We start from the raw sequence: 72,089 nt of genomic DNA, 5'->3' as shown, positions 1-72,089 counted from the left end.
CTCCACCTCCTGGTCTGTACAAACTCTCTCCCTCCCTCCACCTCTTGGTCTGTACAAACACACTCCCTCCCTTCACCTCCTGGTCTGTACAAACTCTCTCCCTCCCTCCACCTCCTGGTCTGTACAAACACACTCCCTCCCTTCACCTCCTGGTCTGTACAAATTCATTCCCTCCCTTCACCTCCTGGTCTGTACAAACTCCCTCTCTCCCTTCACCTCCTGGTCTGTACAAACTCCCTTCCTCCCTCCACCCCCTGTCTGTACAAAGTCACTCCCACCTTCCACCTCCTAGTCTGCACAAACTCACTCTGTCCATTCACCTCCTGGTCTGTACAAACTCACACCCTCCCTCCACCTCACTACATCTAAAATTGCTTGATCTGTGCCCAGAACAATCCGGACATATGCAAGCAAGGCTCAGCTTAGTCACACCCACCCAACGGCCCCTGGAGGAATTTGCAGATAGACTACATACGACCCCTAACCCCCTGCAGAAATGGTTATAAGTATGTGTTGGCGGTCATCGACACCTTCACAAAATGGGTGGAAGCTTTTCCATCCAGAACGAAAACGGCCAAGACAACAGCTAAAATACTAACACAGCACATCTTTACAAGATGGAGCCTCCCACGCAGTATAGAATCCGATCAAGGCTCCCATTTTGTAGGACGAGTAATCAAAAACGTCCTCTCAATTTTCGGAATCAGGCAAAAATTTCACATAGCCTACCACCCCCAATCAAGCGGCATTGTAGAGAGGATGAACAGAACTCTAAAAGCCAGCCTCAGGAAAATGGTACAACAGAACATGAGCACCTGGGATTCAGTTATCCCATTTGCTTTAATGTTCATAAGAAACACGGTATCCACGTCCACAGGATACCACCCCCCCCCCACCCCCCCACCCCCCCACCTCCCCCCCCACACACACACACACACTTTCATGACCGGACGCCCCATTAAAGGGACAGTGTATTTATTAGGACTGGGTTTGGCCAGCCCCGCAGTCACCGCCCTCACACATGAAAATGTTGCACAGCAGTTACTTGAGAACATTAAGGCAGCCCAACTGGCAGTAGCTGTGAGACTTGGGACCAGGAAGAAACAAATCACGGCTTGTTTCGACAAAAAGGTACACGCCACCAAGTTTGTAGTCGGGCAGCAAGTGATGCTTTCGCTATACAACGCCAGTTCATTCCTTTCCCCCAGATTTTCCGGACCATACTCTATTTCGGACAAAGTAAGACCCTCGGTATACAAAATCACATATCGCAATGGCAAGTCTGTGTGGTTCCACATAAACCAGCTTAAGGCTTATGGCTCGCAGGACAACCATTCACATCACATCTTGCTCGCAGCAGCACGCGAGCACGCCCTGCCCACAGATTACGTATTCCTACCCTCCCCCAGCCAGTCCAGCCCGTCCTCAGACACGACTTCAACTCCACCCCCAGAGGCACTATTCTGCCTTTCCCTTCCTTCAACCAGCAGCGACAGTAATAGCGACAGCAATGACGACAGCCACAGCACCCCACGTTATGATTATACCCCCGCACCAGGCCCCACTCCCAGCGAATCCGAGCATGATTCCAGTGACCCCTTCGAAGTCACATACATCAAAGCCCCTGACCCAGACCCACCACCAGACGGTTAAGGATTATAACCTAAAACTCAACCTCGACACATGATTCGGTCACCGCGACAATTCGTTCAGGCTCATCCGGAATCATGAGATAGACCCCAATTCAGCCCAAGCAGCTTCAGCCAAACTACTCCAGTCAAGAGTATGGCAGCCTGGAGAAGATGATGACCTGGAGTCTAACTCCCACCAACCGAATCTCTTTGCCACCCTGTTCGCTACTGAGCAATGAGGTGTCCAGATGATGGGGGAAAAAAAGGAACCGATGGAGAGAAACGGTGTCCTTTCTGATGGAACCTACACCATGTTTGTTGTATGTTTGTTCGTTTAATGTACATGTTAGTTTGGAAATGTGAAAGTTTTTCATGGCCCCATGCCACCACCCTTTTGACGTCCAATGACTGACAATGGAACAAGTTTTTCCCCGACAACCGTTCAGAGGAAATAGTTTGTCGACAGACAACCGTACAGAGGAACAAGTTTGTCGACAGACACCACTCATAGCTACTCTCCTGATTCGATCACGAGAGGCAGCCCCCCCCCCCCCCCCCCCCCCCACGATGACCACATTCTTGCCCTTTCTTGCCGGTCGGTCAGGCAGTGGAGAAACGGCACTGGTCCCCGCCCTGCCTGAGGGAACCCCCACCCCACTCCTCCCTCGTCAACTACGCTCGGGTAGAGCACAAACGACACTGATCAGTCCTACCCAGGGATTCCACCCATTTCCACCCATTCCCACCCATACGCAACCCATTTTTGCACTTTCAGTTCGAAATTCTTTTGTTTGTTTTTCGCGACCCTTAGGTTGCTTCCGTGTGCTATTTACATCCTCATACACTGGGATAGTAGATCACACAGACTGCGAGACAGCTCGCACTATGTCAGTATTTTTCTCGGATGTCTTGTCCCAAATATTTGGTTTAACAATTTAAAAAATGAGTGAGTCACAGATGGTGACCAATCATAATGGGTTATTGGCAACAAAGGACAGACAGACAGACATACGCTATCTTAAGCAAGATAATAACAGATATTACACTTGTGTCCATAGAACTCCAGAACCTCAGGAACCCCAGAGAAAGACAAAGAAGAAGACAGAAAGATGGAAAGATGAAGACAACCTTAATGTTCACCTGGATCTTAGCGGGATCCCTTCAGTGGCGCCCGGCCGCTACCCCCCTGACCCCTACCACATAGGCCGTGAATGATTCCCACCCCTGCCATACACAGAACCGCGAGATATTTAGTCCCCAGCAGCCTCAGAACCGAACAACTGCCATTGTTCCTCTGACCAAGTGGGCGCTCGAAGCCAAGTATAGGATTTAGCAGTAGGGATAGTTATTTTTTTGTTTTATGCATGAGTATATTTGACTGTGGGTAAATAAATGACCATTGAGTTTGACCTTACTAACTGGTGTATCGAGTATTTGACCAGTATTTGGTTTTGTACCTTGTGGCGATATCGAGAGATACCCGGCGACTCTGGAGCAAAACGTAATTACAATTAAGGAAGGCGACCATATTGGTGCCTGTGAGATTGGCGGAGGCAGATACAACAGTGACTTTCAAATTGCAATGCGAGAAACAACAGCAATCAAATGCATGCCTCTGGGGAAAGGTCGGTCGAGTGGGATTGAATGTATCGCTAATCTAAAGAGCCGCTGAGGTTAAACGAAATGAATGTCCTTCGACGGTACTTCACGCACTTTTAAAGTTTTGGTCACGTCTGGCTGTGAGGTGATGTGCAGCGACACCTGGAGTTTCCCTTCAATGTTACCCACCACGGCGAGTTTGATGACGGTAATCCTTTATCTACAATGTGTCCGTGCTTGACGTCAGCGTCAGCTTTAGCTCACTGGTTACTTCGCAGCACCAACTTAATTGTAAGTTCGAGCCTGTCTCACCGTGGGTGCTGCCTGGCGTTTTTCAAATTTCCAAAACATGTGTGGTGCATAAATAAAAGCAGCAGCGCATTTATAATTAGAAGTCGGTGTATTTTGTTAGAGGCTGCATTGATCTGTTTTAAAAAGCAGCCTATGCCACGTGTTTATTTTCTGGCCTCTCGCTGCAGAAACCTGAGTTCGATTCCAGCTCTGTACAATAACTGACCTGTCACACTTGGTCAATGACTCACCACCTAAATGGAGGAAAAGAGCATTAACGATTATCTATTATACATTTTTTGAAATTTCGGAACAAGATTGTTTACTCAGGCTAATTGATTAATCCATTTTTGTCCACGTGAAGCGCTGTTCCCCAGATCTCCAAGAACACTCAGGTAGTTCGAAAGCATCCAGGACCAAGCAGTGCGCGTGATTGCTCCTCCTGCCACAGGCATTCAATCCCTCCGCCACAGACATCCCGAAATGCACCGCAATAACTCCACAAAGATCCTCAGGCAATTGTTCCTTCGGCAGCACCTTCCAGACCTCAGACCACTATCGTTTTGAAGAACTAGAAAAGCCCCTACTTAGGACAATCACCAACTGGAATTTCCCCTCCAAATCACTCACCATTCCCACTTGGAACCATATAAACCTCCCGCCACAGTAATGGGGGAAAAATCATTTAGCTTCTTCCCTAAAAGCACGTTGGGTGTACCCAAGCCTCACGGCCTGCAACGATTCAAGGAAGCAGCTCACCAGAACCTTCTGAAGGACAACTCGGGATGGGCAATAAATTCTGTCCTAACCAGAAACTCTCACACCCAATAAAAGTGATCTTTTTAATGCTTTGAATTTCTGGGACCTTTTATGAACTGTTCTCCATTCTTTAAAAAATATGTCTACAGCACCCAATTAATGTTTTTCCAATTAAGGGGCAATTTAGCGTGGCAATCCACCGACCCTGCACATCGTTGGGTTGTGGGGGCGTAACCAATGAAAACACCGGGAAAATGTGCAAACTCCACACGGACAATGACCTAGAGCCGGGATCGAACCTGAAAACTCGGCGCTGTGGGGCAACAGTGCTAGCCACTGCGCCACCGTGCTGCTCTTGCTTTTCATTCGAACGGTGGAATGAATCATGTAACTTCTTCTTCAGAGGAAACTGGGTCTGAGGTATTTCTAACAGCATAAATCCTGGAAGATAAAAACAATGTGCTTGCTGCAGTAAGGTGGAAGTGAGTGGTGTGAAATCTACTCTCGCCTTAAACGTTCTCTTCCCCTTTCTCTCTATACCTCTCTCCTTTACTCTGTTTCTGTTTTGTTTCTTGGTATCGGGTGAAGATTTGATTTGCTGTGGGTCTCTTCAGCAAGATATTCTTCTGCATATTTTTCCAGTCAGACACATTCTGCGTCTTTGTTGCTTTTTGGAACAACTGCAAACACGATGCATTGCGCAGGTCAAGGACACACAGCCTGAGTGAGAGAGATACAGACCGAGTGAGAATTTGGTAATTTGGTGCAGTGAGGTAATTCGGTGAAGAGTGGGAGAAGGTGCTTTTTCCCTCCTGTTTTGTTCTCTCTCTTTCTTCGGGCCTAATTTCGGGAGCCGTTCGGAGGAGGAGGAGCAGTCTCTGTGAGTATAAAAACCTAACGGGAACTTCCTGTTTTCCAGTTTGTTTCCCAAAAGTGACGTCAGAGGGAAGCTGTGATCTGAGTGGTTGATAGCAAATCTGCCCCAAATATTAAAAGAAAAACACAGCTAAACTCATAAACTTAAATTAAACTAATTAATTAATTAGTGATGGCTGGTCAGGTGATGTGCTTGAGCTGCTTGATGTGGTAGTTGGCAGATCCCATTGCGAGCTGCAGCAACCACATCTGCAGTAAGTGTTGTCTGCTCGAAGAGCTCCGGCTCAGAGTTGATGAGCTGGAGTCTGAGCTTCAAACACTGAGGCACATCCGGGAGGGGGAGACGTACCTGGACACTGTGTTTCAGGAGGCAGTCACACCTGTCAGAGTAAGTAGTTTAAATCCTGCCAGTGGCCAGGGACAGCAGGGTGTGACTGCAAGTCAGGCAGGTAAAGGGAACCAGCAGTCAGGAACTCAGGAGCCTCAGCCCTTGACTCTGTCCAACAGGTATGAGGCACTTGCTCCCTGTGTGGATGGTGAACAGGGCTGCAGGAAGGATGAGTCAGCTGACCAAGGCACCATGGTTCAGCAGGCCATTCAAGGGGAGGGAGTAAATAGGCAAGTTGTAGTTGTAGGGGATTCTATTATCAGGGAGATAGATAGTATCCTTTGTGAGCAGGATAAAGAGTCCCGCATGGTATGTTGCCTGCCCGGTGCTCGGGTGCGGGACATCTCTGACCGGCTTGAAAGGATACTGGAGAGGGAGGGGGAGGATCCAGTTGTTGTGATCCATGTCGGTACCAACAACATAGGCAAGTCTAGAAAAGAGGACCTGTTAAGAGATTATAAAGAGTTAGGATTCAAATTAAAAAACAGTTCCTCAAGGGTCATAATCTCCGGATTACTGCCCGAGCCACGTGCAAATTGGCATAGGGAGGCAAGAATAAGGGAAGTTAACACGTGGCTGAAAGAGTGGTGTGGGAAAGAGGGATTCCTTTTCATGGGACACTGGCATCAGTTTTGGGACAGGGGGGACATATACCGTTGGGATGGTCTCCACCTGAACCGAGCTGGGACCAGTGTTCTGGCGAAATAGAACACCGAAATAGAAATGGTCAATAGGACTTTAAACTAAAGATTGGGGGGGGGGGGGGGAGGGAAAGTCAGGGAACAAAGAGGTGAAGTAATCAGTGGGAAGCGTAGCTGCTTAGGAATACAAAAAAGCACGAAAAGACAAAACTCAGGAGAGGTTACGATAGTCCCTATCCCACAAAATATGACACAGTGTATGGAAAGACTCAGTAAACCAAGGTCCACCACACTAAGAAAACAAAAAGGGACGGTCAATAGAGAATTAAAGGTGCTATATTTAAATGCGCGCAGCGTACGGAACAAGGTAGATGAGCTTGTGGCCCAGATTGTGACTGGCAGGTATGATGTGGTAGGCATCACAGAGACATGGTTGCAGGGGGTTCAGGACTGGCATTTAAACATCCAGGGATTCACAACCTATCGAAAAGACAGGGAGGTGGGCAGAGGGGGCGGAGTTGCATTGTTAATTAGGAATGCAATTAAATCAATAGCACTAAATGACATACGGTCAGATGATGTGGAGTCTGTGTGGGTAGAGTTGAGGAACCACAAAGGCAAAAAAAACATAATGGGAGATATGTACAGGCCTCCTAACAGTGGTCAGGACCGGGGGCACAAAATGCACCACGAAATAGAAAGTGCATGTCAGAAAGGCAAGATCACAGTGATCATGGGGGACTTCAATATGCAGGTGGACTGGGTAAATAATGCTGCCAGTGGACCCAAGGAAAGGGAATCCATTGAATGTTTACAGGAGGGCTTTTTGGAACAGCTTGTGATGGAGCCCACGAGGGAACAGGCCATTCTGGACTTAGTGTTATGTAATGAGCCAGACTTGATTAAAGATCTTAAAGTAAGGGAGCACTTAGGAGGCAGTGATCATAATATGGTAGAATAAAATCTCCAATTTGAAAGAAAGAAGGTAGAATCAGATGTAAAGGTGTTACAGTTAAATAAAGGTAACTACAGGTGCATGAGGGAGGAACTGACGAAAATCGACTGGGAGCAGAGCCTAGTGGGAAAGACAGTAGAACAGCAATGGCAGGAATTTCTGGGAGTAATTGAGGACACAGTGCAGAGGTTCATCCCAAAGAAAAGAAAGGTTATCAGAGGGGGTATTAGGCAGCCATGGCTGACAAAGGAAGTTAGGGAATGCATCAAAGCAAAAGAGAAAGCCTATAATGTGGCAAAGAGTAGTGGGAAGTCAGAAGATTGGGAAGGCTACAAAAACAAACAGAGGATAACAAAGAGAGAAATAAGGAAAGAGAGGTTCAAATATGAAGGTAGGCTAGCCAGTAACATTAGGAATGATAGTAAAAGTGTCTTTAAATACATTAAAAACAAACGGGAGGCAAAAGTTGACATTGGGCCGCTCCAAAATGACGCTGGTAATTTTGTGATGGGAGACAAGGACATAGCTGAGGAACTAAATAAGTACTTTGCGTCAGTCTTCACAGTAGAATACATGAGTAATATCCCACCAATTCCGGAGAGTCAGGGGGCAGAGTTGAATATGGTAGCCATCACAAAGGAGAAAGTGCTAGAGAAACTAAGAGGTCTAAAAATTGATAAATCTCCGGGCCCAGATGGACTACATCCTAGAGTTCTAAAGGAGATAGCTGAAGAAATAGTGGAGGCGTTAGTTATGATCTTTCAAAAGTTACTGGAGTCCGGGAAAGTCCCAGAGGATTGGAAAATCGCTGTTGTAACCCCCCTGTTCAAGAAGGGAACACGGAAAAAGATGGAAAATTATAGGCCAATTAGCCTAACCTCGGTTGTTGGCAAGATTCTAGAATCCATTGTTAAGGATGAGATGTCTAAATTCTTGGAAGTGCAGGGTCAGATTAGGACAAGTCAGCATGGATTTAGTAAGGGGAGGTCGTGCCTGACAAACCTGTTAGAGTTCTTTGAAGAGAGAACAAATAGGTTAGACCAAGGTGAGCCAATGGATGTTATCTATCTTGACTTCCAAAAGGCCTTTGATAAGGTGCCTCACGGGAGACTGCTGAGTAAAATAAGGGCCCATGGTATTCGAGGCAAGGTACTAACATGGATTGACGATTGGCTGTCAGGCAGAAGGCAGAGAGTTGGGATAAAAGGTTCTTTTTCGGAATGGCAACCAGTGACGAGTGGTGTCCCGCAGGGTTCAGTGTTGGGGCCACAGCTGTTCTCTTTATATATTAACGATCTAGATGACGGGACTGGGGGCATTCTGACTAAGTTTGCCGATGATACAAAGATAGGTGGTGGGGCAGGAAGTATGGAGGAGGTGGGGAGGCTGCAGAAAGATTTAGACAGATTAGGAGAGTGGGCCAAGAAATAGCTAATGAAATTCAACGTGGGCAAGTGCGAGGTCATGCACTTTGGAAAAAAGAATAGAGGCATGGACAATTTTCTAAACGGTGACAAAATTCATAATGCTGAAGTGCAAAGGGACTTGGGAGTCCTAGTCCAGGATTCTCTAAAGGTAAACTTGCAGGTTGAGTCCGTAATTAAGAAAGCAAATGCAATGGTGTCATTCATCTCAAGAGGCTTGGAATATAAAAGCAGGGATGTACTTCTGAAGCTTTATAAAGCATTAGTTAGGCCCCATTTTACAATACTGTGAGCAATTTTGGGCCCCACACCTCAGGAAGGACATACTGGCACTGGAGCGGGTCCAGCGGAGATTCACACGGATGATCCCAGGAATGGTAGGCCTAACATACGATGAACGTCTGAGGATCCTGGGATTATATTCATTGTAGTTTAGGAGGTTGAGGGGAGATCTAATAGAAACTTACAAGATAATGAATGGCTTAGATAGGGTGGATGTAGGGAAGTTGTTTCCATTAGCAGGGGAGACTAGGACCCGGGGGCACAACCTTAGAATAAAAGGGAGTCATTTTAGAACAGAGATGAGGAGAAATTTCTTCAGCCAGAGAGTGATGGGTCTGTGGAATTCATTGCCACAGAGGGCGGTGGAGGCCGGGACGTTGAGTGTCTTTAAGACAGAAGTTGATAAATTCTTGATTTCTCGAGGAATTAAGGGCTATGGAGAGAGAGCAGGTAAATGGAGTTGAAATCAGCCATGATTGAATGGCGGAGTGGACTCGATGGGCCTTACTTCCGCTCCTATGTCTTATAGTCTTATGGTCTTATAATTACACTTGTCCCTGTGTACTACGTCATTATTTATAACAATCCCAGAGTGGAATTTCATCATTTACAGTGGTCTCTAGATAGTATATCATTATTTACAGTGGTCCCTTTGTAGTAGATCATTATTTACAGTGGTCCATTTGAGGTATATCATTATTTACAATGGTCCCTGCGAAGTGTGTCATTATTTACAACAGTCCCAAGGTGGAATTTCAATATTTTCAGTGGTCTCTGGATTGTATGTCATTATTTACAATGGCTCCTGGGTAGTTTATCATTATTTGCAGTGGTCCCTGTGCAGAATATCTGTATTTACAGTTATCCCTGCGTAGTGTATCATTACTTACAACGGTCCCAGGGTGGATCCTCATTATTTGCTGTGGTCCCTGGAAAGTATACCATTATTTACAGTGGTTGCTGTGTAATATATCATTATTTACAGTGGTGTCTGGCTCGTGTATCATTTTCTACAGTGGTCTCTGGATAGCCTATCATTATTTGCAGCGGTCCCTTTGCAGTATTGCATTATGTACAGTGATCTCTGTGTAGTACATCATTGGTTACAACGGACCTAGTGAGGAATATCATTGTTTAGAGTTGTCCCTGGATAGTACATTATTATTCACAGTGGTCCCTGTGTAGTATATAATTATTTACAGTGGTCCCTGTGTGGTATATCATTATTTACAGTGTTTCTTTTTGTATGTTATTATTTCGAGTGTCCCTCTGTGGTACATCATCATTTACAACGTTCCCATGTGATCTGTCATTATTTATTGTGGTCCCTTGGGTGGTCTATCATTATTTAAAGTGTTCATGTATAGCATGTCATTATTTCCATTGGTCCCTGTGTAGTTCAGCATTATTTACAACGGTCCCAGTGTGAAATGTCATTATTTACAGTGGTCCCTGTGTAGTTCAGCTTTATTTACAATGGTCCCAGTGTGAAATGCCATTATTTACTGTGGTCCCTGGGTAGTCCATCTTTATTTATAACTGTCTCTGAGTGGAATTTCATTATTTACCGCGGCCCCAAGATAGTACATCATTATTTAAAGTATTTTCTGTGTAGTATATCATTATTTGCAGTGGTCCCTGCGTAGGAGATAATTATTTCCAGTGATCTATGTGTAGTACATCATTATTTTCAGTGGCCCGTGGGCAGTATGTCATTATTTTCAGCGGACCATGTGGAGTACATCATTCTTTATTACGGACCAAGGGTACGATTTCAATATTTGCAGTGATCCCTTGACAGTGTATCGCAATTTACAGTGGTCTCTGGGCAGTACATCATTACTTACATTGGCCCCGGGGCAGTATGTCATTATTTACAGAGGTCCCTGAGTAGTGTATCATTATTTACAGTGGTCCCAGGGCAGTATAATATTATTTACAGTGGTTTCTGTGTTGTATATCATTATGTACAATGGTCCCTATGTAGTATGTCATGGTTTACAGTGGTCCCTTGGGTAGTCTATCATTATTTACAGTGGTCCCTGTGCAGTTCAGCATTATTTACAGCAGTCCCTGGGGGGAATTTCATTATTTGCTGTGGTCCCTGGATAGTATTTCATTATTTACAATGATCCCTGGGTAGTACCTTATTATTTGCAGTGGTCCCTGTGTGGTACATCATGATTTACAACCGTCCCAGGGTGGACTTTCATTATTTACTGAGGTCCTTGGGTAGTATCTCATTATTTACCGTCTTCCCTGGGTAGTATTGTCATTATTTACAGTGGTCCCTGTGTCCTATATCAATATTCCCAGTGGTCACTGGATGGTATTTCATTGTTTACAGTGGTTTCTGTGTAGTATATCATTTTTTACAGCGGTCCCTGTGCAGAATATCTGTATTTACAGTTATCCCTGCGTAGTGTATCATTACTTACAACGGTCCCAGGGTGGATCCTCATTATTTGCTGTGGTCCCTGGAAAGTAAACCTTATTTACAGTGGTTGCTGTGTAATATATCATTATTTACAGTGGTGTCTGGCTCGTATATCATTTTTTACTGTGGTCTCTGGGTAGCATATCATTATTTGCAGCGATCCCTTGGCAGTATTGCATTATGTACAGTGATCTCTGTGTAGTACATCATTGGTTACAACGGACCTAGTGAGGAATATCATTGTTTAGAGTTGTCCCTGGATAGTACATTATTATTCACAGTGGTCCCTGTGTAGTATATAATTATTTACAGTGGTCCCTGTGTTGGATATCATTATTTACAGTGTTTCTTTTTGTATGTCATTATTTCGAGTGTCCCTCTGTGGTACATCATCATTTACAACGGTCCCAGTGTGAAATGTCATTGTTTACTGTGGTTCCTTGGGTAGTCTATCATTATTTACATCGGTCCCTGTGTAGTTCAGCATTATTTACAACGATCCCAGTGTGAAATGTCATTATTTACTGTGGTCGCATGGGGAACTATCATTATTTACAGTGGTCCCCGTGTAGTTCAGCATTATTTACAATGTTCCCAGTGTGAAATGTCATTATTTACTGTGGTCCCTGGGTAGTCCATCTTTATTTATAACTGTCCCTGAGTGGAATTTCATGATTTACCGCGGCCCCAAGATAGTACATCATTATTTAAAGTATTTTCTGTGTGGTATATCATTATTTGCAGTGGTCTCTGCGTAGGAGATAATTATTTACAGTGATCCATGTGTAGTACATCATTATTTGCAGTGGACCGTGGGCAGTATGTAATTATTTTCAGCGGTCCATGTGTAGTACATAATTCTTTATTCCGGAACAAGGGTGCGATTTCGATATTTTCAGTGATCCCTTGACAGTGTATCACAATTTACAGTGGTCTCTGGGCAGTACATCATTACTTTCCTTGGCCCCGGGGCAGTATATCATTATTTACAGAAGTCCCTGAGTAGTGTATCATTATTTACAGTGGTCCCAAGGCACTATAATATTAGTTACAGTGGTGTCTGTGTTGTATATCATTATATCCAGTAGTTCCTATGTAGTATATCATGCTTTACAGTGGTCCCTTGGCTAGTCTATCATTATTTGCAGTGGTCCCTGTGTAGTTCAGCATTATTTACAGCGGTCCCTGGGGGGAATTTCATTATTTGCTGTGGTCCCTGGATAGTATTTCATTATTTACAATTGTCCCTGGGTAGAATATTATTATTTACAGTGGCCCCTGCGTAGTATATAATTATTTACAGTTGTCCGTGGAGAGTATTTAAATGTTTTACAGTGTGCCCTGCGTAATATAAGATTATTTACAGTGGACACTGGGTACTATATCATTACTTGTAGTGGTCCCTGGGCTGTACATCGTTATTTACAGTGGTCCATGTGGATTACATCATTATGTACAACGGTCCCAGGGTGGAAATACATGATTTACGGTGGTGCCTGGGTAGTATATCATTATTTACAGTGGTCACTGGGCAGTATCTCATTATTTACAGTGATCCTTGTCTCATACATAATTATTTACAACGGTCCCCGTGTTGAACTTCATTATTTACAGCGGTACCTGTGTTGTATATCATTAGATACTGTGGTCCCTTGGGTACTCTATCATTATTTACAGTGATCCCTGTGTAGTTCAGCATTGTTTACAATGGTCCCAGTGTGAAATGTCATTATTTACTGTGGTCCCTGGGTTGTATATCTTTATTTACAGTGGCCCCTAGGTAGTATATCATTATTTACAGTGGTCCCTGGGTAGTATATCATTATATACAGTGGTCCCTGGGAAGTAAATCTTTATTTACAGTGGTCCCTAGGTAGAATATCATTATTTACAGTGGATCCTGGGTAGTATATCATTTTTAACAGTGGTCCCTGGGTAAAATATCATTATTTGCAGTGGTCCCTGGGTAGTATATCATTAATTACAGTGGCTCCTGCCTAGTTTATCATTATTTCCAGAGGTCACTGTGTAGTATATCATTGTTTTCGGTTGCCCCTGGTAGAATATCATTATTTACAGTGGCCCCGGGGTAGTATATCATTATTTACAGTGGTTCCTGGGCAGTAAATCATTATTTACAGTGGTCCCTGGGTTGTATATCATTATTTACAGTGGTTCCTGGGTAGTATATCATTATTTACAGTGGTCCCTGGGCAGTATCTCATTAGTTACTGTGATCCCTGGGTAGTGTATCATTATTTACAGTGGTCCCTGGGTAGTATATCATTATTTACAGTGGTTCCTGATTTGGAAATCATTATTTCAGGAGGTCACTTGGTAGTATATCATTATTAACGTGGTCCCTGGGTAGTATATTATTATTGACAGTGATCACTGCGTGGAATATCATAATTTACAATGTCCCTGGGCAGCATATCATTAGTCAAAGTGGTCCCTGGATAATTTGTCATTAGTAACAGTGCTCCCTGTGTTGTACATCATTATTTACAACGGTCCCAGGGTGGAATTTCATTATTCACAGTTCTACTTGTGTTGTATAACATTATTGACACTGGTCCAAGGGCAGTACATCATTATTTACTGTGTTCCCTTCATAGTACATCATAATTTACTGTGGTCCATGGGGCGTATTTTATTGTTTACAGTGGTCCCTGGGTAGTATATCATTATTTACTGTACGAAGTCTTACAACACCAGGTTAAAGTCCAACAGGTTTGTTTCGATGTCACGAGCTTTCGGAGCGCTGCTCCTTCCTCAGGTGAATGAAGAGGTCTGTTCCAGAAACACATATATAGACAAATTCAAAGATGCCAAACAATGCTAGGAATGCAAGCATTAGCAGGTGATTAAATCTTTACAGATCCAGAGATGGGTAACCCCAGGTTAAAGAGGTGTGAATTGTCTCAAGCCAGGACAGTTGGTAGGATTTCGCAGGCCAGATGGTGGGGGATGAATGTAATGTGACCTGAATCCCAGGTCCCGGTTGAGGCCGCTCTCATGTGGGACCTCAACCGGGACCTGGGATTCATGTCACATTACATTCATCCCCCACCATCTGGCCTGCGAAATCCTACCAACTGTCCTGGCTTGAGACAATTCACACCTCTTTAACCTGGGGTTACCCCATCTCTGGATCTGTAAAGATTTAATCACCTGCTAATGCTTGCATTCCTAGCATTGTTTGGCATCTTTGAATTTGTCTATATATGTGTTTCTGGAACAGACCTCTTCATTCACCTGAGGAAGGAGCAGCGCTCCGAAAGCTAGTGACATTGAAACAAACCTGTTGGACTTTAACCTGGTGTTGTAAGACTTTGTACTGTGCTCACCCTAGCCCAACGCCGGCTTTTCCACATCATTATTTACTGTGGTCGCTGGCTAGAATATCATTGTTTACAGTGGTTTCTGGGTAGTATATCACTATTTACAGTGGTCCCTGGGTAGTATATCAGAGTTTACAGTTGTTCCTGGGTAGTATATCATTATTTGCTGTGGTCCCTGGGTAGGATATCATTATTGACAGTGGATACTGGTATGTACGTCATTACTTACAGATGTCCCTGTGTAGGACATCATTATTGGCTGTGGCCCTGGGCAGTATATCATTATTTACAACGGTCCCAGGGTGCAATTTCATTATTTACAGAGGTCCCTGGATATTATATCTTTATGTGCAGTGGTACCTTGGTAGTGTATCATTGCTTACAGTGATCCTTGTTCGTATGTCATTATTTACAGTGGTCCCTGGGTAGTATATCAGTACTTACAGTGGTCTCTGGGCAGTATGTCATTATTTACCGTGGTGCCTGTGCAGTATATCATTATTTACAGTGGTTTCTGTGTAGTGCATCATTATTTACTCCGGTCCCAGGGTGAAACATCATTATTTACAGTTGTGCCTGGATATTATATCAATATTTACAGTGGACCCTGGGTGGTATACCATTATTTACACCGGTCCCAGGGTGGAATATATTTATTTACAATCGTCCCTGGGTATTTTATCATTATTTATCTTGGTCCCTGTGTAGTATGTAATTATTTACAGTGATCCCTGGGCAGAATTACATTATTTACCGTGTTCCTTGGTAGTAGATTATTATTTAATGTGGTCCGTGGTTTGTGTATCATAATTTACAGTCATTCCTGTGTAGTACATCATCATTTCCAACTATCCTAGGGTGGAATTTCATTGTTTACAGAGGTCCCTGGATAGGATATCATCATTTACTGTGGCCATAGATAGTATATCATTATTTAATTGGATCCTTGTCTAGTATATAATCACTTACAGTGATCCCTGGGTAGAATATCATTATTTACCGTGATCCTTGATGGTAGATCATTATTTACTGTGGTCCCTGTTTAGTGTATCATTATTCACAGTGATCTCTGTGCAGTATATCATTATGTACAGTGGTCCCAGTGTAGTACGTCATTATTTATAACGGTCCCTGGGTGGTATATCATTATTTACTGCGGTACCTGTTTAGTGTATCATTATTCACAGTGATCTCTGTGCAGTATATCATTATGTACAGTGGTCCCAGTGTAGTACATCATTATTTATAACGGTCCCTGGGTGGTATATAAGTATTTACAATGGTCTCTGTGCAGTATGTCATTATTTACCGTGGTTGCTGTGTAATATATCATTATTTACAGTGGTGTCTTTCTCGTATATCATTTTTTACAGTGGTCTCTGGGTAGCATATCATTATTTGCAGCGGTCCCTTGGCAGTATTGCATTATGTACAGTGATCTCTGTGTAGTACATCATTGGTTACAACGGACCTAGTGAGGAATATCATTGTTTAGAGTTGTCCCTGGATAGTACATTATTATTCACAGTGGTCCCTGTGTAGTATATAATTATTTACAGTGGTCCCTGTGTGGTATATCATTATTTACAGTGTTTCTTTTTGCATGTCATTATTTCGAGTGTCCCTCTGTGGTACCATCATTTACAACGGTCCCAGTGTGAAATGTCATTATTTACTGTGGTCGCTTGGGTAGTCTATCATTATTTACAGTGGACCCTGTGTAGTTCAGCATTGCTTACAATGGTCCCAGTGTGAAATGTCAATATTTACTGTGGTCCCTGGGTAGTCCATCTTTATTTATAACTGTCCCTGAGCGGAATTTCATTATTTACCGCGGTCCCAAGATAGTACATCATTATTTGAAGTATTTTCTGTGTAGTATATCATTATTTGCAGTGGTCCCTGAGTAGGAGATAATTATTTACAGTGATCCATGTGTAGTACATCATTATTTGCAGTGGTCCGTGGGCAGTATGTCATTATTTTCGGCGGACCATGTGTAGTACATCATTCTTTATTACGGACCAAGGGTACGATTTCAATATTTGCAGTGATCTCTTGACAGTGTATCGCAATTTACAGTGGTCTCTGGGCAGTACATCATTACTTACATTGGCCCCGGGGCAGTATGTCATTATTTACAGAGGTCCCTGAGTAGTGTATCATTATTTACAGTGGTCCCAGGGCAGTATAATATTATTTACAGTGGTGTCTGTGTAGTATATCATTATGTACAGTGGTCCCTATGGAGTCTATCATTCTTTACAGTGGTCCCTTGGGTAGTCTATCATTATTTACAGTGGCCCCTGTGCAGTTCAGCATTATTTACAGTGGTCCCTGGGGGGGGACTTTCATTATTTGCTGTGGTCCCTGGTTAGTATTTCATTATTTACAATTGTCCCTTGGTAGAATATTATTATTTACAGTGGCTCCTGCGTAGTATATAATTATTTACAGTTGTCCCTGGAGAGCATTTAAATGTTTTACAGTGTGCCCTGCGTAGTATAAGATTATTTACAGTGGACACTGGGTACTATATCATTACTTGCAGTGGTCCCTGGGCTGTACATCGTTATTTACAGTGGTCCCTATGTAGTATATCATTATTTATGTGGTCCATGTGTAGTACATCATTATGTACAACGGTCCCAGGGTGGGATTACATGATTTATGGTGGTGCCTGGGTAGTATATCATTATTTACAGTGGTCACTGGGCAGTATCTCATTATTTACAGTGACCCTTGCCTCATACATAATTATTTACAACGGTCCCCGGGTTGAACTTCATTATTTACAGTGGCCCCTGTGTTGTATATCATTCGATACTGTGGTCCCTTGGGTAGTCTATCATTACATACATTGGCCCCGGGGCATTATATCATTATTTACAGAGGTCCGTGAGTAGTGTATCATTATTTACAGTGGTCCCAGGGCAGTATAATATTATTTACAGTGGTGTCTGTGTAGTATATCATTATGTCCAGTGGTCCCTATGTATTATATCATTCTTTACAGTGGTCCCTTGGGTAGTCTATCATTATTTACAGTGGTCCCTGGGCAGTATAATATTATTTACAGTGGTGTCTGTGTAGTATATCATTATGTACAGAGGTCCCTATGTGGTATATCATTCTTTACAGTGCTCCCTTGGGTAGTCTACCATTATTTACAGTGGTCCCAGGGCAGTATGATATTATTTACAGTGGTGTCTGTGTAGTATATCATTATGTCCAGTGGTCCCTATGTAGTATATCATTCTTTACAGTTGTCCCTTGGGTAGTCTATCATTATTTACAGTGGTCCCTGGGCTGTATAATATTATTTACAGTGGTGTTTGTGTAGTATATCATTATGTACAGTGGTCCCTATGTAGTATAGCATTCTTTACAGAGGTCCCTGGGCAGTCAACCTGTTTTCCAAAAGGTAGGGGGTCTAAAACTATAGTGGAGAGGTTTAAGGTGAGAGCGGAGAGATACTAAATATTCCAGAGAGGCACTGTTTTAACACAGAAGATGGTGATTGTCTGGAAACATCACCATCACATCAACACAAACTGTGTTATAGAGAGTATGTGTGAGAGAGAGTATGTGTGAGAGAGAGTGAGTGTGTGAGTATGTGTGTTAGTTTGTGTGAGGGTGTGTGCGAGAGCGTGTGTGAGGGAGTGTGAAGGAGTGTGTGCGAGATTGTATGTGTGTGAGTGAGTCTGTGAGTGTGTGTGAGAGAGAGTCTGTGTGAGGGAGTGCGTGAGAGAGAGAATGTGTGTGAGAGAGCATGTTGCTGTGTGTGTGAATCTCTCTCTGTCTCTCGCGGGAGTCGGGATCTCTTGCAGCAGTTATTCAGGGCCATGAGTATTGTGTGCAGTTTTGGTCTCCTAGTTTCAAGAAGGGCATTCTTGCCATTGAGGATGTTCAGCAAAGGTTCATCAGACTAATTCGCCGGATGGGCGGACTGACATGTAAAGACTGGGTCGACTGGGCTTGTACTTTCTGCAATTTCGAAGAATGAGAGGGGATGTCATGAACATCTTAAATCCTGATGGGACTGGAGAGGCTAGATGGTGGGAGAATGTTCTCAATGTTGGGGACGCGTAGAACGAGGGGGCACAGCCTAAGAATAAGGGGTACGCCATTCAGGACTGAGATGAGGAAGCATTTGTTCTCTCAAAGAATTGTCAACTTGTGGAGCACGAGAGAAAGCTATTGGGATCTGTTCGGTGGATATATTCAAGAGGGAGCTGGAAGTGGCCCTTGCCGCTAAACGGATCAGCGGGTATGCAGAGAAAGCGGGAGTGGGATACTGAAATTTGCATGATCAGCTATGATCATATTGAATTTTGGTAAAGGCTGGAAGGGCCGAATAGCCTCCTCCTGCACCAATTGTCTATGTTTATGTTCATATTTATGTTTAACACTTCTTAATTATGATGAGGGTTCCTGCCTCCACCACCCTTTAAGGCAGAAAGTTCCAAACTCCCACCATCCTCTGGGTAAAAATGCTCTTCCTCATATCTCCTCTGAAACGCCTGCCCCTTAAACCATCGTCCCCTGTTCATTGACCCCTCACGAAGGGGAAAGATGTCTTCCTGTCTACTCCATCTGTGCTCCTCATAATTTTATACATCTCAATCATGTCCCCCCTGAGTCTCCTCTGCTCCAACGAAAACAACCCCAGTCTATCCAATCTCTCTTTTCACCAACACTCTCCAGCCCAGGCAACATCCTGGTAAATCTCCTCTGCACCCATCCAGCGCTACCGATCCCTCCTATAATATGGAACTTCACACAATACTTCTAGCTGTGGTCTAACCAAAGTTTTATACATTTCCAGTATAATCTGCCCGCTCTCAAACTCTCCGCCTCGGTTAATAAAGGCAAGTACCATATGTCTTCTTAACACTGTATCCACTTGCTCTGCTACCTTATGGAACCGGTGTACATGCACATCACGGTCCTGATGATCCTCGATACTTCCCCGGCTCCTGCCGTTCATCATGTATGCTCCTTGCCTTGTGCATCCAGACATGGAGTGTGAGGAGCCAGAATACTTTCCTGAAAGGTGCGAGATTTCACGGAGGTTTGGGGCCTTCGCCCAGCAGCGTGGCCAGCGGCAGATTGGCTATTGTCGCTCGGGGGTGTCGGGGGGGAAGCGGGCGTCGGGGGGAGCGGGCGTGTGTGGGGGGTGGGGGGTGGAGCGGGCGTCGGGGGGCGCGGGCGTCGGGGGGCGCGGGCATCGGGGGAACCTTAGCTCCATGGAATGCACAGAATTCCTAAAGCGCAGAACGAAGTAATTCGGCCCATCGAGTCTCCATTGATCCTCTGAAAGAGTGCTCTACCCAGATCCTCCTCGCACCTTCCCCGCTTTATCTCCGTAACCCCACCGAACCTGCACGTCTGTGGACTGTGGTGGGAACCCTCGCAGAATCAGGGGAGAACTTGCAAACTCCACAAAGGATCTCGGTCACCCCAGGGCAGAATGGAACTGGGATCCATGGAGCTCTGAGGCGGCACGGTGCGAACCAAGGAGCCCCCGCAACCCTGTCCAGCGATGGGATGTTCCACAACCCCTCTGAGGCCAGAGAACAACTTTCCACCGTAAACCCCCTGCACGATCCTTCAATCTGCCGTGTTCCGATCCCCTCGTGCTGACGTCCATTTATTTAACCCGAGGAGAGGCTGTCCTTGCTGCGGAGAGAATGCAGCCAAGCTTTACCAGGCTGATTCCCGGGGTGGCCGGGCTAACCCGAGGAGAGGCTGTCCTTGCTGCGGAGAGAATGCAGCCAAGGTTTACCAGGCTGATTCCCGGGGTGGCCGGGCTAACCCGAGGAGAGGCTGTCCTTGCTGCGGAGAGAATGCAGCAAAGGTTTACCAGGCTGATTCACGGGGTGGCCGGGCTAACCCGAGGAGAGGCTGTCCTTGCTGCGGAGAGAATGCAGCCAAGGTTTACCAGGCTGATTCCCGGGGTGGCCGGGCTAACCCGAGGAGAGGCTGTCCTTGCTGCGGAGAGAATGCAGCCAAGGTTTACCAGGCTGATTCCCGGGGTGGCCGGGCGGTTATATGAGAGGAAACTGTCGGTGCGGATTATATTCATTGGAGTTTCGAAGAGCGGGGCGGGGTGTCTCGTTAAATCTTATAAACTCTAAGAGGATTAGACAGGGTACATTCAGAAAGAATGGTCCCGATGGAGAGGGAGTCGAGAACTAGGGGTCATAGTTTGAGAATAAAAGGTAAATATTTTCAGACTGAGTTGATAGAACTATATAGAGAGACAGACAGGCAGAGAGAGAGTTGAACAGAGAGAAAGTGATACAGCGAGAGAGAGAGAGACAGGGAACAACAAACAAAGAACAAAGAAATGTACAGCACAGGAACAGGCCCTTCGGCCCTCCAAGCCCTTGCCGACCATGCTGCCCGACTAAACTACAATCTTCTACACTTCCTGGGTCCGTATGCCTCTATTCCCATCCTATTCATGTATTTTTCAAGATGCCCCTTAAATGTCACTATCGTCCCTGCTTCCACCACTTCCTCCGGTAGCGAGTTCCAGGCACCCACTACCCTCTGCGTAAAAAACTTGCCTCGTACATCTACTCTAAACCTTGCCCCTCTCACCTTAAACCTATGCCTCCTAGTAATTGACCCCTCTACCCTGGGGAAAAGCCTCTGACTATCCACTCTGTCTATGCCACTCATAATTTTGTATACCTCTATCAGGTCTCCCCTCAACCTCCTTCGTTCCAGTGAGAACAAACCGAGTTTATTCAACCGCTCATCGTAGCTAATGCCCTGCATACCAGGCAACATTCTGATAAATCTCTTCTGCACCCTCTCTTCTCCACATCCTTCTGGTAGTGTGGCGACCAGAATTTAACACTATACTCCAAGTGTGGCCTAACTAAGGTTCTATACAGCTGCAACATGACTTGCCAATTCTTAGACTCAATGCCCCGGCCACTGAAGGCAAGCATGCCGTATGCCTTCTTGACTACCTTCTCCACCTGTGTTGCCCCTTTCAATGACCTGTGGACCTGTACTCCTAGATCTCTTTGACTTTCAATACTCTTGAGGGTTCTACCATTCACTGTATATTCCCTACCTGCATTAGACCTTCCAAAATGCTTTACCTCACATTTGTCCGGATTAAACTCCATCTGCCATCTCTCCGCCCATGTCTGCAAACAATCTAAATCCTGCTGTATCCTCCGACAGTCCTCATCGAGAGGAGAGATTGAAGAAGAGAGAGAGAGAGAAAGATAGAGTGAGAGAGAGAGACAGAGAGATAAAGACAGAGAGAGAGAAAGACAGAGAGAGACATAGATAGATAGATACATATAGAGATAAATAGTGAGAGTGAAAGAGAGAAAGTGAAACAGAGAGAGACAGAGAGTGAGATAGATGGGGATAGACAGATAGATAGATAGATGGATAATAGACATATTGAGAGATAGAGATAGAGGGGAGGAGATGAGAAAGGAGAGGTGTGAGGAGAGATGTGATAGAGAGGAGCGTGAGAATGGAGGTGGAGGAAAAAAAGGAGAGTGTTGTGGGGGAGCAGAAAAACGAGAGAGAGGGGAGACAGAGATGAGAGAGAGGGTAGAGCGAGTGGAGAGAGGGGAGAGAGGAGAAAGGAGAGAGATGGCAGGGGAGAGGGGAGAGAGATGGAAGAGCGGAGAGAAGAGGAGAGAGGTGAGAGACGAGAGCGGAGAGAGAGGGGTCGATAGGGGAGTGACGGGAGAGAAGGTAGAGTGGTGACAGTGAGGAGAAACGGGAGAGCGAGGTGAGAGAGGGGAGAGTGGGGAGAGAGCTGCAAGGGGAGAGAACGGAGAGAGAGGCGAGGGAGGCGAGACAGAGCGGTGAGGGATGGGAGAGAGAGCGAAGCGCGAGGAGAGAGGGAGAGAGAGGAGAGAGGAGAGAGAGGGGAGAGACAGGGGAGGGAGATTTAACAGACAGACTAGATAGTCGGAATCCTTTTCCCAGGGTGGAAGATTAAATTAGTATGGGACGTCGGTTTTAGGTGCGAGGGCTGACTATTAGTGGTGATGTGCGAGGGAGGGTTTTTAAACAGAGGGTATTAGGAGCCGCGAATTGGCTGCCGCAGGAGGTTGTGGAAGAAGCTACGATAGTGTCGTTTTGAAGTGACAAATACATGAACAGGATGAGTAGAAGCTTTTCGGTTACACGGGCCTTATGGACAGCACAGTCTTGGCGGGCCGAAGTGCCTGTTCCTGTGCTGTACTTTCCTTTGTTCTTTGTTCTACGCACATAGAATGATTGGGAGAAACTGGAGTTTCCTGTTACCAATGGCGTAATGTTGTGCAGATTGAGATGAGGAAAGGCAGCCTTGGGTCACCAGCAGCGGTTTCTGCCGAGCAGGAAACATGCTGACATTTATTTCACAACTGCGGCAGGCGCAGCAGCCCCTGCAGGAAACCTGTCCAGCTGGAGCGGATGATTCAGCGGTCTCGTGACGGAGGCTCGGGGGCCCAGAGGCTCTCGTGACCACGGCTGGGGAACAGTCTATTTGAACTCGGCGGCCCTGTCGGCATTGCGGGCAGGGTTGGCATCCATTCGGGAAGCTGTTGCAGCTTCGGACACGGTGACGACGTTGAGCTACTAAACCAAAACTTACCCCTCTGTGAACCGAAAATCAGGACAAAATGGTATAAACCCTTTGGCAATAATCTTAGCAACATAAAGCAGATTCTCTGAAATACACAGAGGATCTCTTGTTCACGACAACATACAAAGGGACTGTTATTATCTATAATATGCACCGGGACAGTTTTGTCTATAATATACACAGGGACTGCTATTATCTATAAGATACACGGGACGGTTAGTCTCTATAATATACACAGGAATTGTTATTATCTATACTATACACAGGCAGTGTCATTCTCTATAATATACACAGGGACTGTTATTCTCTATAATATACACAGGCAGTGTCATTCTCTCTAATATACACAGGGACTGTTATTCTCTATAATATACACAGGCAGTGTCATTCTCTATAATATACACAGGGACTGTTATTCTCTATAATATACACGGGGATTGTCATTCTCTATAATATACACAGGGGCTGTTATTCTCTATAATATACACAGGGACTGTTACTCTCGATAATACATCATGGGATTGTTATTCTCTGTAATATACACGGTGATTGTTATGCACTAAAATACATACAGGATTTGATATTCCCTGTAATAGACACAGGAGCTCTTATTTCCGATAATATACACAGCGATTGTTATTCACTATAATTTACACAGGGACTGTTATTCTCTATAATATACACAGGGACTGCTGGGCTCTATAATATACACATAGTCTATAATATACACAGGGGCTGTTATTCTCTATAATATACACAAGGATTGTTATTCACTACAACATATATAGGGGCTATTAATCTCTATAATATAAACAGGGGCTGTTTTCTCCATAATATACAGATGGACTGTTCTTTTCTACACTATACACAGGGGTGGTTATTCTATATAATACTCCACAAGCACGGTCATTCTCTATGGCATACACAGAGCACGTTATACAGTAAATATACACAGAGACTGTTAGTCTCTATAATTAACACATCGGATGTTTTTCTCTATAATATACATAGGGAATGTTATTCTCTATAATATGTACAGGGGCTGTTATTCTCTGTAATATACACAGGTGCTGTTATTCTCGATAATATATAGAGGGACGATTGTTGTCTATAATATGCACAGGGGATCATATTCTCTATAACAGACACAGCGTTAGTTATTCGTTATAATATACACAAGGGCTGTTATTCTCTGTCAAAACACAGGGACTGTTGTGTTTTACAATATACATAGGTGCTGTTATTCTCAAACGTATATGCAGGGGCCGTTATCCTCTATAATATACACAGGGACCGTTATCCTCTATAACATAACCCGACGCCGATATCCTCCATAATATATACAACGACTGTTATTCTATGCAGTATTCACAGGGACTGTTATCATATAATTTACAGTGAAGAAGGAGACCATTCGGCCCATCGAGTCTGCACCGGCTCTTGGAAAGAGCACCCTACCCAAGGTCCACACCTCCACTCTATCCCCATAACCCAGTAACCCCATCCAATACTAAGGGCAATTTGGATACGGCAGTATACCCACGCGCACACAGGGAGAACGTGTAGACTCCGCACAGACAGTGACCCACGCCGGGAATCGAACCTGGGACCCTGGAGCTGTGAAGCAATTGTGATAGCCACAATGCTACCGTGCTGCCCTTATTATCTGTAACATAAACGAATGCCGTTGTCCTCTATAGTATACACAAAGGCTGTTATTCTCTATAATACACACCGGGACTATTATCCGTTTTACTATACACAGGGACTGCTGTTCTCTATAATATGCACAGGGGCCGTCATTATCAATAATATACACATAGGCTGTTGTGCTCTATAAAATACACAGGGACTGATATTATTTATAACGCATAAAGGGTGTTATCCTTTACAATATACACAGGGACTATATTATTCTCTATAAAAAACACAGGGCTGCTATTCTCTTTCTCGAGAAAATAAACAGTGGCTGTTATTCTCTATAATATACACAGGGGCTGTTATCCTCTTTCTCTATAAAATAAACAGTGGCTGGTATTCTCTATAATATAATATTGTGGGCAGCACGGTAGCATTGTGGATAGCACAATTGCTTCACAGCTCCAGGGTCCCAGGTTCGATTCTGGCTTGGGTCACTGTCTGTGCGGAGTCTGCACATCCTCCCCGTGTGTGCGTGCGTTTCCTCCGGCTGCTCCGGTTTCCTCCCACAGTCCAAAGATGTGCAGGTTAGGTGGATTGGCTAAGCTAAATTGCCCTTAGGGTCCAAAATTGCCCATAGTGTTGGGTGGGGTTGCTGGGTTATGGGGATAGGGTGGAGGTGTGGACCTTGGGTAGGTTGCTCTTTCCAAGAGCCGGTGCAGACTCGATGGGCAAAATGGCCTCCTTCTGCACTGTAAATTCTATTAAATATACAGGGGCTGTTATTTTTTATAATATACACAGGGTGTGTTATTGTCGATAAAATACACTGTGGTTGTTATTCTCTATAATAAAGACAGAGACTGTTATTCTTTATAATAAGCACAGAAACTGCCATTCTCTATAATATACACAGAGACTGCCATTCTCTATACTATACACAGGAACAGATATTTTCTATGTGATAAGCAGGGACTGTTATTCTCTATAATATACACAGGGACTGCTTTTCTCAATATTAAACACAGGGACTGTTATTCTCTATAATATACACAGAGGCTGTTGTCCTCCATAATATACACAGGGACCGATATTATTTATAATGCACAAAGGCCGTTATCCTCTACAATATACACAGAGACGGTTATTCTCTATAATATACACAGGGGCTGATATTCTCTTTCTCTATAAAATAAGTTTAGCACAGGGCTAAATCGCTGACTTTGAAAGCAGGCCAAGGCAGGCCAGCAGCACGGTTCACTTCCCGTAACAGCCTCCCCGAACAGGCGCCAGAATGTGGCGACTAGGGGCTTTTCACAGTAACTTCATTTGAAGCCTACTTGTGACAATAAGCGATTTTCATTTCATTTTCATTTTTCATAAACAGTGGCTGTTAGTCTCCGTAATATATACAGGGGTTGTTATTTTCTATAATATACACAGGGTGTGTTATTCTCGATAAAATACATAGGGATTGTTAGTCTGTATAATAACCACGGAACTGTTATTCTCTATATTCTACACATGGACTGTTGTTCTCTATAATATACACATGGACTGTTATTGTCTATAATATACACAGAGACTGTTATTCTCTATAATATACACAGGGACTGTTATTGTCTATAATATACGCAGGGGCTGTTATTCTCTATAACATACACTGGAAATGTACTTCTCTATGACATACAAAGGGACTGTTATTCTCTATAATATACACAGGGCTGTTATTCACTATAATATACACAGGGGCTGTTATTCTCTATAATATACACAGGACTGTTATTCTCTGTCACATACAAAGGGACTGCCGTCCTTTATAATATTCACAGGGGCGTTATTCTCAATGACATACGCAAAAGCTGTTATTCTCTATTATACACTGGGGTTGTTATTCTCTGTTACATAGACAGCCTGGTATTCTCTCTAATATACACAGGGACAGTCATTCTCTGTAATGTGCAGTGGCTGTTATTTACTATAATAGGTATAGAGCCATTATACTCTATAATATACGCAGGGTCCGCTATCCTCCATAATATAAAGAGGAACTGTATCCTCTATAATATACAAAGAGACAGTTATTCTGTATAATATGCACTGGGTCAGTTATTCTCCATCATATACACAGAGATTGTCATTCTCTATAATAGACAGAGGAACTGTTATTCTCTCTAATATGCAGAGGAACTGTTACCGTCTATAATATACACAGAGACAGTTATTCTCTATAATATACACTGGGACTGTTATTCTCTATAATATCCACAGGAGCTGTTATCCTCTATAATATACACTGGGACTGTTATTCTCTATAATATCCACAGGAGCTGTTATCCTCTATAATATACAGAGGAACTGTTATCCTCTATAATATACACATATACACTTATTCTCTATAATATACACTGCGGTTGTTATTCTCTCACATCCACAGGAACTGGTATCCTCTATAATACACAGAGGAACTGTTATTCTCTGTAATATATACAGAAACTGATCTTGTCTATAATAGACACGGGTCTGTTATTCTCCATGATATACACTGGGATTGTTATTCTCTCTTTTCTACACAGGATAGCTATTCTCTCGAATACACGCTGGGTCTATTATTCACTATCATATCCACAGAGACTGCTATTTTCTATGATATGCACAGAGGCCGCTATCCTCCATAATATACTCATTGAGTGAAGCGGTATATCCTGAATTCCAGCATCCCCGACCCTCCCCCAACCCGAGTGGATTTTCATGTGATAATGATCCCCCCCCCCCCCCCCCGCTCTCCCCAGTTCTCGTCTTTCTGCCACTTCTGAGTGAGCACCTTCCCTACGTCGACCTTTTCCAAACTGGTCTGTTTGGAAGACGGCGGTTGGGTCCCTGCACGGTTTGGTGCTCAGCTGATTGATCTCGGAGTTTTGGATCTGATTGCAAACCCTCTTATCATTTAGCGGAATCGTACCAAGTATTGTCAAATTGTGGCCCGTGGAAATTACGTCTCTCCATCTCTATCTCTCCCTCTCCCTCTCTGGGTGATTTGGAGAGGAAGCTTCAGAAAAGGGAAGCAGCTCTGGAACAAACCTGGCGTCAGAGGAACTGTTTGCGCAAACTCTCTCGCAACCGCACTGCTCTATAAAGGGGCTCCGAGCAAGTGCCGAGCAGAGGCAGTGAAGGCATCACACCCACTGCACTTACTGGTCCAGGCACCATCGCTGCTCGTCCTAAATCTCAAGAAGCTCTTTCCCTCTTCGGTCCTGGTCTTCGATTGTGGTTGTCGATTGTGGTCTTCAATTGTCGTTTTTGATTGTGATCTTCAATTGTGGCCTTCGATTGCGGCCTTCCTCATAAGGGGAGCTCCATGGATCCTAACTCCTCCTTCAGCAACGTGACCTGCCACCCGGCTGTCGTCAACTACCGCTACTTTGGCGCCCTGCTGGGGATCCTGGTGACGGCCGTGGGGACCGTGGGCAACGTCATGACCGTGCTGGCCTTCGCCACGGACAGGAGGATCCGCACCCGCCTCAACGTGCTCATCCTCAACCTGACGGTGGCCGACCTCATCTACTGCGCCTTCCTCCAGCCGGTGACGACCGACACCTACGTCCACTTCGCTTGGCGGCAGGGCGCGACCATGTGCCGGGTCTTCGGCCTGGTCCTCTTTCTGGCTAACTCCGTCTCCATCTTCAGCCTGATCCTTATCGCCATGAGCCGTTACGTCCTCATCTCGGACACCCGGAGGTTTGGCCGGGTCTTCTCCCGCCACACGATGCCCTTCTTCGTCGCCCTTAGCTGGCTGTTGGGCCTGGCACTCTTCGGGCCCCTCTGGAATATCTATGTCTTCCTTCCGTCCGTCTGCACGTGTAGCTTCCACCGGGAGCGCGGGAGGCCCTACACCACCATCCTCACCATTTTCATGTTTGGCCTGGGCCTGGGCTGCATCGGGATCTTCTATTTTCTCATCCATCGTAAGGTGAAGGCGGTGGATCAGGCTCTGAAGGGTCATCGATTAGAGGCCGAAGGGGGCGGTATGATTCCCAATGCGGCCCATGCCTCCGCCGCCGACAGCGGGATCGCTGACGGACCCAGCGTCAATTCCTTGTCCGGGGAGGCGGCCGCGCGGTCGACAGATGCCACCAACGCCGATGTCGCGGCCCCCAGCGGCGAAATTGCTCCCCAGGGCGGGGAGTGCGCGACCTCTAGCTCCCAGTCCAAGAGGAGCAGCAGTGGCGAATTTCAGAAGGTCACCCGCATGTGCTTCGCCATGTTCCTCGTCTACGTGACCTGCTACTTCCCCTTCTGCTTCCTGCATGTGGTGGACGGGAAGAAGCGGGCCCCCGTACTCGTGCACATGGTGGCCGCCAACTTCACCTGGTTGAATAGTTGCATCAACCCCATACTCTACGCCATAATGAACCGGCAGTTCAAGGACGCCTACTGGGGGGTCTTCCGCAAGGCTGCTAAACTATTCACCCGCCCGGGGAGGCAGTAGGACGTTCTTCCTCCTCCTCCCTTCATCCCATCCAAGTGCCTGCTACAGAGGAACAGGAGGAGGCCATTCAGCCCCTGTCCTCCAGGCTGTTGCACAGGAACAGGAGGGGGCCATTCGGCCACTCTCCTCCATGCTGTTACACATGAGCAGGTGAAGTTAAATCAGCCCCTCTTCTCCTCAAACCTGTTACACAGGAGCAGGAGGAGGTCAATCAGCCGCCACTCCTCAAACCTGTTACACAGGAAAAGGAGGAGGCTATTCAGTCCCCCCTCCACAGGCATGTTTCAAAGTAACAGGAGGAGCCCATTCAGCTTCCTCTCCTCCCCGTCGAACTTGTTACACAGGAAAAGGAAGGACGCCATTCACTCCCCCATTCCACCAGCATGTTGCAAAATAACAGGAGGATTCCATGCAGCTTCCCCTCCTCCTCGTCGAGCCTGTTACACATGAGTAGGAGGAGGCCATTTTCTGCCCTCTACCTCCCATCCTCGACCCTGGTAAGTTAGCATTTTAAATTACATTGAGTACCGTCGCTCGTGGGATCTTGCTGTGCGCAAATGGACAGCCCCGTCACAGGCAGCCACACTTAATAAGGACTACGCTGTCTGATCAATCGCTTTCTGAAATCCGGAGGGAAAGAGGGGCTGACGGAATACAGGGTGAGAGAGAGAGAGAGAGAGAGACGGACAGACAGACAGACAGAGACAGATAAAGTGAAAAAGATAGGAAGAGAGAGGGCGACAGAGGGGAAAGAGAGGTATTGGGAGAGGTAGAAAGACAAACAGAGAAAGAGACAGAGGCGGATAGAGACACAGAGATACAGTGTGTGTATGCATGTATGTATGAGAGGGAGAGAGAGAGAGAGAAAGACACATAGACAGTCGAGGCAGGGAGAGGCAGTGAGAGAGAGAGACAGGGAGGCATAGAGAGAGAGCGAGAGAGAGAGAGATGGGAGGGGATAGAGTAAGGGAGATAAAGAGAGAAAGAGAGAGAGGGAGAGAGAGAGAGAGCGATTTACAGTGAAAGAAGAGAGAGAGAGAGCGATGGCCGGCAACGGCCAGATCCAATAAAGTGAAAGTGTGGCTATATTCCATTTGCAATTGCAAGTGAGGAAATAGTGGACAGAAGTGCAGTAAAAGATGAAAATTCATATCGTTGTGGTTAGCATATGAGCAAGAACAGAGTATTAGCAAATTAACGGGGAGTTCTGGATATTTCTGGATATAATCCAATGGAAGAAGACTGAAGAATGTAATGGCGGAGATGGATCAATGTGCCCGTGTACATGAGTCATAAAGAAATACACTGAAGGTACAATAAATTGCGAGGAACAACAATGAACTCTTGTTCTTGGACGATTGAGTAGAATGGCAAAAATAAACTTTTTATGGAACTCCACAGAGCAACTGTAACCCTGTAACTTGCATTAGCTGCAGATCAGAGAAGTTTCACTGACTCCCACGATGAAGATGTTGGCTTGTGGGGGAAAGCAGAGTCAGTTGGGCCTAAAGTTAATGGCGCTGAGAAGAATGGAAAGTGATTGTATAGAAGCACAAACATTTCAGAGGGTGTTAGACAGGCTCGGTGTTGAGAGAATGTTCACAACAAGTGGGGAAATATTTTTAGTGGGCACAGTATACAACCAAGATTAACCCATTTAAATGGAGTGGAGGACATTTCTCACCGAGTGTACGACATTCGATCATTTAATGCATTCAAGCCTGTGTTGCACAATGTTTTATATTTCAACCATAGAATCCATAGAACTCCTGAGGCGGCCATTTGGCCGATCAAGTCTCCAGCGACACCTCCGATAGAGCCTGACACCAAGGCCCACTGCCCTCCCTCTTTCCATAGCCCCACCTAAGCTGCACATCTGCCCTAGACGTTTTGATATATGGCAACTGGAAGTGAAATTCTGATCACAATGACTGCAACATTTTCAGCGTTAGTTTTGGCCCACTCTCCAGATCCATAGCTCAGTGACGTGCATAGCTCCAGCAGACTGCATGAGGAAGTTGTTTTATTAACTACTGCCGGGTGTGACCATTGCTTGAATTATTCAGGAACAGTGTTTAGTTGTTTAAGTGATAAAGGCAACAATTCGCCAAATATCACACAGTGTCTTTAGGCGACCAGAAACCTGGAGACAAGGCACAAAAATCAGCCAATATTGTGGTCAGTATTAGAGACGACAGCAGTACAAGTTGGGTGTCACAGTGGAAAAAATAGTGGTTTCAACTCGAAGATGCTTTAGTTGAAAGAAAGAGGAACTTCGCCACTAGCAGGAAGGACGGTGACTCAGAACTAACAGGATATCCCAAAATATATTCATCAAAACATTTTGCACTGGGTTCACGTTCTGCCCTCTAATTTAACTTTTAAAATCTCCTGCTAGCACTCGTTCACGAATGCACCCCGTCGATGCCAAATACCCCAACCCATTACCTGGTCCAGCTTGAAAGCAGATTACCATTTGATTGCCTTTCCTAAGGGAAACAGTGGTGCTGGAGGCCAAAAGGCCTGTACAACTATGTTTGTAACTGCCAATTCCTTGCATGTTCACTTCACAGCAGTTTTGTCACCACACTTGCCCATTGCTTTATTTCTGTGGCTTTGGGACACTTAACTGATTGATCGTCACAGAGGGCATTCAGAGCCAACCAGACTCGACTGCATCCAAGCAACGCACAGGTCAACAGACTCCCAACTTCCATTCGATGATTGTCCCATCCTCCAAAACATGTCATAGAGTGAGCAGAGTCCGTCTGTTACCAGGCTCATTCAGATCCAACACTCTAACTCTATTTCTCTGCATAGACGCTGCCGGACTTGCTGAACCTATCCAGAATTTTCTGTATTAATATAACATGGAGACATCACCAAGCTTAAAACCGAGAAGTCAGAGTTGACCTAAAAATATGAGCTGTGGAATTGAGAAGGTATTTTCTCCCAGCGAGAGGACAGAATACTCAATATGATACTTCGTGGAATAGTTGGGACTGATAAAAGTCATGTAATTTAAATGAGATTTGTGAGTCTTTGATATAAAAGATTATGCGGAAGTGGGAATAAAGTTGGATGAACCAAGGGTTCGGCTTCGGCCTCTTTATTTGTAGTAAATGCAAACATATTGAATTGGTATCAGGCGTGAAACGTTCCAAAATGTATTAACTGCAAGTCTATGCATTCAGCTTCGGAACCTTTCACATGTAATCCAATGTAATTTAAACCTTACACACGGAGCAGTGTAAACGAGTAACTCATTTGTTTGAACATAAATCGTCCATAGATAATATGTCAAAACTGTTCATATATCTTCAGCTGTGCGAAATCTGGAGGGAAAATAAATATGTTTAATATCGAAGCAAGAATTTGAAAATGTAAGTGGTGTCTGGAAAAGGTTACACCAAAAGGTGTTGCTTCAGCACAGAGGCTCTTCGTCGAGAAAAATAAGACGTTTAACGCTAACATAATGAAAATGGCATCGGAGCCAATATTGGAGCTGAGCACATTGGAACAATATTTGTATCTGTAATCTTTGGATAATTAATACACCTTGTCATTAATCAATTCCCTACTGGGTGATGGGGATAGGGTGGAGGTGTTGACCTTGGGTAGGGTGCTCTTTCCAAGAGCCGGTGCAGACTCGATGGGCTGAATGGCCTCCTTCTGCACTGTAAATTCTATGATCACCACAGTTACAATCTAAATATTAAAGGGCCCCATGGCAGGCTTCCAACAAAGAGCCAACATGGGCATATGAAATAGAAAGTATATTCGGCAACACTATTGCTTTTTTTCCGGAACTTAAGTGGCAGAATAGATCGGAGGAGCCCCTGAATGTGATGCATTTGCATTTTCAGGCGGATCTGAGTAACGTCCAACACAGGTTAATGAGCAACATTTGGGTTAATTGGGATTTGCAATGATACACTGGCATGGATTCAAAAAAGTATAAAATACATAATCGAAATATAGCAATACGTGGGTGATTGTCAAGTTACCGGAGCATGGTTAAAATGGGGCAACCCTCGCATCTCGACTTGGGCTCCAACTGCTCACATTCTATGTAAAGGTCTTTGATGTGGCGAGGGTGGGGGCGTGTTTAGATATCAATAGTTCGTTCCAATTTTTCTGCTGGCATAGACGTAGATGGGTATATCATCAGTGATTTCAATGTAAGGAGGTATCAAGGGATTCAGGCAGGCTCAAAGACTATTGATGATTACCACGATGGACAATGATGTGGAAACATGTAATGTTATCATTAAAGAAAAGGGAGCAGAGAAAAACTGAGAGTATTTCCAAAGTCGTGAGAGGTTGTGGAGGCTTGATATCCGAAGGGACTTGCATATCATTGCTTATATGTAACTATATGCTAACATGCGGATTCAGCAATCAACTAGGAAGGCAGAATTATGCTGGCCTTCATTGCAAGACGATGTGAGTACAGAAATGTACACGTTTTGCTGTAATTGCATCGAGCCATTGTAAGACAACACCTGGACCACCGAGTACAGTTTGGGCTTCCTTAAGTAAAGGAGCATAAATGTGTAAACGAGATTGCACAGCATCGATTTTATAGGATGATACCACGCGAAATTGAGGATACTGGAGTTATTTTCGAAAATAATAAATATTACAGCACCGGGTTAATGTCCAACAGGTTTGTTTGGAATCACTATCTTTCGGAGCACAGCTCCTTCAGACTCACCTGATGCTTCGGAGCGAAAGCCAGTGATTCCAAATATACCTGTTCAGGCGGATCTGAGAAACGTCCAACGCAGGTTAGTGAGCATCCCAGTCTGCATCATGGTTTAATGCTATAGTCTAGAGTAGCGAAAAATGAGAAATTATCTAATTGAAACAGGCATTACTTTCCAGGACACTAAAGGGCAGATGCAGAATGCAAGTTTCCCCCAGCCTGAGGATATATCCCCAAATTACAATGCGACCATTTTAGACATAGACGAGGAAGAAACACTTTCCTCAATGTGTTGAGAATCTACCACAGAAAGTTCTGCAGGCTCAGTCAAACAAGAACAAAGAACAAAGAAATGTACAGCACAGGAACAGGCCCTTCGGCCCTCCAAGCCCGTGCCGACCATGCTGCCCGACTAAACTACAATCTTCTACACTTCCTGGGTCCGTATCCCTCTATTCCCATCAGATTCATGTGTTTGTCAAGATGCCCCTTAAATGTCACTATCGTCCCTGCTTTCACCACCTCCTCCGGTAGCGAGTTCCAGGCACCCACTACCCTCAGTCATTGAACATATTCAAGACAGATGCCGACATATTTCTCGATCTGAAAGATTACCGGGATAACTAGATTGTGGGGGAACATTGCGGTGTTCTACCGGGTCAGCCATGATGCAGTTGAATGACGGTGTCGAAGCGAGGGTTGTGGAACGTTATAATTATATTGTCAGAGATGGAGATGGGGAGAAAAATGCTGGGGACAGTTAAAAGTTGAAGCTCTGTTTCTTATGAAATACATTTGATATCTGCTCCTCTGCAGATAAATATCTCAGTGTTTTGCTCGTTTGCAGCAGGCGGGATGAGGAGATACAATTAATAAAAGTTCCCTGATCTGAACACTGACTCAATTATCCTTGAGGGTCGCTGAGAAGTACAGACAGCAAAGCATATGCTGCAAATGATCACAAAGTGAATGAGATTAGAACAAGACTAGAAAGTGCCATAAAACCTACCAAGCATGCTGGTAGGGGTCAGTGTTACAATGGTAGTAAAAAGAATGAACATCAGAGAGGAAAACTGTAGTTACAACTCGAAATTACAAAGAAAGGGGAACATGGCCACTGTCACGCAGTACACTGTCTCAGAACGAAAGAAATATGAAGTAAACAATGTCACAATGCTTTGAATATAACTTCTCAGACAAAATTTGTACAACAGCATCAGACGATGCAGATTCACAAATTCCCAGCCTCCTCAAACTGTTCCAGTTTGTCTGCAGACTCTGAGTGGGCTGCTGGATATGACGTCAGCGGTGAGACTGGCGGAGCTGCGCCCTCCGACCTGCGCTCCCTTGCCTGCATGGAACAGACGCAAAGGGGACCTGTCACCGCATTTGGCCGGTGCTTCCGTCAATACTGCAAGAGCTCTGAGCTGATTGGTAGGGCCAGCTTCTGCATTGACGAAAATGAGGAAACTTCGCAGACACGCGCCGAATGATCAATATCGAATTAAAATAAGCTATCAGAATCTGCTTTATTTGCTTTCAGTCATTTGTATACTTTTCGAAAGAAGTATTGTGTCTTGAAGACCACAGCAGCGAGAGGATATTTGTTGTATTTATGTGTTGTATTTAGTTCATATTTATTCCACCATACAAAATATACTCATTCAGCAGCGTGCAATTATTGAACATTCCCCGAATGGCCCCTAACCCAGAAAGGGGGAAAAACATGTCGCAGAATAATGTACAGATTGGCGGATACCATGAAACCACAGTACTGTTCAGAACAAAGAGGATAGGACATGAGGAGATTGAAAGATTAACTCTGAGCACTCTGAGCCCTGCTGTACAGTTTGAAGGGTGTTAGTGTTTGTTCATTTTTCAGAATTACATCTGTGATATTCTCAGCTGCAGCAGACTAAAAAGGCGAGTGAAATACATGCACATTCTGTGAAATTATCTCAGTCTGAGCATTGTCCCTGTGTCTGATTTAGTTGTGATGAAATCACAGATTGATATCCTTGTTTCAATAACATTTAGATCATGCAGCTAAACCGGGCACGATTTGCTGATAACCTCCTGCCAATAATGAGAGCATGAGAATGGAAGTAACCTGAAGATCTGTTTTGAAGATTACTTTAGCAGCTTGCAAATATTCTACAAATTGTTCCAGACTCATTTATGAAATGAAACAGATCAAAGAACAAAGAACAAAGAAATGTACAGCACAGGAACAGGCCCTTCGGCCCTCCAAGCCCGCGCCGACCATACTGCCCGACTAAACTACAATCTTCTACACTTCCTGGGTCCGTATCCTTCTATTCCCATCCTATTCATATATTTGTCAAGATGCCCCTTAAATGTCCCTATCGTCCCTGCTTCCACTACCTCCTCCGGTAGCGAGTTCCAGGCACCTACTACCCTCTGCGTAAAAAACTTGCCTCGTACATCTACTCTAAACCTTGCCCCTCTCACCTTAAACCTATGCCCCCTAGTAATTGACCCCTCTACCCTGGGGAAAAGCCTCTGACTATCCACTCTGTCTATGCCCCTCATAATTTTGTAGACCTCTATCAGGTCGCCCCTCAACCTCCTTCGTTCCAGAGAGAACAAACCGAGTTTATTCAATCGCTCCTCATAGCTTATGCCCTCCATACCAGGCAACATTCTGGTAAATCTCTTCTGCACCCTCTCTAAAGCCTCCACATCCTTCTGGTAGTGTGGCGACCAGAATTGAACACTATACTCCAAGTGTGGCCTAACTAAGGTTCTATACAGCTGCAACATGACTTGCCAATTCTTATACTCAATGCCCCGTCCAATGAAGGCAAGCATGCCGTATGCCTTCTTGACTACCTTCTCCACCTGTGTTGCCCCTTTCAATGACCTGTGGACCTGTACTCCTAGATCTCTTTGACTTTCAATACTCTTGAGGGTTCTACCATTCACTGTATATTCCCTACCTGCATTAGCCCTTCCAAAATGCATTACCTCACATTTGTCCGGATTAAACTCCATCTGCCATCTCTCCGCCCAAGTCTCCAGACAGTCTAAATCCTGCTGTATCCTCAGACAGTCCTCATCGCTATCCGCAATTCCACCAACCTTTGTGTCGTCTGCAAACTTACTAATCAGACCAGTTACATTTTCCTCCAAATCATTTATATATACTACAAACAGCAAAGGTCCCAGCACTGATCCCTGTGGAACACCACTGGTCACAGCCCTCCAATTAGAAAAGCATCCCTCCATTGCTACCCTCTGCCTTCTATGGCCTAGCCAGTTCTGAATCCACCTTGCCAGCTCACCCCTGATCCCGTGTGACTTCACCTTTTGTACTAGTCTACCATGAGGGACCTTGTCAAAGGCCTTACTGAAGTCCATGTAGACAACATCCACTGCCCTACCTGCATCAATCATCTTAGTGACCTCCTCGTGATCATCTCTGTGTCTCCATGAAATATCACGAGAATTGTGGATAGATATGTTAGATTGCTCCTGAAGATGAGAAAACACACTTACTGGATTCTCCCGACACCAGTGAAGAGTTTCACCTCTGCCATGACATACAGTTCCTCCAATTACTCTTGGGACATATTAAATGAAAGCGGGTAAATGGAGTTGAAATCAGCCATGATTGAATGGTGCAGTGGACTCGATGGGCCGAATGGCCTTACTTCCGCTCCTATGTCTTATGGTCTTATGGTCTTATCTATCTACCTATCTATCTATCTAGCTATCTACCTATCTATGAATCTTCTTTCTCTCCCTGTCTCCCTCCTCTCTCTGTCTCTATCTATCTAACTCTCTCTATCTATCTATCTACCTATCTGTCTGTCTATCTATCTATCTAACTACTATCTATCTATCTATCTAGATCGCTCTCCTCTATCTAAACCTCTAATTTGTCCTTTGGAACGCCTCGATTAAATCTGGGTTGGTAAATGTGTTCGACACTGAGAGAGACACCCTTGGACAGCGCAGTATTTTGTGGAGCACCCGCAGAGCTCCAGTGACCCAGGTTCGTTACCGGCCTCGGGTGACTGTCGTGTGGAGTTTGTCCTTGCTCCACGTGTCTGCGTGGGTTTCCTCCGGGCGCTCCGGTTTCGTCCCACATTCCAAAGATGTGCAGGTTAGGTGGATTTACCATGCTAAATTGCCCCTTAATGTCTAATCGTTTGGGTTGGGTTCCGGAGATTGTACGAGGACAGGATGCTCTTTTGGGGGGTCGGGGTGGACTCGATCGGTTGAGTGGCCTGCCTCTGCACTAAGGATTCTCTGATTCAATGACGAATTTTTGAACAGTGAGGGATTCGAGCGTTACTGAGACTAAGACGGGAAAGTACAAGTTGGGGTTTATCTCATTCGATCGGCCACGGCCACTGAATGGCCGAGCGGCCGACTTCCGCTCCTGCCTCTTGTGGTTTGACGGGGATCTTGGACGTGAACATTCATGTCCAACTGCAAATATTGCAATTTTGTGCCACGCGTTTCGTAAAACAAGACTTCACGAACAATGCAATATCGAACCCTTTATCTACCCCGCCACGCCTCTCTCCGAGAAGCACCTGAGGTCCTCGGAGACTTTCAACAGACAAACTACAGTCCAATGGTCCAGACTGAAAGCCACATTCCTTTGGGTCACTTTCACCTCCTGGCTCTTGCAAACACCAGCCTGTTCCAAAACAGGCTCCCCGAACATACGCCGGAATGTGGCGACGAGGGGCTTTTCACAGTAACTTCACTTGACGCCTACTTGTGACAATAAGCCATTTTCATTTCATTTTCATTTCATTTCATTTCATTCATTTTCAAACAATGCACATTAAAAGAAAAACATGACCACTGCAAGCGAAAACACTATTACCGCAGGGTTTTAACCCTTTAATTGCCCCAATACTTCGAACCCAATGTTCCTAAAATCATCCATTCGGCGTGGAAGGAGAAGTGTGATCGACAGTCCACTTCTCACAAATCCCTGAAAGGGCTTACCGAAAAATGGTGGACATTGGACTACTCGGTTGAGCAGTCGATGGTGACGATGGTGCACTGGCACACGGAATAGGAACTCCAATAGCTCTCTTTAATTCCGTCAGACCGGGAGGAAAGGGTACCGCGCTCCAGGATTGATTTCCAAAGACATGAGGATATGTGGCTGGATTCTTTGTTTCTGCGGCTAAGGTCGATGCAATTTGAGGATCCATGGAATTCCACGACAGAATAATTGGCGCCGCACCCGCACGGATTCCGCTGCCGATGAGGGGCTAGCACCGGCTCAGCGTGAAACACCCCGGAACACGTGAAAAACTCAGGGACAATCGCTGGCTCCATGCTGGACATGCACAGGGCTGAATACCTGCAGCCGCACTTACACTTATATGCACCGCACACACAGCGATCGCGCCCAGAAATATGGCGCCAGTTTTGCTGGACTGCATACCCGTCCACCCCGAAACCATAGCCCTCCTCGCTGCCATCCCGCATTACTCCTCACAGCCCGGGCAGACGTCACCCGGCCAGCGACACAGCTGTCGGCGAAGTATGGCGGTACTGGACACTGTCCGAACGTCCTCTCTTTCCCCCCCCCCCTCTCTCTGCAGCCACCAGGCCAGGCGCACGACTGTTGAGTCACATGTGGACCGCGCATCGCAAACTCGGCCCATCGAAGGCGGAGCATCGCGGGTGGGGCCGATAATGAGATGCGAACGCGGTTGCAACTATGTGCGGGACGTGACGCAATGACGCCGAGTTAGACATCGCGATTCAGCGCCAAACCGGCGCATGCCGCAATTTCGGCGTCGGAAGCTATTCTCCACCCGATTGCCCTGCCTGGTTTCGGCGTCAGGAACTGTTTTCTGCCCGATCGCCGTTACCGATTTTGATGTCGAGCAATGGAGAATCCCGCCCAGGGCTTATTAAAACAAAACTGTATTACCAATGCAGCAGTAAAATATCTTTACTATCACACCAGAAAATAACTCTCAATTACCCCTAATCAATGCTAATTAACACAGCGCCATAGTAATCCTTAACTGCTATCGTTACTTCCACTCAGACGGCCAAACCATCTCGCCTCTCAATCCACTTTGCGATGCAGTGAGCGCTCGGGAATACATGCTGTATGAAGATGTCCTCAGAGACTGTTTTCAAAGGTCGACTTGAACCCCTGACAGAACAACGCAGAATGTCTGGCCGTATTTTTTCAGGAGCCTCTCGACTCGCCTTCCAACCACAAAACTAAAACTGAACCTCCCCACCGGACTGCTTGACCCGCAGGCTCCTCCCGTTCACGTCATCATCTCCCGAAACCTAACACTGTCTCTAATTAACTACTCCGCAAGGGACCCTCTCAATAGATTTCAAAACCCGTTAGCCCAAACGTTTCATTGATGCTGTAATTGTATCTGGATCCCAGGATTACTACATGTGTGGGAACGTCGTGTAAAAATAAATTGTTCATTGTTCCAACTTGTTCCCACTTCTTGAGGTCAGATTTATTGTCAACGTTCAGATACTGCTGATAAACTGTTTCTCTTGCAAGTTCTCCCACCTGGTCTATGCCCATGCATGATCGGCGAAGTGGCTGAACGATATACGGCCGCAGAGCTTCCGGTGCGGTGGCCTGGCTGGCTCGGGCAATGAACCCGCAGGCGGTGGCCAGCTGGTCCTGGGGTAAGACGAAAAAGGCCTCGCGCTTCCGAGAACTGAATGGGGCCAGTTTCAAATGATGGTTTCCACTTCCTTTCCAGGGGGCTTTGTCGTCGTTCCTTCCTCGCTCAATTTTGAGAACCGTCTTCAGGAAAGGTTCATGCCACACAATTCCCAGGCAGCGACCATCTCCAACAAGAGAGGACCGAACCATCTTCCCTTGACATTCAATGGCATCAGCATCACCGAATTCCCCCCTCCCCCACTGCCGACATTATGTGTGTTACCATTGATCAGAAACTGAACTGGCCCCAGCAGTATGAATACGGCGGCTACCACGGCAGGTCAGAAGCTGTGAATCCTGCGGAGCGGAACTCACCTCCTGACCCCTCCCCCTCCAGCCACTCCAAAGCCTGTCCGCCACCGACAAGGACACGAGCCAGGAGTGTGATGGGGTAGTCTCCATTCGCCTGGCCGAACGCGGCTCCGAAGACTCTCAAGAAGCTCGACACCATCCTGGATGAAGGAGCCACGCCCGATTGTTCCCCATTCCACACATATTCCAACTCTCCGCCAGCGATGTACACTGGCAGCCGTGTGTAACATCTACAAGGTGCACTGCAGCAACTCAACAAGTTTCCTTAGACAGCAACTTCCAAAACCATGTTCTCGACTGCTATAAGGACAAACGCAAAAGATACTCGGCAGCCCCACCACCTGGATGCTCCCCTCTAAGTCACTGAACTCCCCGTCTTGGAAATATATCGGCACTGTTCCTGGATCAAAATCCTGGCACTCCCTCCCTAACAGAGCCACGGATGAACCGAACCCAGTCGAGAAGGCAGCAGGTTCTGGAAGGCAGCGCATCCATTGCCTTTGGAAACGCACCTGGGGATGGGCAACAGACTGTGGAGCTCTGCGGCAGCCCGCATCCCATTGATGGACTTTAATAAAAACGAGTTTGGTGTCAGCGAAGTCAATCCGTAGATACAAGAAGCCAGCGTCTGTCTTTGCTGGGTTAGGCAATCCACGATGAGTGCCCGATGTGGCGACCGAGTTACCTGGCTTGTCCTGGTCTGGTTCGAGATTGACCCGGGCAGGGTATGAGGTGTTTCGCTGATAGCATGGAGGCGAGCTGAGCTTGGGCCAACAATTCCCTGTCGAACTTAGTCCCTCATTCCAGGGGATGTATCCACTGTCATATAACGCTATTGACTCGGATTAAAGCACAGATTGACAATTTCCAAATCCCAATGACATTAGGATTAGGGCGACAGTGTGGGAAGGCATTAAAGAGGATTATCATCCATGGTCGTGTTGCACAGTACAGCACGTCGACAACCTGAATAGCCTACTCCTGTTCATATCTACCTGTACTGGTAATGCATTATGGGGAACATGTAGATTGAGCTTTCCTCTGTATCTCACCCCGTGCAGCAGCTGACCTGGGAGTGTTTGATGGGGCAGTGTAGAGGACGATTTACTCTGTTTCTAACCCTGTGCTATACCTGTCCTGGGAGTCTGATGGGGTCACTGAAGAGGGATCTTTACTCAGTATCTAACCCCGTGCTGTACCTGTCCTGGGAGTGTTTGATGGGGCAGTGAGGGGAGACTTACTCTGTTTCTAACCCCGTGCTGTACCTGTCCTGGGAGTGTTTGATGGGGCAGTGAGGGGAGACTTACTCTGTTTCTAACCCTGTGCTGTACCTTTCCTGGGAGTGTTTGATGGGGCAGTGTTGAGGGAGATTTACACTGTTTCTAACCCTGTGCTGTATCTGTCCTGGGAGAGTTTTATGGGGACAGTGCAGTTTGATTTTTGCTCTGCATATAACTCCATGCTTAACCTGTCCTGGGATTGTTGGATGGGGCAGTGTCTAGAGAGCTTCACTCTTCAGCTAACCCTGTGCTGTACCTGTCCTGGAGTGTTTGAAGAGAAAGTGCAGTGTGCATTGTATTCTGTATCTACCCCCATTCTGTACCTGTCCGTGAAGCGTCTTGAAAATCATCAGAGTAGATGAGTCCCCAGGGCCTGAAGAAATACTTTGCAAGGCAAGGGATGAAATTTCTGGGCCTTGACATAAATCGCTGTACCCTCATTAGCTACAGATGAGGTCTCAGAGGAGTTGAGGAGAGCGATTGTCGTTCATTTGTTTCAGTGGAAAGTCAGAAGCTTTTTTCCCAGACTGGAAGAGTCAATTACTAGTGGACATAGACTTAAGGTGCGAGGGACAAAGTTGAGAGGAGATGTCCGAGGAATTTTTCTTTACACGGAGGGTAGTGAGTGCCTATACTTCTCTGCCGGGGTGGTGGTCTAAGCAGGTACGATAGTGATATTCAAGAGGCGTCTTGACAAATACATGAATAGGATGGGAAAAGAGAGATATGAACCTTGGAAGTCCAGAAGGTTTTAGTTTAGACGGGCAGCATGGTCGCTGCAGGCTTAGAAGACCTGTTCCTGTGCTGTACTTTTCATTCTTCTTTGTTCTTTGTTCTCACAACAATACCCACAATACTGATAACAAAAGAGCCAATCATGTATACAAGGAAAACAGTTATACAGTTACCCCAAACAGTCAGTCGGAGCATCAACTCCAACACTGACAGTGATCAATAGCTCCACGGAAAAGGGGAGCATGGACACAAATCTGAGAACAATAGACCGGGACGTGGTAACAATGCATCAGAATCCGAAAACTATAGATTGGAACGTCACAACAATGGGAAGGAGTTTATTCGAGGCTCTTGACTATATTTCCCAAGACTCGATTCGATTAGCATTCAGGATTGAAGTTGTACTTATGCTTATTCAAACGGGATACTATCCGATCGTGGCCATTGTCGGTGTGTCTGGTAAGTCTCACTTTCCAGATATTTATTACATAAACTCTGTTTAACTGCATTACTGTTCTTGTCATTAACTCCGCCCAGTTTTCTGCTGTTGTACCAGCTAAGTCTCTGAATCCAGTTATTACCTCTGCAAAACACTGCAAATTACTTTAACATTTTTATACTTCACTCTCTCCTCTCACTCCCAGTGGAATTGCTGACAAGTCCCTATATGCTGCTACTATATTTGTTATCCATTTTTCAAGTATCGCTCTCCTTCTTATTTAAGTCACGGATCATGGACAATGACATCTGTTCCCATCGCAGACTCTGTTCCCTATCCACTGGCTCCCTTCCTGTACCTGAGACTGTCAAGACTAATTACAACTTCTGTTATTCTTTACCCTGAGCTGATTTCTGAGAACATATATATTCTATCGTTAATCATGTCCACTGTCACATTCAGAATATCACCCTCTGGCTAACCCCAGCTGTCAATGTGAATTAAAGATCGACTATCCAATTCTCTGCTGAACATCCCTCCTGTTACAAAGCTGCAGGATCGAAGCTCATCCCAATCTCTGGTGACATTCCCGTTATCCATTGTTGTTGTGCTCACTGACCCCGATCACATGCCGCCCTGGCACAGTCCTTAATTTGCTCTCCACCTGACCCATTCCACCCCCCCAAGACTGTGTCCATCTCATTAACCAAATCTGTGTCCAATTCCCGAACTGTTCTTGTTGGTTCCCGTTGAAACAGCGCCTGGAAATATTCCCCGACTCCACAATCTCCCCTTCCATAACCCTGCATCTGGATTATCCGGCCGCCGACGCCGAAATCCCGTTCGGCTACCGGTGACAGGCCATTGCCTGAGGCCCTCTCCCCGATGCTCCGTCCTGACCGGATGCCCGATGCTGCCGTCCTGCTCGGCCCCAGCTGCACTGAGCCTCGGTTGCCGTTTTACTCTTTTTTTTCTGGCATAAAGCTCCACCGTTCCCTCGCCGGCATCGGGACATAGTCCCAGAATCGGAGAATCCAGCCCCATGTGTCTTCCTGGAACCGTTATTTTTACTGATCCAGCCCCTCTTGAACCTGTGCTGCGGAAATCTCGATCCATAAATGGTACATCCACACTGTTGGTCACTTCCAGAGTGACCTGTCAATCGCCACATGCTGGACAGATATCGTGTCCGGGTGTATCCAGCTTGGGTAGATAATGTGAGGTCACTTCCGAATGTGACATCAATGAGCTATGTCAATCAATCTACCAGTCCCTGCATTTTACCTTCCCTATTCCTGTGAATTACCTCCACCTCTAATTTGTCACATTACATTTTCAGAGATCCCCACAATGTGTTGCCTTTAAGAATGTGTCCGAATCCAGGATTTCAGTGAATGTAAATCCCTCAGGATCTCGCCCTAGTTTTGATATTGCCTCCAGAGAGTCACTTGTGCTGCTGTGATAGAGTTCAGACAACCTGAAATCCTGGGTTCAGTTCCTCGCGTCTCCAGTGTGCAGCGCCATGTTGGACAGAGGATTTCAGCAGCGCTGACGCGTGTCTTTGAAACTTGTCCCGTGCCTGTCCACTGGGGATCTGTGTTAGACACTCTCTGCTGAACATATGTTCAGAATGTGGAGATGCCGGCGTTGGACTGGTGTGAGCACACTAAGAAATCTCACAACACCAGGTGAAAGTCCAACTGGTTTGTTTCAAACACTAGCTTTCGGAGCACTGCTCCTTCCTCAGGTGTTTAGCAACAAGATTAACCCGTCTAGTGTTATTCCAAATGATCCAGGGATATAACTTGCAGCTGAAGGGATTTTGACTTAATTCTGTTGTGGTAAGTAAAGGTCCTGTAGAGGTTTCTGGAAGATGCATTGTGAGCTGCTGCATACTTTGAGGGAGGACAGAGGACTTGGTGACCCAGGCCTGGGCGAGGAATGGGGACTGTAGTTAGGGAGTATCTGGGGCTGTAACATGACCGGCAAATGGTGCAGAGGCTGCAGAGTGTGGTAGCTCTGGAAAGAGAGTGGTGGTGGGGCGGGTCCTCCTTCGATGTGGTTCAGAAGAACATAGTGGTATTATCGCTTAACTGGTAATCCATTGAAGAAGGGCAATATTCTGGGGGCACAGGTTCCAATTCCAGCACGGAAGTTGGTGGAATTTGAAATACAGAAGAAACAAAGTCTAGAATTAAAAGTCTAATGATCACCTTGAAATCATTGTCAATAGGGGCTGGTTTAGCATAGGGCTATAGATCTGGCTTTTAAAGCAGACCAAGGCAGGCCAGCAGCACGGTTCAATTCCCGTACCAGCCTCCCCGAACAGGCGCCGGAATGTGACGACTAGGGGCTTTTCACAGTAACTTCATTTGAAGCCGACTTGTGACAATAAGCGATTTTCATTTCATTTCATTTTCAATTGTAGTCAAAATCCATCGGTTCATTAATGTCCTTTAGGGAAGGAAATCTGACTTCCTTACCTTCTATGACCTACAAGTGACTCCAGTGTCACTGCAATGTGGTTGAATCTTAACTGTCCTCTGAAAGGGCCGAGAAAGTTACTGAGTTGTATCAAAGTACATTCAGGTCACAAATAAACAAAAGTGGGTGGATCACCCGGCATCGACCCTGGAACCGGTAATAAGAACGGCAAACACAGTCCTGTGGACCCTGCAAAGGTCTCATTAATAACATCTGGGGGTTGTGTGGAAATTGGGTGAGTGTCTCACAGACAAGTCAAGCATCACAGACATTATTATCGAAGGAGAATAATTGATGAAGCGGCTGAAGATGGATGGGCCGAGGACACTATCCTGAGCTGGCAATGCCACCAGGAAAACAGGGGCCAGGGCGGAACTGGGAGATACGCGAGGACGAGGAAGAGGATGTAAATTCCTGAATTTGTTCAATCTGATAGATTATGTTCTCATTGTTCAACTTCCCTTTCCCTCCATGAATCCCCCAATCTCCTCTGTTACACCGACCTGGGACCACCACTGGGACCGACCTGGGACAGTTGCCACTTGACCACCATCCTGTAATAAAAAACAACGAATACACCTGATAATTTTGATGTTTAACAACAACATGCCCAATGTTACCAACTGAACAACCCTCCGCCATCCTATACTCCCATGGTTCCTGTATAGTGGCTTCTTCCGACTTGTCAAGGGCTCCTGCCCAGAGCTTCCCCAGTAACTGCAGCACAGTGGGCGAATGCTGCTGTCTTTCAATGGGGAAGACGGCAGATGGTTTGCAGGAAATCGAAGAGCAGGTCTGGGACTGAAGGGCTCCTATTCAGACTGTGCCACCTTGACATGGGCAGCAGTAGTCTGGGCTGATGTGTATCAGTCGGGATACTGGTGGTGAATGGAGTACAGATATCGTCGCTAAATACTCTGCAAAAGGAGCGAGTGGCCGAATAACTGTTATTGTATAACTGAGTCAACGGACTGAATGAACTCTATAGATTATTATTATCAGCTCATCCTACTCCTGTGTGACAGACACGAGAGATTGAACGATCTGCTCCAGTTTCCGTACAACAGACTTCAGTGACTGAGCGGTAACCTCCTCCTATTACGGACTAGCAGTTGAGGTACCGAATGGGCTGCGCTACCCACTCTTGTTTACCAGTCTTTAGGGACTGAAGGACCTCCCCGGATTCTGTTGTAACAAACTCGAAGGACTGAATGGCCACCTCCTGTCGTTGTGGCGCTAACTTGATATACTGAAGGTTTCCTCCTCCTGTTAAGCTGTAACATTTTCGAGGGACTGAATGGGCTCTTCCTCATCCTTATGTTCTGGTCCAGCTGACTTGAGGGACCAAATCATCTCCTCCTCCTTCTGTTATCCTGTAAATGATTGAAAGAGTGAATATCCTCCAACCGCCTGTTGGGGCTCGAGGAATTCAATTGCCGCCTGCTGCTCCTATTGTAGTGCAACAAAGACAAGTGAATGAATGGCCTCCTCCTCCTGTCCCTGTGTAATCGACTAGAGGTAGTGATTGGCCTCCTGCACCTGTTCCGGGTTAAGACACTCGAGGGACTGAATGGCCTCCTCCCATACTGTTGCGGTGTACTAATCTGGAGGGTTATGTGTCTGCGGTTGACAGTGTCAGTGTGACAGTGCCGTGCTCAATCTGGTTGTCACCAGTTGCATCTAGCTCTCGCCAGTGGCTAACAGTCTAACTATTGCAGCATGAGACGTGTGAGTCAGTCTCTCCCGTCATTACGGGACATCCTCATCAATAAGTCCTGTTTAGTAGATCCCCGTGGCGACTTGCCGAAACTGGGCACCTCCCAGACCCAGGCTCAGCTACAGGGGAGTCGGAGGTCCTCAGACATGTGGAATGCTGGCTCACTGACATGTGGTTTCGACATGGTATCCTCGATCGATATCCCAGCTACAGGTCAATAACTCCACTGCATTCTGCGGGTCTCAGGAGGTAGTTTTAATGGAGTAAATACTGACAGAAACTCCGGAGTGAATTCCTGTAGGTGGGAATCTGCCATCTATCAGGCAGCTTTCTGACAAGCCCAGCAGCAGAACTAGTACCAAACAGCACTGATTCCCCCCTTTCCTGGGAACAATACTAGCAATGTCCAGAGAGAGATCCTGATGCTTGGACAACTCAGGTTCTCCAGACTATTTACCCAGGCCTGTACCCTGGAGAGGACACTCCAGCTTTGTGGTTCCCGATGACACAACACAGGAGGAAGCAGTTATCGGTTATAAACTCGCACTGGATTGGCACAGAGCCTGAGCACCAGGGGTTGCTGTCGGCACTGGGATAAAGCATCAAGTTTCAGTGAACAGCGACCTTCCATCGCCCCCTGTCCGTTAGCTGCTATCTCACGCGGCCTACTGGTTTCAATGGATCAGTGATGCTCAGGGAGCCCTCACTTAACAGGCAGGTTGTTAATCTGTGCACCAGGCGAGACAAACTCCACAAAGACAAACAGCAGTCTTTCACACCACAAGCTGGAACAAAATGACCCAGTGTCCTGCTCTGACCAATGACCTTCCGCAGTTTGGTGATGTACACAAGACAGCTCTGATCGATAATGAATTTACACGGCTCATTTCTGAACTGTAAGAAACTGGACCCGCTTAACGTGGATCCTGTAAAGAGAAACATGACACATTATTGTGACAAGGGAAAACCCAATAGGCAACCAAGGAGACTGCAGACGGGTTCACAGTAAATATATCAATTCAATCGTGATCAGAAAGGTGTTTTAATCTTCACTTGTCAATAAGCGACAGTCCAATTTACCTAATTTAACTACGACCCGTCAGTCACACCCTGATTTCAAGGATCAGTTCTGAGAGACACTTATTCTTGCTGTCAGCAGAATTCCCAGGTCCGAGGGAGTGGATCGTCTCGCGGTCTTCACCCCTAGTGTGGAATCGCCGACGCAGCTTGTTGAACGGAACTGGACAGAGATTGCTGGAGCTCTGTTATTCTCAAGAAATTAGCAAATCTTCTCCGGAGCATTCAACACGTCATCAATGAAGACGAACATCTTGCTAAGGCCATCCCCACACCCACACTTCTTGCCTTCAAACAATCGCGCAAACTTTGCAGCAAACTACCCAGCCTTCAAGAGAACAGTGACCGCGACACCACAAAGTTCAGCCATGGCAACCTGTGCAAGACGTGCCAGATCATAGACAAGGGCACCACCAATACACATGAGAATACCACCCACCGGATATGCGGTACATCCTCAGGTGACTCGGCCAACGTTGTCTACCTCATACGCTGGAGGAAAGGATGCCCCGAAGCGTGGTACATTGGCGAGCCGATGCAGACGCTGCGACACCAGATGAACGGACATCGAGCGACAATCGCCAGGCAGGAATGTTCCCTTCCAGTCGGGGAACATTTCAGCAGTCAAGGACATTCAGCATGTGATCTTCGGGTATACGTCAGTATTCACACAAAAAAGGACAATGTTGTCGAGGAGAATACTGAGATTCAGGCTACGAGACTAGAAGGGCTTAAGGTTCATAAGGAAGAGGTGTTAGAAATTCTGGAAAGTGTGAAAATAGATAAGTCTCCTGGGCCGGATGGGATTTAACCTAGGATTCTCTGGGAAGCTAGGGAGGAGATTGATGAGCCGTTGGCTTTGATCATTAAGTCATCTTTGTCTACAGGAATAGTGCCAGAAGACTGGAGGATAGCAAATGTTGTCCCCTTGTTCAAGAATAATTCACAAACGCTTTCCACGCGGGCTGCTCTCGGGGTTTATGTGCCAGAGGAACGCGCCTGCAGGAACAATCGCTCCTCATGAAACGCCGGTACAATTCAGACAAAAGCTCCGGGATGGAGATTGTGGCGCCCGTCGTCGGTAGTTGGGGCAAAGAGGGAGCTCTCTATGCCACGCACAGACCCTGAGGTCAGGGAGCCGCCACCCCCCTCAGCAGTCATGAAAACAAACACCTCGGTTGTAACATTGCATCGGTGTAAGGACATTATTATAAAACTTTTGTCTCTTTTGTGTTTCCTTTTTTTATCTCCGTTCTTCTGTCTGCTTTAATCTAAAATCATTTTGTTAGCTGCTACAACATTCCTGCGCCCTTTGCGATATCTGTTTACATTACAGTCTTTGGACCTTTGAATACCTCGATCCTGATGGACTAATCCGGAGCGGCCCTTTTGATTCTGTGGCGGAACATGTGTTGTCAAATCGATAGACTTGTCAGTCAGCCAATCGGGATTTGTGGCAGTTTCAGCCATCTCCTATTGTTTCCTGTGATTGGTGGAGCCAGACCGAAACTTCCGGAGAGGAAGCGCGTCTTCTGAAAAGTTCAATGTTGTTTTCAATACGATGAAGGAAGCCAGAAAGCACTGTTGCTTCACAGCGCCAGGGTCCCGGGTTCAATTCCCATCTTGGGACGCTGTCTGTGCGGAGTCTGCACGTTATCCCCGTTTCTGCATCGGTATCTTAGGGCTGCTCCGGTTTACTCCCATGAGTCCTGAAGACGTGCTGTTATGTAATTTGGACATTCTGAATTCTCCCTCAGTCTACCTGTACAGGCGCAGGAGTATGGAGACGAGGGAATTTTCACAGTAACTTCATTGCAGTTAATGTGAACCGACTCCAGACAATAATAAAGCTAGTAACGACCTTGAAGAATCTCTCTTTCTCTTTCTTTGGCAGACGATCAAAAAGGCAATCCAGCTGAATATGTGTAAGCGCTCTTATTTAAAGGACAACGATCACTGAGGGTGCTGCAGAATTCCCGGGGAGACGGGAGGTCCGGCTGGTGGCAGAAAAGCGGAATTACACGTATCCGAAAACCCCGTGTACAGCACTATCTGGTGATGGCTGATTGGATTGCACTCACTTGAACATCCTGTATATCGCTCCATCTGGCGAGCAAACACGGATGTGCGCCGACCTGAAAATTCTTGCGCAAATCAATTCCTCGAGGTCGCAACCACTGCATTGGAGCCTCACCTCAAGAATTTCCCTTTGACCCCCGTTTTATTTGTCGTCCAACACTTACCCTGTGTCTGTCTTGAGTGTTTCCGGGCGCAGAGTGGGAACCGTTCTGGAGTTAGGTAGACTGGTAGACCATTTCCCTGTTATTTCTGTTTTTATATTTTCATAATGTCTTCTCATTAATGCTAAAAAGGTCCCAGATGTTGTATTTATAAATCCAACGCCTGTAGCTTTTTGGTGCAGTGTTGGTTAACGATCATCGGGAAAAACGCAAATGTTTGCTTCATTCAGTTACGGTGGGAGCCAGGATGTCTGGGGCTGGAATTGGGTGTCCTGCCATAAATCCAGGACTCGGCCGGGGTTGGAAATGTTTGGCGGCGAATTTGCAATACAGTGTAAGCTATAATAGAGACGTCAGGGTTGTAGCAATATAACAAGGTGGCTATGGAAGCTGCGAAGAAGTTCCTCCAGGTAGACGACATATCTCTGTTTTCTTTGGGGGAGCTTCGCAAAGATCAGCTCTTCGAATTAACAAGGGAATTAAAACTGGTTTTACCAGCTAAAGCCAAAAAGGCGGATGCGCTTGATGCGATTAAAATTTGACGCGGGTGCCCAGAGCGCAGGGAAGCCGACACGATTGTGCAGAATCAGAGACTTTGTCCGGTGGGAGAGGATCAGGAGAGAACACGGTTACAGTTTGAGCATGAAATGGAGTTAAAACAAATGGAATTAACATATCCAAATGGAGATGAAGCAGAACGCAATGGAAATGGAAACGTAGAGAGCAGAAAGAGAAAATGAGTAAAGACAAAGAGAAAGGGAGCGAGAGGACGGATAAAGGGTGTGCGAGTTCCAGCTTGGCACACTGAAAAAGAGTGGAAAGCTGCTACAAGGTGGTGTAGATCCACGTCCTCGAACAGAACTTTTATGGAGGTTTATGTCGGCTCTCCCAATTTTAGAAGAGAAAATGATAGAAACATGCTTTAGAGGTTTCGAGAAACCAGCCTCAGAAAGGGAGTGGCCACAAAGAGAAGTAGACATTAACCCTGCAGAGTAATTTGACAGCGAGTTTATGCAGACTTGTCCGATGAGGACTCGCGGGATTATGACTCGGAAAAAGGCTATTCCAGATGCATAAGAATTGGTTCCCGGAGAAGATTGGTAAAATTCCGGAATTTGAAAAGACTGCAGAGACAAACTTTGCAGAGTTAGAAAGGGTTAAGCAGAATACTTTTAAAGAGGTGGGTACCAGAAGTAGGAATTGCAACTACCTGTGACCTCTGAGAGATCTAATTCTCTTCGAGGAGTTTAAGAATTCCGTACCTTCAATGATACGAACTCATGTAGATGACGAGAGAGTACAAAGACAAGAAACAGTTATAGCAGATGATTACGAGCGAATCCAGAAATTGAATCATTTGTTCCTTCACCCCCATAGATTAAAAATAGTTACGAAGAGGTAGAGTGAGAGGCCGACAGGTATCCAAGGTAAAGAATGCATAGCTGGGAGGGCGACGAGTTCTCTGAATCAGACCAGAAAAGGGGTGGAAGTGAGATTGGCAAGCCTCGATGTTACCGTTTGAATAATGTGGGGCTTGTTCGAACAGCCTGTTCGAAGTTGCAAGGAAGGCCCATGGGAGTTGTGGGGTTCTGAGAAGGATCAAAAGTAATGAATGCTTTGCTGCAGACGGTAGCGCTGACTGGATTAGGGAAACTAAGGTAAACGTCGCAGTACAAGCAGGTGTAGACAATGAAGTAGATGAGAGATATGTCAGTTTCGTGTCTCAGGGAAAAGTCACTCCAATTTCAGTATCGCGTTTAAGAGACACATGGGCTACTGAAACTCTTGTGCTGTAGAAAAATCGGGTCCTTCCTCCAGAAACCTCAGTAGAAGCTGAGGTATTTGCGATTGGGATGGGTGGAAGCTGTATCGCAGTTGCATTGTAGAAAGTGCAGTTTGTGTGTGACATGGTGGCAGGTCCAGAACTTCCGGCACGGCAGGACAGTGGTTCGCACTGTTGCTTCACAATTCCAGGGTCCGAGGCTCGACTCCCTGCCTGGGTCAGTGTCTCTAAGGAGTCTGTACGTTCTCCCCGTGTCTGCGTGGGTTTGCTCCAGGTGCTCCGGTTTCCATCCACAGCCCAAAGGTGTGCAGGCTAAATGGATTAGTCATGCTACATTTACCTTAATGCCCAAAGAGTTTAAGTCGGATTGCTGGGTTGCAGGGATAGGATGGACGCTTGGGATTGCGCGGGGTGCTCTTTCCAAGGGCCGGTTCAGACTGGATGGTCCGAATGGCTTCTTCTTCACTGTAAATTGTATGATGCTATCAATCCTGGAATGGTTAGGGAATTCCCAGAGAATTGAATAGACATCGTGTTGGGAGCAATTTAGCAGGCGTGAAGATTGTAGCTTCAACTTTGATCACGGAGTGTCTGAGGAAGGTACTGAAGTGTGCACCTGAAATGCGGATTAAAGGACATGCAGGAGCCAGGTAACCCCATTAGGCACTAGAAGATTTCTATAAAGTGGTGTTCATAGATTTTGGGCATGTATGAAGTTACCATGGTAATGAGATAGATGCAGAGCACTTTCAGAGCAAAGGCGACAGTAAGGATAAGGACTGTTGGTGAGGATGAGTCAGGCGAAAGATTTGACTTCGACCTATGTGCTGTTACGAACAAAGAACAAAGAAGAACAAAGAAAAATTACAGCACAGGAACGGGCCCTTCGGCCCTCCAAGCCTGCGCTGACCCAGATCCTCTACCTAAAACTGTCGCCTACTTTCTCAGGATCTGTATCCCTCTGCACCCTACCCATTCATGTATCTGTCTAAATACATCTTAAATGACGCTATCGTGCCCGCCTCTACCTCCTCCTCCCGCAATGCATTCCCGGTACCCACCACCCTCTGCGTAAAGAACTTTCCACGCATATCTTCCTGAAACTTTTCCCCTCTCACCTTGAATTCGTGACACCTAGTAATTGAGTCACCCACTCTGGGAAAAAGCTTCTTGCTATCCACCCTGTCTGTACATGTCATGATTTTGTAGACCTCAATGATGTCCCCCCTCAACCTCCGTCTTTCTAATGAAAATAATCCTCATCTACTCAACCTCTCTTCATACTAGCGCCCTCCATACCGGGCAACATCCTGGTCAACCACCTCTGCACCTTCTCCAAAGCATCCACATCCTTTCGGTAATGTGGCGACCAGAACTGCACGCAGTATTCCAAATGTGGCCGAACCAAAGTCTTATACACCTGTAACATGACATGCCAACTCTTGTACTCAATACCCCTTCCGATGAAGGAAAGCATGCTGTATGCCTTCTTGGGCACTCTATCGACCTGCGCAGCCACCGTCAGGGTACAATGGACCCGATATCCAGATCATTCTGTACATCAATTTTCCCCAGGGCTTTTTCATTTACCGTATAGTTCGCTCTTGAATTGGATTATCCAAAATGCAACACCTCGCATTTGCCCGGATTGAACTCCATCTGCCATTTCTCCGCCCAACTCTCCAATCTATCTAAAATCTGCTGTGTTCTCTGACAGCCCCTTCACTATCTGCTACTCCAACAATCCGAGTGTCACTTGCAAACTTGCTAATCAGACCACATATACCTTCCTCCAGATTATTTATGTATATCACAATCAACAGTGGTCCCAGCACGTATCCCTGTGGAATCACTGGTCACAGTTTTCCATTTTGAGAAATTCCCTTCGACTACTACTCTCTTTTCTTTATCCATCTACCTAGTACACCCTGGACCCCATAAGACTTCACTTTCTCCATCAGCCTACCATGGGGAACCTTATCAAATGGCTTACTGAAGCCCATGTATATCACATCTTCGGCCCTTCCCTCATCAATCAACTTTGTCACGTCCTCAAATAATTCTATTAAGTTGGTAAAACATGACCTTCCCTTCACAAAACCATTGCCTAATAATCCCATTTTCTTCCAAATGGGAATAGATCCTCTCCCTCAGTATATTCTCCAGCAGCTTCCCTACCACTGATGTCACGCTCAGCGGTCTATAATTATCTGAATTATCCCTGCTACCCGTCTTAAAACAGGGGACAACATTATCAATTCTCCAGTCCTCCGGTACCTCACCCGTGTTCAAGGATGCTGTTAAGGCCCTAGCTATTTCCTCTATCAAACTCTGAGAAAGATCCCATCCGGACCAGGGGACTTGTCCACCTTAATGCCTTTTAGAATGTACAACACATCCTCCCTACTTATGCCGACCTGACCTCGAGTAATCAAACATCTATCCCTAACCTCAACATCCGTCATTTCCCTCTCCTCGGTGAATACCGATGCAAAGTACTCTCTAAGAATCTGACCCATTTTCTCGGATCCACTCATAACTTTCATCCTTTGTCCTTGAGTGGGCCAACCCTTTCTCCATTTACCCTCTTGCTCCATATATGTGAATAAAATGCTTTGGAATTTTCTTTAAGCTTGTTTGCTAAAGATATTTCATGACCCCTTTTAGCCCTCTTGATTCCTCGTTTCAGATTGGTCCTACATTCCCGATATTCTTCCAAAGTTTCGTCTGTCTTCAGTCCCCTAGTCCTTATGTATGTTTCCTTTTTCCTCTCAGCTAGTCTCACAATTTCACCTGTCACCCATGGTTCCTTAATCTTGCCATTTCTATCCTTCATTTTCACAGGGACATGTCTGTCCTGCACTCCAATCAATCTCTCTTTAAAAGCCTCCCATATATCAAATGTGGGTTTACCTTCAAACAGCTGCTCCCAATCCACATTCCCCAACTCCTGCCGAATTTTGTTATAGTTGGCTTTCCCCCAATTTAGCACTCTTCCTTTACGACCACTCTCGTCTTTGTCCATGAGTTTTCTAAATCTTCCGAATCCTGATCACTCTTCCCAAAGTATTCCCCGACTGAAACTTCAACCACCTGGCCGGGCTCATTCTCCAACACCAGGTCCAGTTTGGCCACTTCCCGAGTAGGACTATTTACATACTGCTCTAGAAAACCCTCCTGGATGTTCTTTACAAATTTTGCTCCATCTAGTCCTCTGACACTAAGTGTATCCCAGTCAATGTGGGAAAATTAAAATCTCCTATCACCACCACCCAGTTGCCCCTACATCTTTCCATAATCTGTTTACATATTTGTACCTCTATCTCACGCTCGCTGTTGGGAGGTCTGTAGTACAGCCCCAACTGCACCCTTCCTATTTCTGAGATCTGCCCATATCGCCTCACTGCTCGAGTCCTCCATAGTGCCCTCCTTCCGCACAGCTGTGATATCCTCTCTGACCATTAATGCAACTCCTCCACCCCTTTTACCTCCCTCTCTATCCCGCCTGAAGTATCAATATCCTGGGATATTTAGTTACCAATCATGCCTTCCCTCAACCAAGTCTCAGTAATAGCAATAACATCATACTCCCAGGTACTAATCCAAGCCCTAGGTTCATCTGCCTTACCAATACACTTCTTGCATTAAAACAAATGGACTTCAGACCACCAGTCCCTTCGCGTTCATCATCTGCTCCCTGCCGACAATTCCCCTTAGCCACTCTGACTTCATGATCTATTTCCTTACAGGTTTTAGTTGCTACCTCCTTACTGTCCACTAACCTCCTCATTTAGAACATAGAACAGAGACCATAGAAAAATACAGCACAGAACACGCCCTTCGGACCACGATGGTGTGCCGAACCTTTGAATATAGATTAATCATCGATTATCATAGAATTGACAATGCATAAGGAGACCATTCGGCCCATCGAGTCTGCGCCGGCTCTTGGAAAGAGCACCCTACCCAAGGTCAACACCACCCTATCCCCATAACCCAGTAACCCCACGCAACACTAAGTGGAATTTTGGACTCTCAGGGCAATTTATCATGGCCAATCCACCCAACCTGCACAGACCTGGACCGCGGGAGGAAACCGGAGCACCCGGACGAAACCCACGCACACACAGGGAGGATGTGCCGACTCCGCACAGACAGCGACCCAAGCCGGAATCGAACTGGGACCCCTGAGCCGTGAAGCAATTGTGCTATCCACAATGCTACCGTGCTGCCCTTAAGAACAAATTAATCTACACTATATCATTCTACCGTAATCCATGTACCTATCCAATAGCTGCTTGAAGGTCCCTAATGTTTCCGACTCAACTACCTTTACAGACAGTGCATTCCATGCCCCCACTACTCTCTGAGCAAATAACCTACATCTGACATCCCCCCTATATCTTCTACTATTCACCTTAAATTTATGTCCCCTTGTAATGGTTTGTTCCACGCGGGGAAAAGGTATATGACTGTCTACTCTATCTATTCCCCTGATCATCTGATAAACCTCGATCAAGTCACCCCTCATCCTTCTCCGTTCTGATGAGAAAACATCCTCAACCTTACCTCGTAAGACCTAATCTCCATTCCAGGCAACATCCTGGTAAATCTCCTTTGCACCTTTTCCAAAGCTTCCACATCCTTCCCAAACTGAGGCGACCAGAACTGTACACAGTTCTTCAAATGAGGCCTTACCTAGGTTTTGTACAGCTGCATCATCACCTCACGGCTCTTAAATTCAATCCCTCTAATCATGAACGCTAGCACACCATCGGCCTTCTTCACAGCTCTATTCACTTGAGTGGCAGCTTTCAAAGATGTATAAACACAGACCCCAAGATCTCTCTGCTCCTCCACATTGCCAAGAACCCTACCGTTAACCCTGTATTCCAAATTCATATTTGTTCTTCCAAAATGGACAACCTCACACTTTTCAGAGTTAAACTCCAGCTGCCACTTCTCGGCCCAGCTCTGCATCATATCTATGTTTCTTTGCAGCCGACAAGATCCCTCCTCACTATCCACAACTCCACCAATCTTCGTATCATCTGCAAATTTTCTGACCCACCCTACAACTCCCTCATCCAAGCCATTAATGAAAATCACAAACAGCAGAAGGCCCAGAACTGATCCGTGGGATACACCACTTGTAACTGGGATCCAGGCTGAATATTTGCCATCCACCACCACTCTCTGACTTCTATCGGTTAGCCAGTTCCTTATCCAACTGGCCAAATTTCCCACAATCCCATGCCCCCTCACTTTCTGCATAAGCCCACCATGGGGAACCTTATCAAATGCCTTACTAAAATCCATGTACATTACATCCACTGCTTTACCTTCATCCACATGCTTGGTCACCTCCGCAAAGAATTCAATAAGGTTTGTAAGGCAAGACCTACCCATCACAAATCCGTGCTGACTATCCCTAATCAAGCAGTGTATTTCCAGATGCTCAGAAATCCTATCCCTCAGTACCCTTTCCATGACTCTGCCTACCACCGAAGTAAGACTAACTGGCCTGTAATTCCCAGGGTTATCCCTATTCCCTTTTTTGAACAGGGGCACGACATTCGCCACTCGCCAATCCCCTGTACCACCCATGCTGACAGTGAGGACGAAAAGATCATTGCCAAAGGCTCTGCAATTTCATCTCTTGCCTCCCACAGAATCCTTGGATATATCCCGTCATGCCGGGGGACTTGTCTATCCTCAAGTTTTTCAAAACGCCCAACACATCTTCCTTCCTTACAAGTATTTCCTCGAGCTTACCAGTCTGTTTCACGCTGTCCCCTCCAACAATATGGCCCCTCTCATTTGTAAATACTGCAGAAGAGTACTCGTTCAAGACCTCGCCTATCTCTTCAGACTCAATACACAATCGCCCGCTACTGTCCTTGATCGGACCTACCCTTGCTCTAGTCATTGTCATATTTCTCACATTTGTGTAAAAGGCCATGAGGTTTTCCTTGATCCTACACGCCAAAGATTATGCATGTCTCCTAATACCTTTCTTCAGTTCCCTCCTGGCTATCTTGCACCCCTCAGGCGGCCGGTCTGGACCTTGTTTCCTCAGCCTTACATAAGTCTCCTTCTTCCTCTGAACAAGAAATTCAACCTCTCTTGTCAACCATGGTTCCCTCACGTAGTACCTGTTCCTTAAACAAGTTCCACATTTCACTTGTGTCTTCCCTGTCAGCCTATGTTCCCAACTTATGCACTTCAATTCTTGTCTGACAAAATCGTATTTACCCTTTCCCCAGTTGTAAACCTTGCCCTGTTGCACGCACCTATCCCTCCCCATTACTACAGTGAAAGTTACAAAATAGTGGTCACTATCTCCAAAATGCTCCCCCACAAATCTATCACTTGCCCTGGTTCATTCCCAAGTATCAAATCTAATATGGCCTCCCCTCTGCTCGGACAATCTACAGACTGTGTTAGAAAAGCTTCCTGGACACACTGCACAAACACCACCCCAGCCAAACTATTTTATCTAAAGAGTTTCCACTCAATGTTTGGGAAGTTGAAGTTACCCATGACTACTACCCTGTGACTTCTGCACCTTTCCAAAATCTGTTTCCCAATCTGTTCCTCCAAATCTATGCTACTATTGCGTGGCCTATATAAAACTCCCAACAAGGTCACTGCTCATTTCCTATTTCTGAGTTCAACCCATACTACCTCATTTCGTTCCCAGCCCCCTGACACATGAGTTTAAACCCTCCCCAAAAGCACCCTCAAGGACATTGGTTCCAGTGCGGCCCAGGTGCAGACCGTCCAATTTGTAGTAGTCCCACCTCCCCCAGAACCAGCCCCAATGTCCAAAAAATCTGAAGCCCTGCCTCCTGCACCATCTCTCAAGCCACGCATTCATCCTGCCTATTCTTTCATTTCTACTCTGACTACCACGTGGCACTGATAGCAATCCTGACATCACTACCTCTGAGGCCCGACTTTTTAACTTGGCTCCTAACTCCCAAAATTCTGCTTGTAGGGCGTCATCCCGTTTTTTACCTATATCATTGGTGCCTATATGCACCACGACAACTGGCTGCTAACCGTCCCCCTTCAGAATGTTCTGCAACCGATCTGAGACATCCCTGATCCGTGCAACTAGGAGGCAACATACCATTCGGGAGTCTCGTTTTCGGCCACAGAACCGCCCATCTACTCCCCTTGGAATTGGATCCCCTATGACTATAGCCCTTCCACCCTGTACAGCAGAGCCAGCCACGGTGCCATGAACCTGGCCACTGCTGCCTTCCCCTGGTGAGCCATCTCCTACAACAGTATCCAAAACGGAATACCTGTTTTGGAGGGAGATGACCGCAGAGGACACCTGCACACAACCCTGCTGCTGTCCCCGGACAGCCGTTTAGAGTCTGGGAAGTCGCCAGCCTCTCGGAAGACAGACCCTTGCTGGCAGGCCCGATGGTTTCTGAACTGCGAGCTATTCGCATTGAAAGTGACATTTCAAACCCGGAATGCAAGAGATTCCCGTCAGAATAATTATTGCAATCGTTGATTGTATAAACAGTATCTATATTTTCTGCAAGTGACACTGGGTTTGCGAATAATTAGCGTCCATTTAAAAGTCGAAGTGTACTTTCTGTGGGCAGCACGGTATCACGGGTGGGTGGCACTGTTGCTTCACAGCTTCAGGTCCCCAGGTTCGATTCCTGGCTTGGATCACTGATTGTGCGCAGTCTGCGCATTCTCCCCGTGTCTTCTTGGTGTTCCTTCTGGTGCTCCGGTTTCCTCCCACAAGTCCAGCAAGCTGTGCTATTAGGTAATTTGGACACTCTGAATTCTTCCTCTGTGTACCCGAAGAGACGCCGGAATGTGGCGATTGGGGACTTTTCACAGTAACTTCATTGCAGTGTTAATATAAGCCTATATGTGACACTAATAAATATTGTTGTGCATGTGTAGATGTGAGAGTTTGTGCATGAGTGTGTTCGCGAGTGATTGCTTTTGCGTCCGAGTGACTGTGTATGAGTGTGAGGTGCGTATGTGTGGTGTGTGAGTGGGTGGGGGGACGCTCTGTGGTTCTGAGCTTGTGCGTGAGAGAATGTATGAGTGCGTTTCTGGGTTGAGCATATGTCTTTTGGTGTGTGATTTTGTGTTTCTGATGTGTTTTTGAGTGCGTCCGTGTTTGAGAGTGTGTTTGTGAGAGTGTGTGTGTGTGAGTGCGAGTGTGTGCGTGGGTGCGTATGTGTTTGTGTGAGTGTGTGCGGGATTTTGTCCGTGAGTGCTTGTGAGTGTTTGTAAGTGCCTGGGTATGTTTGAGTGTGGAGTGTGTATATGTTTGCATGTGTGTGTGTGAGTGTGTGTGGCTGTATGTGTGCCAGTGTGTGTAGTTAAGTAGATGGGTGTGTGTGGTTGCGTGTGTTGCTTTGTGTGTCGGTTTGAGCTTGGGTGAGAGTGCGGCTGTCTAGCTTTGTGTTTGCGTGCGTATTTTTTTGCGTGGGTGAGTCTGTGTGTGTCTGTGCTGTTGAGTATGTGGGTGTGTTGCGTGTCTCTGTGTTTGCATGTGTGGGGTTGTGAGTTTGCGTGTGTGTGGGTGTTGGTGTGAGTGTGTGTGAGTGTTTGGCTGAGATTGTTTCTGTGCGTCTTTGTGTGTCAGTTTGGGAGTCGTTGTGTTGGTATGCGCTAATGGGTGACTGTGCGCGTGTGTGCATGTGTGCGGGTGTGTGCGTGTGGGTGTGTGCACGCGTTAGTTTTCTCTGCGTGTCCGTGGGTGTGGTTGTGCCTGTATATGGTAGTGTGCAAGTGTGTATGGATGCCAGTGCGTGTCTGTGTGTGTGTACCTGTGTGTTTCAGGGGTTGGCGTGTTTGTGATCATGGGAGCATGTGTGTGCCTGATTGATAGTGTGCGCGCGATAGTGTTTATGTGTGTTGCAGTGTGTGTACAACTGAGCATGCGTGTGTGTGAATTATGCTGATATATGTGTGGGTTTGAGTGTGGATGATTGTTTGGGTGTGTGGGGGTGCGTAGGAACATGTTAGTGTGTGTGAGTTGCGTGTGTGCTTCAGTGCGTGTGCAGGTGTGTGTGCACGTAGGGATGCCTGTGTGAGTTTGTGAGGGTATGTGTCTGTGTGAGGATGAGTGTGTATCAATCATCCAACCTAGGTCTAATTGATCCATTGCTGTTCATTTCCCAAAATTATTTGTACTCGGATTGGTTGCTCCGCAATTGCACATAGCTAATATTGCCCGGCTATTCAAAAAGTGAGTTGGAGAGAAAACAGGGAAGTATAGGCCAATGAGCTATTGTTTATTTACAACAGTTCGCGTCCCTAGAACATGGCCGACTACAAAGCTTACACACTCAGCAGCAAGTATACTCATCTCACAACGTTGTAATCCCATTATTTTGATCATTGACCTTCAATGCGTGCCTGTGTTGTGTGTGTGTTTGCGCAGTTAAAGGGTGGGACGGTGAAGGGTGCAGATGAGCAATTAGATTAATAGGTTATTATTCTGTTATCAGGAATATATTTTGATCTCTCGTCTTATTGGAAACAAACAGTTGTTTTTTGGTTAACTTACAAATCGGGTGCCTAGAAGTCACTGAAGCCATAGAAGGCCAAAATCTCAAAAACGTTATGTGAATTATTAGTTAATTCATGTTTTCGTAGTACGGGACTTGCTTCTCATTATTCTCACACATTCCTAAAGTTGCTGCTGTTTTTTGTTTTATTTTTCTTAATGTCTGAAAGGAAATTATTCCATTTCAGAAATGTGGCTTTTTTAAAACATTGAAATAATTTTTGTGTCAGTAGATTTATTTATTTTTCGATCTTTCCCAGGCTTCATTCCCATTGTAGCTGCTGCTGTTCCTCGTTATGCTCCTTCCTTCCGCCAGTCGCCGCTAGAGTTCTTCCTGCGGCGGCTGCTACTCCTCACGGTGTCACCATTTGGCCCCGCAAAACCTGCCCCCGCCCCTGCTCTTCAGCGGGACACGCAGGCCACAGGGTCAAAGGTTGCGAAGCAGCCCGACCACCATGATTCAGTGACGTCACCGACAGCCTGTCCCCCTCCCACCAACCGCTAATTTTAAATAAAGGGGAAGAAGCGGCTCTTCAGAAATGGAATAAAAGTGACTAATATTCTGAATGGAGGCAATTCCGGCCAGGAGGACAATTTGAAAAATAAAAGCAACAATGATGAATGTTTATTTCATATAAAGATGGCGGAATCGCCAATGCGCCACCGTTTGTCTGAGAGGGAAGCGCATTTTATTTCAATCAAAATCAACTAAACAACAGGAGAATCGACGCTGCAGAATCGAGAGGGAACCGAAAATCTGACGAGAGAGGATGTGAGTAAAAATAATAATTATTTAAAAAATAAAGATTAAAAGAGAGCTGCCTGTGCGCATGTGCGGCGGAGCCCTCACAGACGGCAGACTATGGGCCATCGCATCACTCACTCCGTCTCCCCAGCAACACGAGATGGCCGGTGACCGTCTCCCCTGGTAACAAGGCAGCCACCGGCAGTCTCCCCTGGCGACATATAATGGCCGCCGATCGAAAGTACCACAAGATGGCCGCCAACTGTCTCCCTGGTAAGGAAAGATGGCCAATCAGGGTGAGGCTTGCTGTTTATGGAGAGTTTGAACAGCTAATGGGAGGTAATAGGTGCCATGTGGATGGGTTTTACTCAGGACTTAATGTATTAAAGAATTGGGTTAAAGGGAAATATCATCGCCTTCTTCAATTGCTGTCTGAACTGCGTCTGTGTCAAGGCGTAAATCGCAGTATTTGTGCAACAGCTCAACAGCTGCTGCATGAAACCCAATTCCATGACATAATCATCTAAAAACCGTGCATTATTCCCTAGAAAAAACATCCGCCACCAAATAGAATATACTGTTAACATTGACCAAAGCAGAACAAAATTAGCAGAGATAATGAACAGTAAAATGATGGATTTCCTTCGACTCTCCATCTCTGGGTCTCTGGCACTGTGCCCACTGCTGTGAGCCCGGAGTCTCCTGCGGGCCCTGCTGCTCAGGACAATGTGTCTGACGGTGAGAACATTGAGCAGCAGAATCAGGGCGAATGGAACACACGGGGTTAGAATGTTGTGGAGGAACTCGATTGTTGTCCAGACCAGAGAGTTCTGAACACCCTCTGTGACATCACAAAACCAAGGGAGGTTCCCGAGCTGATATTTACCTGTGAACATAAAACACCAGAAAATGTTCTTCAAACAGCTCAGCACAGTCACTGTTCCCAGAACAACAGTCGCCGTTTTCTCGCTGCAATATTTACTTTTAAGATTCGGGCAACAAATGGCCACAAATCGGTCAAAGGTGAAAGTGACGGTGAACCAGACAGAAAAGTCAGTTGCTGCAAACAGCAGGACTGCGTGCATATTACAGACGGAGATGGACATCAGGAAATCAAACTGTTGACTGAAAACAATAGGAATGTGTCTCAATATCAGGTCGAGAATAATGACCAGTAGATCCCCCACTGCCATGGCCACCAGGTAACAAGTCACACATTTGGACAGTCCACAGTTTTTCCTCTTCAAAATCAGAATTGTGATGAGGTTCACTGAAAGGAAGGAAATAAATAATGAAATCACGATGCCGAAGACATTATCACGGTTCGTGTGGCGGTGTTGTAAAGACAAGCACATACATATAAATACACACACTCACAGCGAGAGACATAAATGCACACTCTCACGCAGACACAGAAACATGAGTGCACACACTCACAGACACAGGGACACAAACTCGCATGCTCGAATGTTCACAAACACAAAGACACACAGGGACCCAATATGTGCTCTCACAGAGACACTGAGATACACAAACTCACACACACGCACACACTCACACACACATAGACAGAGGCATAGGAACACATATACAAATGCTAAAATAATCAAAGAGACACTGGAACACAAACACACACAAACATATCGACACGCACACACCGAGACACGCACAAACACACACAATCACGCAGTCATTCATACACATATACACACACACGGACCCATCCATTTACATAGCCACATAGAAGCACAAAAACACACGTCCACACACATATCTCCACTTACTCACCCACAAACAACCACCCACACAAGCAAACTAACACAGAACATACACCGACACATGCACCCACGCACAGGCATATAGACGCACACAAAGTCACACACAAGAACTCAGATAGAGGCGTACATAAACACCATAAACAGTCCCACACGCTCCAACGCACACGCAGACACACTCACACACGCACACTCACTCACACACATACACTCATCACCACACACACTATTTGCAACACCCACGCACAGGCACTCCCGCATAGACACAAACACACACATAACCCAGACATACTCACCCCCACATGTGCTCTGGCACACACACAACCCTACATGTACTAACAAACCCACACATTAGCACCCATTATCACTCATACACACCCAGACTCACACACACATATTCACACGGACTCACACACACAGGCAGGCCCTCACATACACTCACACACACACACAGCCACACATACTCACACACACCCACTCACACAAACTCACTGGGACAAATACACACACTTGCCCTCACATACGCACACCCAGACTTCCACCTGCACAAACACACACAGTCACACACATATGACACGTACCCAGACGGACACATTCGCACCCACACACGCATCCAAATATACTCACACACAGAGACACACACAGCAGCACCACACATGAACCCATACACACTTGGACACATACACACACAACCACAGATACATGCTCAAGCCTATAAAATATCACACTTATTCGTAGCCATACGCACTCATACCCAAACACCCTCACACACATTTGCACAGACTCACAAACACACAAGCATTCTCACACAAATGCACAAACATACAAGCACCCATGCACACACAGACGCATGCACGCAAACCTACCAACCCACAAACATGCCCTCCCACTAACACACTCACACCCACATGCAGTCCGCCCCCCACACACACTCCAACCCACACTCTCACATAAACCGGTAAATACACAACCTCATACAGACGCACAAAGCCATAACACTATCACACACACTCCCGCACAGACGCATGCACACACAGACTCAAACATGCACACTGACACACACACAGACAGAACCACATACCTTGTCACTTACAAGCAGCCGCACACATTCACACACAGTCACGCACACAGACACAGACACAGGCATACACAACAGCCACGCACATAAGAATAAAAGTAGTCGGAGTAGACAAAGACAATTGAGCCCATTGAGCCTGCTCCGCCATTCAACCAGATCATGGCTGAGCAGAAGTAAGCAATTCAACCCTTCAAGCCTGCGCTTCCATCCAATCATATCCGTATCTGGTCTCGAAATCACCACAACATCCGTTCCCCAGATCAATTTAGCTCGTTCTTAAAATCTGAAATATATCAATCTCCTTCTTGAAACCGTTTAATAGCTTAGATTCTACTGGACTATTGGTTCCACAAATTCACCGTCCTCTGCGAAAAGTATTTCCTCTGAACTGCCTCCAATGGGATCACATCCTTTCTCAAAGAAGGAGGCCATAACTAGACTCAAAAGTCCAGGTGTGGTCTCATGAACAACCTGGAGAATTGCCGGACATTACTCTACTTTTCTATTCCAGTCCTTTTTCTTTATACATTTCCAATACCCAATTCATTTTGTTTTCAATTGACGGCAATTTGGTCGGTCCAATCCACCTACCCTCCACATCGTTGTGTTGTGGGAGTGAGACCCACGCAAACACGGGGAGAATGTGCAAACACCACATGGACAGTGACCCAGGATCGAACCTGGGACCTTGGCGCCGTGCGGCAGCAATACTAACCACTGAGCCACCGTGCTGCCTTAGTCCCTTTTCAATGAACGCGCACATTCCATTTGCCTTTTTAATTACATGATGTACCTGCAAACCGACTTTCTGCGATTCATGAACAGAGACACCCAGATCCCTCTGCCCAGACGCATTTTGAATCTACCTCCCATTTAGATAGTAATTTCCCTTTCTACATTTTCGGCCAAAATAGAAAACCTCCCACTTATCTACATTAAACTCAATTCGCCGAATTTTAGCCCAATACCCTGGCCTATTTATAACTGTCTGTAAAATATTTATCTCGTCTTCACCGCCCGCTTTCAAATTTATTTCAGTATCATTCGCAGATTTTGCTATGTTAAATGTCCCTGCTCGCGGATCGTTTCTATCGATTGTAAACAGTTGAGGTCCGTGGACTGAACCCCACGGCACGGCACGGCCACTCACATAATGACCCATTTATCCTGACGCTCCGCTTTCTGTCAGTCAGTCAATCCTCAATGCAATCTAATACTGTACCCACAATCACCTGCGATCCCACCTTATTAATCAATCGTTCATGCAGAGCCTTGTCAAACACCTTCTGGAAGCCCAGATATACCACGTCAGCAAGTTCTCCATTATTCACCGTTGACTGTGACGTCCTCCAAGAATTCAAGCAAGTTTGTCAAGCATGACTTACCCTCCAAAAAACCATGCTGGCAATGGCGGATTGAGCTTTGCCTTTCGAAATGTTCCCTCATGTCCTCCTTAACCATTGATTCCAACAACTTACCTAGCACAAAGGTCAATCTAATCGGCCTATAGTTTCCTACTTTTTGCCTCTCTCCTTTTGTAATTGGGGCATCACCTTATCGTGTTCCAATCCACATGGACCCGTCCAGAACGCAGGGAAATCTGAAATATCAGAAACAATGAGTCCACTATCGCCTCTGCCGAATCCCTGAACACCCTAGTGTGCAGGCCATCTTTTCCCAGCGACTTGTCTGACTTTAATCCTATCAGTGTATTTAAACGGTCTCCTGAGTGATGGTCGTTGCACAAAATTCCTCTGCTTAAACTGCAGTTAGATGTAATGTTTTAAATTTTCTTCTACCATGAAGGCAGCTGCAAAATATAGGTTCAGTGCCTCCAACATCTCTGTGTTCCCCATTATTAACTTACCAGTTTCGTTCTCTAAAGGGCCAGCATTTATTTTATCTGTTCTCTTGCTATAATAAACTTCTTGAAGATTTTGGCATCAGTGTTCTTGTTTCAACTATTTTCCTTTCATAGTTTAGCTTAGCTCTTTAAGTTCTCCAAATGCTCCAGCTTGCCACCAGCGTTTGAGGTATAGTATGCCCCAATATTTGCCCTTATGTCTTCCTTGACGTTCCTTTTAAGCCATGGCACCTTTTTCACCCTTTTTATAATTCCTCTCTCTCTCTGAAATGTACTTTATTTGAGAGGTGTTTAATATCTCCCTGAAAATCCGCCATTGTTCCTCAACTTTCCTATCTCAGTTATCTGATCCCTGACTATTTAGTTCCACTGTTTACTCAGGTCTGTATAATTACCTCTGCCTAACTCTAAAACACGACAATGGAAATCTGTCTTCTCTCACGCAACATGAATTTGAATTTCTAGCATGTTGTGATCACTCCATCCAAGACCATAACGGCAAGACTATTTATCAACCGTTCTTCGCTACATTATACTAAATACAAAGTAGCCTGGTCGCTGTTAGGCTCCATAACGTACTGCTCGAAGAAACAACCAATGATATACTCTATAAAATCTGCCTCGAGGCCACCCTTGTCAATTTTATTAATCCAGTGAATATGCATATTAAAATCACCGCTTCAACCTTCTCACAAACCATCATTAATTCTAGGTTTATACTATACCCCACATTGGGCCCATTCCAGGAGCATTTTAATTACTACTAACAAAGATTTTTTCCCCCTCTTTGTATGTATTTCCACCCAGATGGATACAACATTTTGGCCCTCAGTGCCAGTACCATTTCTTACTACAGACTTCATGTAATCTGTAACCAATAAATAAATTCCACCTCCTGTTGCATGTGGTCTGTCCTATCGGAAACCTGAGTACCCTCGGATATTCAACTTCCATTCCTGACCTCCTGCGACCTTGTTACAGGAATCCCCACGAAATCATCCCCACTTACTTCTATTATTACTGTCAGTTCATTGACCTTATTTTGAATACTGCATGTTTAGGTGCAAGTTCTTCAAAAAATATGTCCTACTGATTTGTGTTTTCCTTACAGGATTTTTTTGTGCAGCACGCTTTTCATACATCCGGATCTCCTCTGTTAAACTCTGATAGCATTCAGCCTCATCCCCAACTATCAGTCCCACAGTCACCTTAGATTTTATTTCTTCTCTCCATTGTCTTTCGACTGACCCTGCCAATTCATCCTATTAACCTCTACGTTGTCGTCACCTGCTCACCTGCTGCGTTCGTTCCTGTTAACCAGAATATGTCGTGTAGCATTAGACATTCCCACCTCATACACACGCATTTCTTAAATTACAATCATTGTGATAACTCTATTTATCCTTTCCACGGGAACACCAGTCCCAGATCGGTTCAATTGGAGACCATCACAATGGTACAGATATATCCTGCCCCAATTCCGATAACACTCCCCCACTCACACCCCCACTCACACTCTGTCTCAAACGCTCACCACCACAACCACACACGGACTCACAAACACACCGCCACACACAACACGCACACACTCACACACGCACTAACAGTCACACACACATATACACCCCCACTCACTCACATCCATGTGCACGCACACAATCCCAGACACACACGGAAACACACCCACACACACTCACAAATGTTCTTACATAAACTCTGTCTCTCGAACGAACACACACTCACCCACATCCACACACTCACACAGACCCACGAAAGTTCCCGTGCTAAAACGCACACACCATCTTTCATACGTGCAGTCACACACAAACACGCACACACACACAATCTCTCTCACAACCACGCAGCCACACATATGCGGACACGCACACGCACACACAAACACATACTCACATTCACATTCCACAGATACCCGCACATACATGGATACACACACAGATACGGGCACACACAGTCATACGCACACGCGCAAACTCTCACTCACACCAAAAACACGCACATCATAACACTCTCATACCCACACACACGTACAACACATCCACTCAGACACATACACATACTGAAGATTTTGTATCTTACGACTGTTTTTGCTCCGTTTAAGTGTGTTGATGCGTTGCGCCTTGTGACAGCTTTTGATCTGTAACTGTCAAATTGTTAATAAACGAAAATATTACACACAAACACTCAGATACACACATGCACACACTCTCCCTTCCACACATAAAATCTCAAACCAGACTCACGCACACACAGAACTCACCCGCACACTCCCACACCAGCATACATACATACTCCCATGCACATCCACGCTTTTACACATATACACTCACATAGGCATACACATCCTCACACCCACGTGCACTGTCTCTCTCACACTCCCACGCAGCCCCATACATACCCACAGTCACAGACAGACACCACACACAACATGCACACACAGGCTCGCTCTCTCCCTCACGCACACAGACGCAACCACACACACATTCAAAACCAAACACACCCACACCAACAAACAATCATAAATACACACCCAAATACTCGCACACGACCACACACAGGCATCAACAGAGAAACACACACAGACTGTTACACACATACACTCAGACAAGCAGATACACCCAGAAACACGCGCACACGCACGCCCCACACACATCCCCGTCACACACACTCACATGTACCCTAAAACCCACTCACAGCCGCACACAAACACACACGGACTCAACCTACGCCCATATCCATTCACACTCTCACACACCCTACACACTCGCCGACATGCACATCCACGCACAGACCAATCCGCGCACACATACTCACAAACACATTAAAGGCACACACGCTCTCTCAAACAGACACACGGCCACCAATCACATACACTCACACACACACATATTCACACAAAACGACACACTCACAGACACTCTCTCATGCAGTAAAACGCACACAACACACATTAACATGCATACCCTCTCACACGCTATCTCTCACACACGTACGCACATACTCACACATATGCGGCCCCATATATGCACACGTACACATATCCAAACACATACCCCACACACTCACATAGCTAGATCACCCACACGCACTCACACACGCACTGATACATGCTCTCATACATACCCACACACACATACTCACACACACACAAACTCACACCAACACACACACGCACAGACATACTAATCCACCCACCCACTCAGCAACACCCCCCACACATACACTCAACTGCACACAGACACACCTATAAACACACACATACACAGTAAAAACAGAAAGGAATGCACACATGCGCCCATACATGCACACACACTCGAAAGCCGTGACAAACCCAACAGACATGCCCACAGACACACGCAGCAAAACAGAAAGACGCACACGCATAACCCTGACACAGACATGCTGTCTCACACGTACACACCTCCACACACAGCCCCATACACAGTCCCATGCACACACACAAACAAGTACCACACATACCCACAACCCCACCCACGCACAGACCCATACAAACACACACTCACGCTCACACTCCCCCACACCACTGCCTGAAGCATACACACACACAATGCACATACAAATTGATACACGACCACGCTTTCACCCAAATACACACACACACTTGCCAAAGCACTCGTACACATAGGCACACAAACCATGCATACTCACGCACACACACTTGCACCACACATACTCACACACGCGCACACCCAAACACGCACTCCCACACACGCACTCACCTACACCCCCAGACACAGACAAACTCACGCTGACAGGCGCACCCATATATAGGCTCCCACTAACCCACACAAACACTCTCAAAACACACATCCACACACAATAACATCCACACACCGATAAGCACACTCACCAATATACATACGCAGCAACACACTATCACATATACTCAAACACACACAGACACACATACAAACATATACTCACACAAATTCCCACGCATCTACATGCACACCAACAGACCCACTCAGACATATACCCATGCATAGACATCCCCACAAACCCAGGCACAAACTCCCACACAGGCGCACTCCAGCACATACAAGCACACACACCAAACACACACAGATATACTCACAGTCACACACTCCACACACAAACGCTCGCTCTAACACACACGCACCCACACACCTACACATAGACGCACACATACATTTTATGTGTAATGAGGCAGACT

The 72,089-nt window shown here is 45.9% G+C and overlaps 1 protein-coding gene across 3 annotated transcripts; it reads left to right on the top strand.

Moving 5' to 3' along the window:
• The first annotated feature begins 28,193 nt into the window (after nucleotides 1–28,193).
• Nucleotides 28,194–35,588, top strand: LOC140399612 (G-protein coupled receptor 84-like). 3 transcript variants are annotated; one of them, XM_072489140.1, is made up of 2 exons: nucleotides 28,194–29,868; nucleotides 35,355–35,588. In XM_072489140.1, exon 1 carries the CDS (start codon nucleotides 28,241–28,243, stop codon nucleotides 29,369–29,371), a length of 1,131 nt encoding a protein of 376 aa, XP_072345241.1. In that variant the 5' UTR covers nucleotides 28,194–28,240; the 3' UTR covers nucleotides 29,372–29,868; nucleotides 35,355–35,588. The 3 variants fall into 3 exon arrangements, with proteins under 3 accessions (XP_072345241.1, XP_072345238.1, XP_072345239.1); XM_072489137.1 differs by lacking the exon at nucleotides 35,355–35,588 and adding an exon at nucleotides 32,192–32,462; XM_072489138.1 differs by lacking the exon at nucleotides 35,355–35,588 and adding an exon at nucleotides 31,945–32,462.
• Nucleotides 35,589–72,089: the final 36,501 nt, after the last annotated feature.

This window comes from Scyliorhinus torazame, chromosome 23, assembly GCF_047496885.1.
Source record: "Scyliorhinus torazame isolate Kashiwa2021f chromosome 23, sScyTor2.1, whole genome shotgun sequence".
NCBI lineage: Eukaryota > Metazoa > Chordata > Chondrichthyes > Carcharhiniformes > Scyliorhinidae > Scyliorhinus > Scyliorhinus torazame.
The sequence above is the reverse complement of the archived record's forward strand: the minus strand, read 5'-3'. Positions and strand labels throughout refer to the sequence as shown.

Bases quoted from the DNA above. Each gene is read 5' to 3' on its own strand.
- LOC140399612 (XM_072489140.1), top strand. From the start codon at position 28,241: ATGGATCCTAACTCCTCCTTCAGCAACGTGACCTGCCACCCGGCTGTC.